The sequence below is a fragment of the Acinonyx jubatus genome, chromosome D1, assembly GCF_027475565.1.
Source record: "Acinonyx jubatus isolate Ajub_Pintada_27869175 chromosome D1, VMU_Ajub_asm_v1.0, whole genome shotgun sequence".
NCBI lineage: Eukaryota > Metazoa > Chordata > Mammalia > Carnivora > Felidae > Acinonyx > Acinonyx jubatus.
This window is the reverse complement of record NC_069390.1, coordinates 78,127,982-78,200,070: the sequence shown is the minus strand read 5'-3', so window position 1 is coordinate 78,200,070 and position 72,089 is coordinate 78,127,982. Positions and strand designations below refer to the sequence as shown.

The 72,089-nt window shown below is 34.1% G+C and overlaps 1 protein-coding gene and 1 non-coding gene across 2 annotated transcripts; one reads left to right on the top strand and one right to left on the bottom strand.

The window, feature by feature from the left end:
- Positions 1-32,258: 32,258 nt before the first annotated feature.
- Positions 32,259-55,159, bottom strand: LOC128311646 (60S acidic ribosomal protein P1-like). Its single transcript, XM_053202542.1, is given in 4 exon segments — positions 32,259-32,497; positions 32,898-33,002; positions 54,413-54,574; positions 55,033-55,159. Coding segments are annotated over 4 exon segments (633 nt in total).
- LOC113593818 (U6 spliceosomal RNA) lies at positions 51,873-51,976 on the top strand. Its single transcript, XR_003414182.2, has one exon. It is a non-coding gene; the product is annotated as a U6 spliceosomal RNA (small nuclear RNA).
- Positions 55,160-72,089: the final 16,930 nt, after the last annotated feature.

Below are 72,089 nucleotides of genomic sequence, written 5' to 3'. Positions count from 1 at the left end.
GAGGAAACATACCTCAACATAATGAAGGCAATATAAGAAAAGCACACAACTAATATCATTCTCAATGAGGAAAAAAATGAGAGCCTTTCTTGTACTGTCATGAACAAGACAGCGATGTCCATTCTCACACTGTGATTTAACGGTACTGGAAGTCCTAGCTACAGCAATCAGACAACAAAAAGAAATAAGGCATCTGGATCAGCAAGGAAGAACTCAAATTTCACCATTTGCAGATGACATGATACTATATATAGAAAACCCAGAAGACTCCACCAAAAAAACTGCTAGTTCTGATAAATGAAATTAATAAAGTCACAGGATACAAAACCAAAGTAAAGGTATCTGTTGCATTTCTAAACACCAATAATGTGGTAGCAAAAGGAGAATTTAAGGAATCATTCCCATTTATAATTGCACTAACAGCCATAATATACTTAGCAATAAGCCCAACCTAACAGGTAAAAAACTATGCTATGAAAACTATAAAATACCAATGAAAGAAACTGAAGACAACACAATGGAATGGAAAGACTTTTCCATTCTTTGAAGAACAAATATTGATAAAATGTCTATACTACCCAAAGCAATCTACACATTTAATGCAATCCTTATCAAATTACTACCAACATTTTTCACAGAGATAGAACAATCCTAAAATTTGCAAGAGACCACAAAAGACCCTGAATAGCCCAAGCAACCTTGAAAAGAAAAGCAAAGATGAAGGCATCACAATTCCAGACTCCAAGTTATATCACAAAGCTTTAGTAATCAAAATAGTATAGTGCTGGCACAAAAATAGACACATAGACCCAAAAAAATAGAATAAAAATCCAGAAATAACATTTATATGATCAGTTAATCTCCGACAAAGCAGGAAAGATTATCCCATGGGAGAAAGACAGTATCTTCAACAAGTGTAGGGAAAACTGGACAACAACATGCAAAAGAATGAAAGTTTTCTTACACCATACCCAAAGATAAACTCAAAATGGATAAAAGACCTAAATGTGAGACCTGAGTCATAAAATTCCTATAAGAGATCACAGGCAGTATCTTCTTTGACATCAGCTATAGCAATTTGTTTCTACATATGTCTCCTGAGGCAAAGGAACAAAAAGCAAAAATAAACTATTGGGACTACATTAACATAGAAAGCTTCTGCACAGTGAAGGAAACCATCAACAAAACTAAAAGGCACCTAAGGAATGGGAGAAGATATCTGCAAATGACAAATCTGATAAAGAGTTAGTATCCATAATATATATAAAGAACCTATACAACTCATCACCAAAAAAAGAAATAATCCAATTAAAAATGGGCAGAAGGCATAAACAGATATTTTCCAAACAATACACACCCATGGCCAAAAAACATACGAGAAAATGCTCAACATCATTTACCATCAGGGAAATGCAAGTCAAAACTACAATGAAATATCACTTCACACCTGTCAGAATGGCTAAAATCAGCAACAGAAGAAACAACAAGTGTTGGCAAGGATGTGGAGAAAGGAGAACTCCTGCACTATTGGTGGGAATGCAAACTGTTATAGCCACTCTGGAAAACACTATGGACTTTGCTCAAGAAATTAAAAACAGAAGTTGAAAACAGATCCGGCTATCATAGTACTAGGTATTTACCCAAAGAATACAAAAATACTAATTCAATCGATACAAGCATCCTGATGTTTATAGTGGCATTATGTACAATAGCCAAATTATGAAAAACAGTTCAAGTGTACATAGATTAATAAATGGATAAAGAAAATATTATATATATACATATACATGTATATATATATATATAATGGAATATTACTCATCCATAAGAAAAGAATAAATGAAATCTAGGGGTACCTTGGTAGATCAGCTAGTTAAGTGTCTAATTTTTTATTTTGGCTTGGGTCATGATCTCACTCTTGTGAGATGCAGTGCTGCAGTAGCCAGCCAGTATGGAGCCTGCTTAAAATCCCCCCTCTCCCTCTTAGTCCCTCCCTCACTCTCTCTCTGTCTCTCTCTCTCTCTCTCTCTCTCTCTCTCAGAACAACAACAACAAAACACCAAGAAAAAAAAAAAAAAGAAAAACAATGAAATCTTGCCATTTGCAATGACATGGAGGGAGCTAAAAAGTATTATGCTAAATGAAATAAATCAATCAGAGGAAGACAAATACCATATGATTTCACTCATATTTGGAATTTAGGATACAAACAAGTGAATGGAAAAAAAAAACACAGAGAGACACACTAAGAAACATACTCTTAACTATAGAGAACTGATGGTTACCAGAGGGGAGGTGGGTGGGGTTATCAGTTAAATAGATGATGGGGATGTGATAAACACTGGGTGAGGTGTGGAAGGGTTGGATATTGTACACCTGAAAGTAACATTATTCTGTATGTCAACTGACTAGAATTTAAATAAAATATTTAAAAAATACACAAAACTTGTATATGAATGTCCATAGCAACATTATTTATAATAGCCCTAAAGTGGAAACAACTCAAATACCCATCAATTGATGGATAAATACCAAGTTATATATCTATGTACTGATATATAATTCAGCAATAAAAAGAGTTAAAACTATTTGACATTCTATGATGTGGGACATCCTTGAAAATCTTTTACTAAATAAAATAAATCATTAACAAAAGACTGAATTTTGTATGAAATTTCCATGAAATTTCCATTATAGGCAAATCTATAAAAACAGAAAAGAGATTAGTGATTACTTACAGCTGGGAATGAGGGTAGGGAAAGGGGTTTGTCGAGTGATGAGGAAGGGGTACAGGGTTTCTTTTTGGTATAATGAAAATATTTTTTACACTGATGAAAATACTCTGAATATACTAAAAGCCATTGAATTATACATGTCATGTAAGTGACTTGTATGCCGTATGTGAATTGTATCTCAATTAAGTTGTTTACAAAAAGAAATTAAAAAGTATATACACATTTAAAAACACTAAGCTTATTTTATGAAATACATGCAGAATTATAAAAGAAGACAATGATGCTTGCCTATTGCCTATATATTGCCTCTTTTGCAAAACACAGTGACAGTACTGTGCTGTGAACTAAGGAATGTAAATATCTCAAACCTCTGTACCTGAGACCCCAAAAATACTAAAGGGTAATCCTTATTATGCTTATAATGAAAATTAAATGAGTTACAAAATGCCAGGCACACAAGAGATACTCAAGAGATTGGAACAAAGATTTTTATTAGATTTATTGTGAAGCAATAAGGGAGATAAAATGATATTCAGTATCTTAGGGCTTCTAGAACCCATTTCTTGGTTAAGGAACAGCACTGGACTTTAGCTGTCAGTGGTGTTCTTACCAAAAAATAAGAGGATTGACACTCCAGCTGTACAGAATACCAGAAGCAGTAATGATGAGGAATGGATCTCTACTTTTTATGCTGGAGCTCTGCTCTTCAAACTTTAACATATTTCAGATCGCTTTCTAAGACTTATTAAAATACACATTTCTGGGCCTCAGACCCAGAGCTTATATTTCAGTAGGTCAGGGGTAAGCTTCAAGAATATAATTTTGTAGGGGTGGCTAGGTGGCTCAGTTGGTTAAGCATCTGACTGGATTTCAGGTCAGGTCATGATCTAGCAGTTCATGGGATCAAGCTCTGTGTCAGGCTCCTTGCTGACAGCATAAAGCCTTCTTGGGATTCTCTCTCTCCCTCTCTCTCTCTGCCTCCCCTGCTTGTATACTATCCCTCTCTCTTTCTCTCAAAAATAAAGTTAAAAAATAATATAATTTAATAATTATATTTATAGTATAAATATAATATAAAATATATTTTATAATATAAACAGTTCTCAGATGCTACTGATGATAGTGTTGGTCTAGGGACCTCACTTTGAGAAGCATTGCATTAGAGTCTTAAAATGCAGCACACATAAAGGTTATTAAAAAAGGGAAAGGGTGAGGCAGGTCAGTTATGAGATGACAGTATGAGCACTATTCAGAATGGAGGTATAATGCAGATCCAGGCTCCAGCAAACAATCCTTAGGACAAAATCTGAATTCTAGGTATCTACTACTTAGGCCAATCATGGAGCATTCCAGATAAAAGTAATAGGACACAACAATTGATCTTAACACAGAATGAGCTGAAGGCTAGACTATAAATTTCTTCCACTGTGCCCTTTTCTCCTTATCCGTACACTCCCAGGCAAATAAACAGTGAATCATATAAAAATCAGCCCTCATGAACGCACTGTGTTAATTCTTCTCTATTAATCATAACCTTTGGATATTAAATGAAAAAATTTTGCAATTTAAAAATGCATATGGAACTTGTAATATAATCTTATTGACATTAAACAGAAATTAGGAAATGCCACAAATTGATACATAATTATAAGACTTAGTAGTTAAATTTAAGAACTAAACTTAGCTAAAATATAGATTAGCTATGTGACTATTGATAAGTCACTTAAGCCCTTTAAGATTATTAAATTATCTTTAATTTTGTTCTAAACTATTTACACATAGGACTTCTGGGGAAGATGGCAGAGTAGGAGGATCCTAAGCTCCCTTTGTTCCATGGATGCAACCAGACAACACTTACATAAGAAAAAAGAAACAGACCTTCACATAAAGCACCCCAGGAACAAGGAACCCACAAAAGGAAGAAAAATGTCCATAACATTTGCCTTTGAAAAACAGAAGGGCCTAATCTCATGAGTTCTTACAATCAGTGGGGATTTACCACTGGAATTCTAAAAAAAAAAAAAATCCGTAGCTCTGCTCTGGGATAGCCAGGAGGGTGATAGGAGACTGAGTCCCTACATTAAAGAGATAGCACAGTAAAGAGTCCTATGGAGATACAACATAGAAGCAGGAATTTAAAAACACTTGGGGTACACTGGAGGAATATCTATTTTCTGGTCTCAGAGTGTGTATTGAAGGGGCAGAGATATCTAAGAGACTTCTCCAGAAACCAAAGAGCTGGTATGTGCCATCTACCTCTACTGCCTCTAAGCCTAAACACATGGACATCTGTAGGAACCAGTGCAATGCAACACTCTCCACCTAGCTTTGTAAAGCATGCCTTGCTCTATGTGCTTCTGCTGGTCAGCACCTTCCAACCTAGCCAGCCTTGGTCTTCCAATGGATGCAGGTCTCCTCCCACAGCAGACCAGCTCATACCTTGCTGACGCCATGCACTCCACCCTGACAGTCTGTGGGCCTTCACCATCCAACCCCATGGCAAGAGTTTTCTAAAGGAGCTACAGATCCTTTTCCACAGCAAACCAGCACAAGCCAGGTTAACACTGCATGCTCTGCCACTGTGTTCTCCTGCGGACCTGCTTCCTCTAAAACATCCATGGCAGGATCCATCCAAGCAGTGCCGCAAGACTGGCAATGTGCATGCAGTACTGAGAAGGGCCAGCACCACTCCAAAGTGACTCCTGCATGAAGATAGGGAAATACAACCACACATGCCAGTCCCACTGCAGCCCTAGCAGTGGGCTAGAGACAGACATCTCTGGCAAACTCCTGGTTTGATGACTCAAACCCAAGGTAGGCCCAGATTGGCTAACTAATCACACAGGGACCAAACCTTGCCCACCATGGCAAAAAGAGCCATTGCACACAACTGGACTGAAGGCAAAAGTGACTCAGCCACAATAGTAATGTACACATAAGACACATAGGAGACACCATTGAAGCACCAGTTTCTGGTGAACAGGGGACATTGCCCTGCAAGAACTCTTATTCATAAGACTACTAGTTTCATGAGCAGAAGGCATGGGTAACTTTACTAACACATATAAACAGACATAGAGAGTTACACAAAATGAGACAGAAGAATATGTGTCAAATGAAAGAATAGGACAAAATCACAGCAAGAGAAAAGAGGAAACAGAGATAAAGTAATATGCCTGATGAAAAATTTAAAGTAATGGTAATGAAGATATTCACTGGACTTGAGAAAGAGTGGAGGACTTCAGAAAAACTCTCAACAAAGAGGTAAAAAATAAAAACAAAAAATAACCAGAGATTATGAACTCAACTGAAATTAAAAATACACTACAGGTCATATATAGGAGACAGAAGAATCAGAAGAACAGATCAGTGACCTGGAGGACAGAGTAATAGAAAGCAATCAAGCTGAACAAGAGAAATAGAAAATAATAAAAAAAAATAATAAAAATAGACTTAGAGAACTCAGTGACTCCATTAAGCATTAAAACATTGACACTATAGGGATCACAGAAGGAAAAGAGAAAGAAAAGGTGGCAGAAATTTATGTGAAGAAATATTTGAAAACATCTTGAATCTGGGGAAGGAAACAGACATCCAAATCTGGGAGGAACAGAGATCCTCCAACAAAATCAACCCAAGTGTGTCCACACCAAAACATAAAGTAATTAAAATGACAAAAAAAATAGCGATAGAGAACTTTAAAAGTGGCAAGAGAAAACAATTACATACAAAGAAAACTTTATAGGGCTATTACTTGAGTTTTCAGCAGACACTTTGCAGGCCAAAAGGATGTGGCATAATATATTCAAAATTCTGAAAGAAAAAAAAAACACACAGCCAAGAATACTCCATCCAGCAAAGCTGTCAGTCAGAAAAGAAGGAGGAATAAAGAGTTTTACAGACAACAGAGAAAGGAAAGCATGACCACTAAAATAACCCTAGAAGAAATGTTAAGGGGGACTCTGTGAGTGGGAATGAAAGAACATTAGTAGCAGTAAGAAAGGAAGAAAGAGGGGCGCCTGGGTGGCTCAGTTGGTTAGGTGTCCAACTTCAGGACAGGTCATGATCTCAGGGTTTGTGGGTTCAAGCCCCACATCAGTCTCTGTGCTGATGGCTCAGAGCCTGGTGCCTTCTTCAGATTCTGTGTCTCCCTCTCTCTCTGCCCCTCCACTTCTTGTGCTCTGTCTCTCATAAAATAAATAAACATTAAACATTTTTAAAAGGTATAAGGAAAGCAAAAAAGCAATAAAAGTAAATATATTTATAAAAATCAGTCAAGGGATATATATTAGGACACCATACTCCTAAAACGTGGGAAAAACGAGGAGTAAAAAGTGATTTCAAAAGTAAGTGACAGTGAACTTAATACAGACGCTACATGTATAAGTTGCTAAATACACACCCCAGGGTAACCACAAATCAAAAACCAGTAATAGGTATGGAAAAAATAAAGAGAAAGGAATCCAAGTATATTACTAAAACCAACAAACCATGATAAAAGAGAGCAAGAAAAGAAGCAAACAGACAAAAACTACAAAAACAATCATAAATAACAAATGGTATTAAGTACATACTTAACAAAAATTACATTGAGTGTAAATGGACTAAACACTCATATAAAAAGATATAGGGTGATGGAATGGATAAAAAATCAAGGCCCATTTTTGTGCTGCCTACAGGAGACTCATACCAGACCTAAAGAAACGGGAGATTTGAAGTGAAGAAATGAAAATGCACTAGTCATGCAAATGGAAGTGTAGCAAGCCAAGATAGCAGTACATGTATCAGACAATACAAACTTTAAAACAAATACTGTAATAAGAGACAAAGACATTATATAACCATGAAGAAAGCAATTCAATAAGAAGATATAACACTTGGAAATATTTATGCACCTGATATGAAAGCGCATACATAATGCAGATATTAACAAACATTAAGGAAGTGATCATGAGGAATACAATAATAGTAGGAGACTTTAAAACCCCTTTACAAGGAAGCAGTGACTTTAAATGACATATTGGAAATATTTGAATAAACAAAATCAGAAATGAAATGGAGAAATAACAACCAATACCAATAAAACAATTATAACAGAATATTATAAAAAATTATATGCCAACAAATTGGGCATCCTAGAATAAATGGATAATTTCCTAGAAATATGTAACCTCCAAAAACTGAGTCAGAAAGAATTAGAAATTTGAATAGAATGATTGCCAGCAATCAGTTGAATCAGTAAGCAAAAAATTCCCAACAAACAAAAGGGCAGGAACAGACAGGTGAATTCTACCAATCACAAAGAAGAATAAATATGTATTCTCAAACTATTCCAAAAAACAGTAGAGGAAGGAAAACGTCCAAATTCAGTCTATGAAGACAGCCTTACCCTGATCCTAAACCAAATAAAGTCACTCCATACCAGATAAACACAGACCAATATATCTGATGAACATCAATACAAAAGTCTTCAACAAAATATTAGCAGACCGAACCCAACAATACATTAAAAGAATCAATCACCATAACCAAGAGGGATTTATTCCTGGGATGCAACTGTGGCTCAATATTCACAAACCAACCAACCTGATACAGCACATCAACAAAAGATAGAAACCATATGATTATTTCAATAGATGCAGAAAAAAAATCATTTGACAAAGTACAGCATTCATTCATGATGAAAACCCTCAATAGTGTAGGTTTGGAGGCAATATAACATAACAAAAGCCACATTTGTAAAAGCCACAGATAACATGTTTGATGAAAAACTGGCAGACTTTCCTTTAAGCTCAGGAACAAGACAGGAATGTCCATTCTCAACACTTTAATTCAACATAATACTTGAAGTTTTAACTACAGCAATCAGACAAGAGAAGGAAATAAATGGCACCCAAATTGGTAAAAAAGAAGTAAAACTCTCACAATTTGCAGATGAGATGATACTGTATGTACTAATTAAGTAGCAGAAAGGAAATTAAGAGAATCATCCCATTCACAACAGCACCAAAAATAATAAGATACCTAGGAGTAACCTTAACCAAGTAGGTGAAAAAAATGTACTCTGAAAACTATAAAACACTAGTGAAAGAAATTGAAGATGACACAAACAAATGGAAAGATATTCCAAACTCATAGATTGGAAGAAAAATAAATTTTTGAAAAAAGATTTTAAAAATATCTACACTACTCAAAGCAATCTACAGATTTAATGCAATCCTTACCAAAATACCAACAGCATTTTTCACATACCTAAAACAAATAACCCTAAAATTTGTATGCAACCACAAAAGACCTCAAATGGTCAAAACAATCTTGAGAAAGGAGAATAAAACTGGATGCACCACAATCCCAGATATCAAGATATATAACAAAGTTATAGAAACTAAAACATAATGGTATTGGTGTAAAAATAGACACATAGATCAATAGAACTGAATACAGAGCCCAGAAAAAAACCCACAATTATATAGTCAATTAATCTTTGACAAAGTAGGTAAGAATATGCAATGGGAAAAAGAGTCTCTTCCACAAATGGTGTTGGGAAAACTAGACAGCTACATGCAAAAGAATGAAAGACCACTTTCTTACACTACACACAAAAATAAACTCAAAATGTATTAAATAATCAAATATGAGCTTACAAACATAAAAATCTTACAAGAGAGCGGTATTTTCTATGAAATCGGCCCTAGGAACATTTTTCTAGACATTTCCTAAGGCAAGGGAAATAAAGCAAAAATAAACTGTCGGAATACATCAAAATAAAAAGCTTCTGCACAGCAAAGGAAACTATCAACAAAAAAGACAACCAACTAAATGGAAGAAGATATTTGCTAATGACATATCTGGTAAAGGATTAGTATCCAGAATATATAAAGAACTTACACAACTAAACACCAAAAATGCCCCAATAATCCAATTACAAGGTGGGCAGAAGACATGACTCCAAAGAAGACATACAGATGGCCAACAGATATATGTAAATATGCTCAACATCACTCAGCATCACGAAAATGTAAATCAAACTGTCATGAGATATCACCTCATACCTGTCAGAATGGCTAAAATTAAAAACACAAGAAACAACATTTTGGTGAAGATGTGGAGAAAAACAAACCCTCAGGCACCATTGTTGGGAATGCAAACTGGTGCAGACTCTGTAGAAAACACTATAGAGGTTCCTCAAAAAGTTAAAAATAGAACTGCCATATGATCCAGTAGTTCCACTACTGAGTGTTTACCCAAGGAATAAAAACAAACAAAACAAAACAAAACAAAAAACATAATTTGAAAATATATATGCATTCCTCAGTTTATTGTAGCATTTTTAAAATTTTCTTTTTATTTATTTGAGAGAGACAGAGCACAATTGGGGGAGGGGCACAGAGAGGGGGACACAGAATCCGAAGCAGGCTCCAGGCTCTGAGCTATCAGCACAGAGCCCAATGTGGGGTTTAAACTCACAAACCATGATATAACCTGAGCCGAAGTCAGATGCTCAAGGGACTGAGCCACCCAGGTGTCGCTATTGTAGCTGTCTTTAAATAATTAATTTATGGTAGCAGCCCAAGTTCCATTGATAGATGAATGGATAAGGAAGAGATGATTAGAGATAAAGAAGATACAGATAGATAAAGTAGAGATGACAGAGACAGAGACAGAGATAGAGATAGAGACAGAGATACAGATACAGATAGATAATGAAATATTACTCAGCCATAAAAAAGAATGAAATCTTGCCATTTGAATGGATGTAGAGAATATTACGTAAATGAAATAAGTTAATCAAAGAAATATAAATTCTATATGCTTTCAATCATATGTGATATTTAAGAAACAAAACAAAGAAAAACAAACAGATTAAAAAAAACTCAACTATAGACAACAAACTGATGGTTACTAGGTGGGAGGTGGGTAGGAGGATGCTTGAAATGGTTGAAAGGGTATAAGAGCAGACTTCTCATGATGAGCACTGAGTATTGTATAGAATTGTTGAATCACTATATTATACACCTGAAACTAATAATACACTGTATATTAACTAACTGGAATTTAAATAAAAACTTGAAAAAAAATCGATAATGGAATTTTTTTCTGTAGAAAATTTAGAGGTATATAATTGAAACATATACAGTTATATATCATAAATTACAAATAAGAAATGAAATAAAGTATGTAAAAGAGAGTTTTGATGAAACTGAATACAAAGGAATTATAATCCCCAATTAGAATGTGGGAAGTTCCAGGGGTGCCTGGGTGGCTCAATCGGTTGGGTGTCCAACTTTGGCTCAAATCATGATTTCATGGTTTGTGGGTTTGAGCCCCAGCGTTGCACTCTGTGCTTACAGCTTGGAGCCTGGAGCCTGCTTTGGATTCTGTGTCTCCCTCTCTCTTTGCTCCTCCCCCACTCACACTCTGCCCCACTCTCTCAAAAATAAATAAGCATTAAACAAATTTAGAATGTGGGAAGTTCTGAAAATAGTCAACATAATGAAGTGTACAGCTGTATAACATCTAATTACTTAGGTATTTGCATTTCCACTCCTATAAATAATGATCTTTAAAATCAATTGTGTCAGTATTATGCCTACCTAAGTTTATTATTGTTCTTTATTTATATATATATTTTTTCCTCGTCTATATTCTTAATGGTTCTGTTATTTGCTTTTAATTTTTTTTCTTTCTATCATGAAGTGACTACTTTTTATAGTGATGGTTAAATAGCTATTTTTTGTTAATGGTACTTCATAATTCTGTGACTCCAATCATTTTCCTATACATTATAGATAGATGATACACAGAAGACATGCATACACTTTTGCGTTTCTGTACACATGACACACTAAGGCAGACTCATGTTTGAATAGAAATATTATCAGAGGACTCACCTTGTAGGTTTCTGTATCTTCATTGCCTTTAAGCAGAGCAACTTATCTTTTGTGTGTTTATTCACTTTTATGTTTTTACATACAACTACTTGAAGAAAGAATAACCAGATGAAAAAATGTTTAAAAATGAGCTATTTTAGGGGCGCCTGGGTGGCCGACTTCAGCTCAGGTCACGATCTAGCGGTCCATTAGTTTGAGCCCCGCGTCGGGCTCTGGGCTGACAGCTCAGAGCCTGGAGCCTGCTTGTTTCTGTGCCCCTCTCTTTGCCCCTCCCCCGTTCATGCTCTATCTCTCTCTGTCTCAAAAATAAATAAAAACGTTTACAAAATTAAAAAAAAAATAAAAATGAGCTATTTTAGAAGATTAGCTTCCTTGCTGTTAGCAAGCTCCTGTATCTTACCATATCCTGGTATAAAGTGATCAGAGGCTTGAAAAATATGAGTTTCCTTTTGGCCTGCAGAGTATTACTAACCTCTTGAGATACAATTTTCTTTGTATAACTAATGAATTAAACAAGGTACAGAAACAATTACAGGTAATTTTAATTACAAAAAAATAAATTCAAATTAAAGGGAAAATATTCAGGTGTAATATGACCATTTTTTATGAGAATTATAGAATCGGAGTGTTCCTGTGTTAGTAGGATTTCTACGAAATTAAAGTTAAAGACCAGATCTGAAATTTAAAAATCTAAGAATCTCTTAGATTTATGTTTAGGACTACAGTTGCTAAAGATGAAATATTTCACTTTTTTCCCTTCCAGAAAGTATATGCATAGAGATGAATTAACAGACTTGATTCTGCTTATATTTCAATAAGAGAATACTTATTGGAAGTGTATACTTAAGGAAGTGATTAAAAATAAATATTGCCATTAAATATCAAAGGAACAATAGCTAATCTTGAGAATCATGAATCATGAAAAGCTGTTTGTCTTTAGGACAAAAGTATGTATATAAGAGGGGCACCTGGGTGGCTCAGTCAGTTGAGCATCTAACTTTGGCTCAGGTCATCATCTTGTGGTTTGTGGGTTCGAGCCCTGCATCAGGTTCTCTGCTATCAGCCCAGAGCCCGCTTTGGATCCTCTGTCTCCCTCTCTTTCTGCCCCTCCCCCACTCTGCCTCTCCCTCTCTCAAAAATAGATAAAGATTATTTTTTTAATAAAAAATATGTATAAGATAAAAATACAATTCCACTCTTCCAGAATATCTGTATTTGACTCTATTAGTTAGGAGTCTACCCTATGTCATTGAAAGAAAAACATTTATTTTTTAATTGAATTTTCAGCTATCTATATGTGGCATGATATGTGAAGCTCAATCAAGTGCTGATTAATTGTCAATTAAGACAAATTTGGCTAAGACTGGGATCTGTGCAGAAGCTCTATAGGATGACTGTGTACTTAGTACCTGAATTAGGTGATAAGTTTACATTGTAGCTATATCCTAATTTGGCAGAATAAACACCTGCCATTAACAGTAGTATGGCACCAAAAACATGTGCAGGTGTCTTGTGGCCTTCATTTGGCCTTTTAAAGAAGCTAGAGATTTTAGTGACAAAAGTTGTTGATTTCTGTCCCTGACCCTATGAACAATAACATTCCATAACTCACAGTCCATCTAAAAAACACAGTCAATTAACCACTAAGAAAAATGAGGGAGGTTTTTGACCTCAATTCCACAAGCACTTTCACCTTATTTCTGAAAGCATCCTACAGTCACCAGTCTGGCCACATGTGTGGCAGTCGAATTCCCTGGCAGGTGCTTTATGGTGAGCTAAAGCCTGGCTGGTTAAGTTGGAGAAGCAGTTTAAGGGCACTAAAGCAGAAATTAAAGTGACACAGTACAGTGGCTTGTCTGCTGGGAAATAAGAGAGTAGCAGATGGAACAGACTAGAGAGCAGCAATCAAAACTGTGTACTATCAGAAACTTGGGGAAGATACGATACAGAGAAGGAGAAAAGCAAATTCTGCCTGGCTCTGCAAAATGTGACTAGCATCAATGGACAATTCTCATGGGTTCTTGTGAAACTTTATCCCATTGATTATGTTAGCATAGCATTACACAAATAGATGGGGAAAGGCTGTTTGAAATCCTATTTGGTATTTTAAATGCAAAAGGCACTATGCTAGGTCTTGGAAGGAATCAAATAAGAAGCAATCTATATTCTTAAGTACAACCCAGAGGAAAACATATGGCTTCCACATGACTATATTCAACAACTATATGGATTATTTTTTCACCTACACACTTAGATCAGTGCTGATAGGATGGACTAGAAGGGTAACATGTTTCAGAAAATCTGATATACCATAGCCAGCCACATGGAACCCCATTTCTAAAGGAAACTTGGCTCCCTGGGAATAATGATAGGGGCAACGGTGGCTATATAACCGAATATCTGGACTAAACACATCATACAAAGCGGAGGCAATAAGGATTATTCTTAAATATGTACACAACCATTTTTATGGGCACGGAGGATAAAAGGAAGATAAATATATCAGGGTCTAGTTCTAAATATATACAACATTCAGTGATAAACTATGAATATGGAGTTACAAGAGAGCTATAGGAGAGATTTTATCAATATAGTAGAAAAGTATAAGGGAGAATACATGTGGAAAGCACAGAGATAATGATTGAATAGGACTTAAATAATAAGCACAAATTTGCCAGGCAGAAAATGGAGGATAGAATTCCAGGTATACCTAACTGTAAGTAGACACAGAATTTTAAGTATACTGCCATTAAATTCTTCAGTATGTTTCTAAAGTACTGCACTTTACTAATATTTTTATAGCTTATACTAAGTTTTTTAAGTTTATATAAAGTCTTTAAACTTTCTAAAATCTCTAAGGCAAATGTTGTTTTATCCCCTGTATCTAGTACAGTGCTTCTCACTTAATAAATGTTTAGTAAGTATATTAATTGATAAATAGGATAGTGAAATTTTTGGTATGGTTATTAATATTTGCTGTGTCATGATCATTATGACATGCTATCTGCTCTAGTGGATAAAACTCAAGATATCAGGAACTTCACACACTGTTTGGTTGTACTCACATCACACATTCCAAAGCAGGTGTACCTGATCCCACAGCTCACCTGCAAGAGATAACATAGGATCCAGGCACGTTCCATTTTGTGGATGTTTGCTGTCTTCTGCTCATGGCTCCCAAAGTAATCCTAAGGATTTGATTGCATTTCTGTCAGCTAGAAGAGGAAAAGGAAATGAAGGATTGTGTGTGAGATTCTTTGATTGAGGGGATTGAGGCCAGTTTACACAGGCTCATGGACTGCAAGCATGGACTATGTCAACACTCTTCTTTGTCCCCCAGCTTCTGGTTAAGCTCAGTCATTTGGAGGGAGAGGTAGGAAACTGAAGAATCAGAACAGATTGGTATCAGGATCAGAATATTTATTCCTTGCCATGTCTTCATTGCTTGCCTCCACCCCCTCACAGAAGGACACAATCCTGTCAGGACACTTTGTATAACACTGTCATGAGATATTTATTTCACCAGTATACATAAGTGGAAGTGTTTAGGTCTTCTCTTATTCATGGCTCATTTCATCTGTTCCCCTTATTTATGTGTGTACTTTTTGAAGGTTTGGTAAGATTTAGAATTAAGAGTACACACACACACACACACACACACACACACACTTCACACTATGTGGCTGCTATGTAAGTAGCTTGCAAGTTCTCTAAAAATGTAGCCTTTTGCTTCTGATGTGTTCAGATATATCTTGGGGTTTTATGGCAAAAATGGACTTTTAATAATTCTAATTGTCAGCAAACTACCATAATTTAGATAGTAATTTAATGCCTGTAAAAAAAAAAATGGAATGGAGGCAAGTAAGAAACCTAAAGATGTTACTTCATGTTATTAGTGAAATTCTCTGTCTTGGTAATTGAGTCCTGGTAACATTACTTTTTTATCAATAACTATGCTCCAATTGTGCTTGAAATTTTTAATAGCTTGCGTTGGAAAGCCAATATCTTATTCTAGAATAACTACTGATATTTTAAGCAAGATGTGCAACGGATTGATACTATAACATGAAATGTGATTTAAATTAGTCCTCAGCTTCAATTAAAACGCAGTGCTTACAGTGATGTTTCTGACAATTTTTATTTGGAAAACAAAAACTTAATTGGTTATGAAAGTACTATATTGAAAAAAAAATCTTTGAAATTCCATATTAATAGTTAATCTAAAATACAATTGAGTGACTGAACATCAAATTCTTATAATGTAAACAATCTATTCCTTATATCTGACTAGACTTGGATATATTTACAAACTCTACAATTTTCTGAAATGTCAGACTTGAAATAAAATGGATTGGGTGGACTCCAAAGAAAATAAGATTTCAATAACTGAGGGTATTCAACCATAGGCCTGTGACCATTGCAGGAAAGATGCTTCACGGACAGTCCAAATGTTAGCCATTTTGTTGATCTTAGTTATTTTTAAGGTTAACCCATTAAATCTTTACTTTCTTGATCATTACTTCCATGACTCACAATGTAAAATTTAACTGAAATTTGAGTAGACTTTGCCAATCTCCCAAACACTCATTCAAAGCCATCAAATCTAACTAAGATAAAATTTATAAGGACACAAAGAGATTATTACATTACATGTTCTCATGGTAAATTGAGTGAAAGACAGTAAAATTTACTAAAAATCATGTGAGAAAACTTGCATGGTTTTTCAGTTAGGCTGAAAATATATACAAATATTTTGAGTGTTTGATTATCTTTGCTTATATATCCAACTAATCATTTAATATGTATTTATTGAAACTACCATGTACAATACACTTTCTATATTTTGTGTGTATTTTGAAAATAAACAAGTTCATACTTTCTTCAAAACATTCTTTCAATATATGAAGGAAAGTTTAATAAATATACCTCACTAAAAGGCCTATTTAACTTCTAGAATGGAATAAGCAGCTTAATTTTGTACTTCAAAAAGCTCATTCATAGTTCTGTGATAAATTTATTGTATTCAGAGGAATTATTTATTTATTTCACCAACTAGCCTATTGATTTCTAGAGGGGAAAGCACATATTTTATTTATTTTTTTTAATTCAAATTATCTGGAACAAATGACAAAATACAGCAGGATCTAAATAAATATGTATTTCTTGTGATTTCCAGGATGATCTGTTGTGTTAATCACGTTCAGGCAAAAAAAAAAGGGTATCAAATTTAACCTGAGTAATTTCAAAAGTGTTCATGGGGCAGTTTACAAAGCTGAAGGTAGATATAAGGAACCCAACAAAGGTTAGTATAGTGCCTTGGGACTGCAACAACAGAAAGCCATTTACCCAATACCTGACAGATTGTCCTGCCACAAATCTCTTCCCCCAAAAAGAAGAAAAAAGCTCTGTGCTGAGATTTGATTTATAGGAGTTGTGAACTAAAAACCAGTGAATATTTTTATGTGCTTCCAAATCTCCAGTTTCTTCCCAAATCCATGCTTTTGTTGTATCCAAATAAAAGCCAGAGAGCAATATAACCCAAGATTAGCAGTAAAAGAGGAAAGAAATATAAATACAAATTTAAGAATATTAAGATACAACCACAAAAACAAAAACCTGTAACCTTTATTTGAGAAACTATCACTATAAACAATTATTTTTCTTAATAAAATAATGAATGTTTGCTAGCTCTGAACACTGAAAAGTCTTAGAAGCTATAGCAATTTAGCATCAGTGAAGACCCTAACGCCTAACTTATCACATTTAATACCATGCTTAGAAATAATTTGGTCATTTTAGCCACTCTGACTGGCATGAAGTGGTATCTCAGTATGATTTTGATTTGTATTTCTCTGGTGAGGAGTCACGTTGAGCATCTTTTCATGTGCCTGTTGGCCATCTGGATGTCTTATTTAGAGAAGTGTCTATTCATGTCTTCTGCCAATTTCTTCACTGAATTATTTGTTTTTCAGGTGTGGAAATTGGTGAGCTCTTCATGTATTTAGGATACTAGCCCTTTGTCTGGTATGTCATTTGCAAATACCTTTTCCCATTCCATCTTTTGCCTTTTAGTTTTGGTGATCATTTCCTTTGTAGGGCAGAAGCTTCTTGTCTTCATCAGGTCCCAAGAGGTGTTGATGCTTTCCTGTCTCATATTCAGGTCCTTTACCCCATTTTGAGTTTATTTTTGTGCATGGTGTAAGAAAGTGGTCTAGTTTCATTCTTCTGCATGTTGTTGTCCAGTTCTCCCAGCACCATTTGTTAAAGAGACTTTTCCATTGGATATTCTTTCCTACTTTGTCACAGATTAGTTGGCCATACTTCTGTGGGTCTAATTCTGGAGTCTCTATTTATTCCATTGGTCTATGCGTCTGTTTTTGTGCCAAAACCATGCTGTCTTGATGATTACAGCTTTGTAGTAGAGGCTAAAGTCTGGAATTGTGATGCCTCCTACTTTGGTGTTCTTCTTCAATATTACTTTGGCTATTTGGGGTCTTTTGTGGTTCCATACAAATTTTGGGATTGCTTGTTCTAGCTTCGAGAAGAATGTTGGTGCAATTTTGATTGAGATTGCATTGAATGTGTCGATTGCTTTGGGTACTATTGACATTTTAACAATATTTAGTCTTCCAATCCATGGGAACGGAATGCTTTTCCATTTCTTTGTAGCTTCCTTCAATTTTCTTCATAAACTTTCCATAGTTTTCAGCATACAGATCTTTTACATCTTTGGTTAGGTTTATTCCTGGGTATTTTATGCTTCTTGGTGCAATTGTGAATGGGGTCAGTTTCTTTATTTGTCTTTCTGTGGCTTCATTATTAGTGTATAAGAATGCAACTGATTTCTGTACATTGGTTTTGTGTCCTACGCCTTTGCTGAATTCACGTATCAGTTTTAGCAGACTTTTGGTGGAGTCTATCGGGTTTTCCATGTATAATATCATGTCATCTGCAAAAAGTGAAAGCTTGACTTCATCTTTGCCAATTTTGATGCCTTTGATTTCCTTTTGTTGTCTGATTGCTGATGCTAGCACTTCCAACACTATGTTAAACAACAGAGGTGAGAGTGGGCAATCCTGTCGTGTTCCTGATCTCAGGGAGAATGCTCTCAGTTTTTCCCCATTGAGGATGATATTAGCTGTTGGCTTTTCATAAATGGCTTTTATGATGTTTAAGTGTGTTCCTTCTATCCTGACTTTCTCGAGGGTTTTTATAAGAAAGGATGCTGAATTTTGTCAAATGCTTTTTCTGCATCGATTGACAGGATCATATGGTTCTTATCTTTTCTTTTATTAATGTGATGTACCACATTGATTGATTTGCGAATGTTGAACCAGCCCTGCATCCCATGAATGAATCCCACTTGATCGTGGTGAATGATTCGTTTTATATGCTGTTGAATTCGATTTGCTAGTATCTTGTTGAGAAGTTTTGCATCCATATTCATCAGGGATTGGCCTGTAGTTCTCTTTTTTTGCTGGATCTTTGTCTGTTTTGGGAATCAAAGTAATGCTGGCTTCATAGAATGAGTCTGGAAGTTTTCCTTCCCTTTCTATTTTGTGGAACAGCTTGAGAAGGATAGGTATTATCTCTGCTTTAAATGACTGGTAGCATTACCCAGGGAAGCCGGTCAGAGTGGCTAAAATGAACAAATCAGGAGACTATAGATGCTGGCAGGGATGTGGAGAAATAGGAATCCTCTTGCACTGTTGGTGGGAATGCAAACTGGTGCAGCCACTCTGGAAAACAGTGTGGAGATTCCTCAAAAAATTAAAAATAGATCTACCCTATGACCCAGCAATAGCACTGCTAGGAATTTACCCAAGGGATACAGGAGTGCTGATGCATAGGGGCACTTGTACCCCAATGTTTATAGCAGCACTTTCAACGATATCCAAATTATGGAAAGAGCCTAAATGTCCATCAACTGATGAATGGATAAAGAAGATATGATTTATATATACAATGGAATACTACTTGGCAATGAGAAAGAATGAAATCTGGCCTTTTGTAACAACGTTAATGTAACTGGAGAGTGTTATGCTAAGTGAAATAAGTCAGGCAGAGAAAGACAGATACCACATAATTTCACTCATATGTGGATCCTGAGAAACTCAACCAAAGACAAGTCAGAAGGGGAAGGGGGAAAAAAGTTACAGAGTGGGAAGGAGGCAAATCATAAGAGACTCTTGAATGCTGATAACAAACTGAGGGTTGATGGAGGGTGGGGGAGAGGGGAAAGTGGAAGATGGGCATTAAGGAGGGCGCCTGTTGGGATGAGCACTGGGTGTTGTATGGAAACCAATTTAACAATAAATTACATAAAAATACATACATACATACATACAAATAATTTGGAAATCTTCGAAATTTGATTAATTTCAGGTGTGATGCCCAAAGTGCTTCAGATGCAACATGATCATATTGTTGGGCCAGAACAAAAAGAAATCAAAGATGACTGACGTTTTGGGGTGCCTGGGAGGCTCAGTCGGTTAAGCATCTGACTGTAGCTCAGGTCATGCTCTCCCAGTTGGTGGGTTAGAGCCTAGCTTCCAGCTCTGTGCTGACAGCTCAGAGCCTGAAACCTGCTTCAGATTCTGTCTCCCTCTCCCTTTTTGCCCTCTTGCTCTCTTTTCTCTCTCCAAAAAAAATAAACATTAATTTTTTTAAATGACTGAAGTTTGATAAAAAGGATACAAGAAATCAGATGGATGGATTATGTCAATGTCAATTTCTTCATTGTGATATTGTACTATAAATACATAAGGCATTACCACTGGGGAAATTGGGTGAGGAGTATAAAGGGAACTCTAAATCTCTTATGTCTTACAACTACATGAAATTATACAATGATGTAAAAATTAATTTTTTTAAATACATTGCTGGTGGGTATCTATTACAAAGAAAAATTAAAGAGGAGAAAGAGAAAAAAAGCAGGAACTTGAATGGACTTGAATGAACTTCCATTTAGCAGAAGCAAGAAAATCTGAACACCAAAAAAAGTAAGACCTGCAGTTTCTACAAGGATTTGAAAGCTCTATAGATAAAAAGATTCATAATTGAGGCATCAATTATCCTGAATATTAATAAGTGAAAGGAAAAATTCAAATATTTAAACTACTCTACCTGGTAATTATGTTTCAGTTAAGTAATTAAATCATGAAAATTTTTTGTATATAGGGGAACTGGACCTAAAAATTTGATTTTTTAAATTATTAATTTCCAGTCTATAATAAGACAATTGACATATGCCATAATTATCAACGCAAACAATACTATTGGGTAAATGGTTGTGAGAGAATTTAGTATAAATAGATCAGACTGATAACATCTGACACCACTGATGGTAAATAGTACGATTTCTGTTGTTATAAACAGAGTATAAGCCACACAACTTGTGGAATAGTTTTGCCAAATAAAATAATTTAAATCTAATCAAATAGCTATATCTATCTATCGAGGAAATAAGGGGTCAGTCAAGGAAAAGTTAAACAATTCTGTTAGAGAGTCAATTACAGTTTGTAGGAAATTCTGAGACCAAAGACCCATTTTTGCCAGGACACAGAAAAAAAAGGGAGGGATGAAATTCCTAACATATTAGAGTGATGTAAGACCATAGCAGTGCAGTAAAATGTGTGAGGTTTCTGATATTCTGATTCTAACTGTGTAAATGAGTGCATTTGATTTTCTTTGAACATTCTATAATAAGAAGTGGGGAAATATTGAAAGTAAAACACTTAAAATGTTACTTAAGGATGAATTGTAACATATTTCAAGCAGGAAAATTGGGAATTACCATAATTACCTCAAAAAACAAAAAAAGGAGAGAGGATAGGGACAAGGAAAAGAAAGAATGATGAGAGATCAAAAGAGGAGGAGGAAGGAGAGGAAGAAGAGAAATACTAGCAGAAAAAGCAATGTGTACCACATAACTAAAATTTGGAGTTTAGGTAGATCCTTGACCATTCCAGCAAGGCAAAGGCCTGATTTATTCAAGGTGAAGTAAATTTACTAGATGAAATAAGTTTTAGTGACTTCTTGAGGAAAGACACTTTCTCTCTATTATAACTTCCCTTCCTGTTGGATTTTAGAATAGATAAATAAAAATAAAGTTTAATCTTTTTTGTGAAAAAGATCTTTGATATTTAGAGCCATTTTGTGTATTCCTTTTCAGATTTGTGGGCTAATCCATAACTCCAAATATCTGTGGTGGTCAAAGTAAAGATTCTTAATTTATTCTAAAATATTTTTTTTTAGAAGCCTAAGAGTTGAAACATATTTTATAATTTCGCTTAAAAAACAGTTTGAACATCTTTGTACTAAGGAAGTGATAATAATCAGTCAATTTGCTGTAGCTTTTCTATTCCTACTCAATTTCAAAAATTTCTTTATACCACATTTAACTGAGGATTATTAAAATTCAAATGGATTGTTTTAATTCTGGTTTGGTTTGTCCTACCAATATATAGAATAATTGTTGTATGGCAGCATTAACAGCATGTGATTTTTAATAAGGAAATTATGAGCACACAAGATAGAAACTACCTACTATACTATAATTTTTTCTTACATTTTCTTACATTTATTTATCTAAAAAATGTTTTGCCATTTATTTCCTTTTTTTGAATATCCTTAAAATTAGAAGTGCCACCACGTCCAAGGACATTTTTATTTTTAATTTTAATTCCAGTATAGTTAACATAGAGTGTTATATTAGGTTCAGTTGTACAATATAAAGATTCAACAATTCTATACATTATACAGTGTTCATCATGATAACTATGCTCTTAATCCCCTCCACCTATTTCATCTATCCCCCCTACACTTCCCTACTGGTAACCAACAGTTTGTTCTCTATAGTTAAGAGTCTATTTCTTGGTCAATTTCTTTTTAGTTTGTTCATCTGTTTGCCTTCTAAAATTCCACGACTGAAATTATTTGGTATACGTCTTTCTCTGACTGACTTATTTCACTTAGCATTATAGTCTCCAGCTCCATCCATGGTGTTACAAATGACAAGACTTCATTATTTTTTAGGGCTGAACAATATTCCATTGTGCATCTTCTTCATCTATTCATCTATCAATAAACACTTGGGTTGTTTTCATAATTTGGTTATTACAAATAATACTAAATAAACAGAGGGGAACAAAATTCTATTTGAATTAGCATTTTTGTATTCTTTGGATAAATACCCAGTAGTGAATTACTGGATGTTATGATAATTCTATTTTTACCCACAGTGGGTGATCAGTTAGCATTCCTACCAACAGTAAATGAGTGTTCCTTTTTCTCCACATACTCACCAACATATGTTTTTGTTTTTTTTTTAATTTTAGCCATTCCGACAGGTGTGAGGTGATATCTCATTATTGTTTTGATTTGCATTTCTCTGATGCTGAGTGATGTTGAACATATTTACATGTCTGTTAGTCATCTGTATAACTTCTTTGGAAAAATGTCTATTTATGTCTTCTGCTATTTTTAATTGGAATGTTTGGGGAAATTTTTGATGCTGTGTCGTATAAATTTTTTAAGTTCTTTATATATTTTGGATACTAACCCTTTATCAGATATGTCATTAGCAAACATCCTCTTCCATTTAGTAAGCTGTCTTTTAGTTGTGTTGATAGTTTCATTTCCTGTGGAGAAGCTTTTTATCTTGATGTATTCCAGCAGTTTATTTTTGCTTTTGTTTCCATTGCCTTAGGAAGCAGGTCTAGAAAAATGTTGCCACAGCTGATGTCATAGAAAATACTGCTCTCTTGTAGGATTTTTATGGTTGTAGGCTCATATTTGAGTATTTAATCCATTTTGAGTTTATTTTTGTGTGTGGTGTAAGAAAGTGGTCCAGTTTCATTCTTTTGCATGTAGCTTTCCAGTTTTGCCAACACCATTTTTGATCAAACTGTCTTTTTCCCATTGGATATTCTTTCCTCCTTTGTCAAAGATTATTTGACTATGTAACTGTGGGTCTTTTTCTGAGTTCTGTATTAAGTTCTATTGATTTGTCTGTCTATTCTGTGCCAGTACTACAGTGTTTTAATTTCTACAACTTTTAGTATATCTTGATATCTGGGATTATTTATTACAAAAAGTCTGTAGATCACTTTGGGTAGTAAGAAGGTTTAAACAGCAACTGTTCTTCCAATCCACGAGTATGGAATTATTTTCCATTTGTTTGTGTCAACTGCTTGCATGACTGTTTTATAATTTTCAGAGTGTGCAGGTCTTTCACCTCTTCAGTTAAGTTTATTTGTAGGTATTTTATTATTTTTGCTGCTGTTGTAAGTACGATAATTTTCTTACTTTCTCTTCCTGCTCCTTATTACTGTATAGAAATGCAAAATAAATATTCTATCCTGTGACCTTACTGAATTCACTTATCAGCTGTAGTAGTTTTGTGTGTATGTGTGTGTGTGAAGTCTGTAGGATTTTCTATAAATGTTATCATGTCATCTGCAAATAATGTTTTACTTCTTTCTTATTAATTTGGATGCACTTTGTTTCTTTTATGTGCTTGATTGCTGTTGCTAGAATTACCAGTACTATGTTAAATTACAGTTGTGATGGGGCACCTGGGTGGCTCAGTAGGTTAAGCGTCCGACTTCAGCTCAGGTCACGATCTCGCAGTCTGTGAGTTCAAGCCCAGAGTCGGGCTCTGGGCTGATGGCTCAGAGCCTGGAGCCTACTTCTGATTCTGTGTCTCCCTCTCTCTGCCCCTCCCCCGTTCATGCTCTGTCTCTCTCTGTCTCAGAAATAAATAAATTACAGTTGTGAGAGTGGATATCACTGTCTTGTTCCTTACCTTAAGAGAAAAACTATCAATTTTTCACCATTGAATATGATGCTCACTTTGGGTTTTTTACTTATAGCCTTGATTATAATAGTGTATGTTCCTTCTGGACCTACTTTTCAAGGATTTTTATCATGAATGAATGTTGTGCTTTGTCAAATGATTTTTCTGCATATATTGAAATAATATGTTTTTTATTCCTTCTCTTGTTGATGTGATGTATCATGTTGATTGATTTGTGAATATTGAACCACTCTTGCATCCCTGGAATACTTCACACTTAATCATGGTGAATGACATTTTGATGTATTTTTGGACTTGGTTTGCCTATATTTTGTTGAGGATTTTTGCATCTATGTTTGTCAGAGATATTGGCCTGTAGTTTTCTTTATTTGGAGTGTTTTTATCTGGTTTTGGGAGCAGGGTAGTGCTAGCCTCATAGAATAAGTTTGGAAGTTTTCCTTCTGCTTCTATATTTTTGGAATAGTTTGAGAAAAATATGTATTAAATCTTCTTTAAATGATTGGTAGAACTTACCGGTGAAGGTGTTTTGTCCTGGGCTTTTGTTTGGTTGAGAGGTTTTGTTTGTTCATTTTTATTATTACTGATACCGTTTCATTGCTGGTAATCAGTCTGTTCAAATTCTCTATTTCTTCCTGATTCAGTTTCAGGAGATTATGTGTTTGTGGGAATTTATGTATTTCTTCTAGGTTGTCCAATCTGTTGGCAAATAATTTTTCATAATATTACCTTACAATTCTTTGTATTACTGTGGCATCTGTTGTTTTCTTTCTATCATTCATGATTTTGTTCATTTTCATTCTCTCTCTCTCCCTTGTTTGTTTGATGAGTCTGGCTGAAGGTTTGTCAACATCTCATAATATCCACACTAATAGAATTAAAGACAGTAAACAAAAATCTTTCTTCATTCATATAATCAGCCAATAATCTTATGCCATTATTGATTACTTTACTATTAATTTTTATATATTTTTTATATTTTATTTTTATATATTTTCTATTATTCACAACCCTTGTGATTTATTTTCATACATTCATCAGAAAATATTTATTAAAGATAATTTTGAGTGAATATATAAATCTCACTTCTCTGTAGAATAGAAGACCAAGGTGTCAAGTAAAATTTTCTCTGTCATTACATAAAGTCAGTAGTTTCGGTGTCTCTGATCTCTTTTTGAATTATTGCATAATTATATGTCAATAATGGAAATTTTATAATATTCAATAGAAATTTGCTATTCTCTGTTACTTCATGATATCCTATATGTGCAGAATACAAATATAATTATAATGTCTAATCTTAATGGATTTAATTATAGTTCCAAGATTGACAGGAACAGTCTTTATTCCATTATGTTTTGGAGCTAATAACTTTTTTTTTTTTTTTTACTTTTAGAATTTTCTTTCCTCTACATCCACTACTTCAGACATGTTCTGTCTCAAAGAAGTTAGTTTTTCTAAGTATTTTTCCCTTAAAGATGCTAACCTACTGGCTTGTTTTCTTGATTGACAGCTTTTTATTCTATATTACTGACTCACTGCCTGGAATTTTATCCTATTTCCTCAAATTTTCAGCTAAGAGATATGATTGTCCCAAATCATAATAATTACTAACAAACATTTGTATTAATTTGGGTTTGGCACTGTTCTAAGCATTTTACATATAAAACATGTTAAATCTTAACTAAAAAAAAATCATTTTAACGGAGAGATATTTGACAGGCATTTCATCTGTTCACTAATATCTAGCTCTATAGTTGCAGGCACACAGAAGTTTTCATGATTCCATCAACCAGAAGTTAGACATGCTCATGTGACTTACCCTGGCCAATTAAATATGAGGGGAAATTATTTATTTTACTTAAAGATAGTATTACCTAATTGTCTGAATTCAACACCCTAGCCTCCTCATGGAAACTTAAGGGTTATATGATATTCTGGAGATGCTTTAGGATCAAAACAATCTGGGATTTTAAGCCTACTTATGGAGGACAGTTGACCTGTTAATTTATTCAAACCAGTAATAGACTTTGCATGAACAAGGAATAAACTTTAGTTGTGTTAATTCACTGAAGGTTTGATATCAAGATGTTAACCAAGATATTAACAAAGAATTCTCTGGAGATAAAAGCACTCATATACACAAAAGTGATTGATGTGTAGATAGTATTAAAAGTTATTGGACTGGAGGAGACAGTCAAGAGAAAACTGAGCCATGCAAACACTCAAATTAAGAAATCAAAGAGAAAAATAGAGAGCAGTAAAGGATTAGGAGAGGAGGAAAACAAAATCGACATAATCACTTTGTGAAAAGCTTCTGATAGATCAAATAAATTCACAATTAAGATTTGACAATTGCCAATTTGGCAACAGGTGGAATGTTGGTGACATTGACAGAAACCTTTTCAGAGGAGTGATATGGGAAAAATATTAATCCACAGCAATAAATTACACTATATATCAAGAGATTCATTTCATTAATGAAATTGAATGGTTGAAGTACAATATATATTTGGGCGACACCATAATTTGAGATTGTGCAATTGAAATTATTATTTTGCTGGTCACCTGAACTGCTAAAAGTTTGCTGCACTAAACATACCAATATGAGAACAAACTTGGACTCGAGATATAATCATTTATATATGCCACATTTATATCATTATTGCAATTTGGAAATAGTACTAGTGGTTGCAATAGGTTTCAAATCTTACTAAGATGTATTTTCCAGACTCTACTGATATGAATAATTTTTAGGATATTTAGCATTTCATATCAAATTCTTCCTGATTAGCAGAAGAGTGTTTAACAGAAGTGTATATTTCCCTTATTTCTTAGATAATATGACAGATAGTATATGACCAACACTGACCTCATGACAGTATTACAAAAGTCAATTTATGAGATGCTGACATCCAAACTATACTAACTCTAGCTTATGTTTTATTCTAGTGATTCAGAAGACATTTTGAGATACAGAAAATATTTTAGGTCTTTCTGGGAGCAAATGTTATTGATGCACTAAGTCTGAGAATTCTTGCTATTTTGCGAAGTGAAGAACAAATCACATTTTACTAATATGTGATAATGAGATCACCATTTGTACTGCCATTGACTTTGCTTGCAACTATTCTCACACTATCAATGTTGTGATAAAATTGTAATTTTAGTTTCTTTTAGCAAAGGATATTGACATGTAAATCATAGTATTGAGGGAACAATACACTTTCTGAGTACACTGTAGAAAGTTATATTTTGGATTAGTATTTATTCAAAATGTATTAATTTTTCACGTATTATGTACTTAATTTTCCATGTTTGTAACCATTTTCATGAAAAACCATTTTATTTTAATAATGTGCATCTATTTAACAACAAAATAAACATAAAATGGATGATATCAAATATATATTTGCCTAATTATTAAAATTATTTAAATAATGGAAATCTACAAATTTTAATCAGTAAGTCAAAATGTTTCCCTCTTATTTTCATCACAAGTTAGAAAATAAGAAATTTTGAATATCTTAATAAAAAGATTACAGAAGAATATAACAAAATCCCACTATGTTATGATTGTAGAGATGTTAAATATATTTACTCAGATGTTTCTGTTTTAATACTTATTTCCACACAGAAAGAGCTGAATTTCTTCCATGAACAACTAAAGACAAAATTAGATTTTAACTGACAATGTCAATGTTCCACTATCTATTGTTCTTTTTTTTTAAATTTCTTTCTTTTTTAAGTTTATTTATTTTGAGAGAGACAGAGACAGAGTCAGTGGAGAAGGGACAAAGAGAGAGGGAGAGACAGAGAATCCCAAGCAGGCTTCACACTGCTTGCACAGAGCCTGATGTGGGGATCGAACTCACAAAACCATGAGATCATGACCTGGGTTGAAATGAAGAGTCAGACCCTTAACTAACTGAACCACTCAGACACCTTTTATCGTTTTTAAAAGTACTAATATACATAACGCGTTTTTATAATTTCTATTCTATGTGTAAAGGGTGCAAGATCTCAGTTTTCTTATAACAGAACTCAGTGAGAAATCTGAACACTAGTGGCCAGGTATTTGTCATCAGTGTCTAAAAATGACAGACATTTACAAATAGTAACCTTTTGAAGAAAAAGGAAAAAATCGCCTCCAATTCAGTGTTTTAGTAGTGACTGAAAAGTGGTAAATCTAAAGTAAGCTCTAGATTCTCTGTGTTAATTGAAAAATAAATTTACTGGCTCACCTGCGGAGAACCTTATTGATAATGGGCAACTGTAAACATAAGTCTGGCCTGAGTGATTGCACTGAAGCAGAAGTAAAAGCTGAATAGTGCACCTTAAATCTCTTCTACACAGTTCAGACAGAAAAAAAATCTTTCATTTTCTCAATTTCTTTTGGTTTTACTCTTGGAATTATGGGATTTGGTGAAGTAACAGTATAGGAAACTAAATGCATTAAGTCTATATCTCATTTTGACAACTAAACTTGTACTTAGAAAAACTCCACTGAGTCTGGACTTGCTCCTCTTTCAATTTTTTCTTATGTGGAATTTCTGTATTAATTTTTTTTACAACTTACTTATTTGATTCCCCCATCCTTAGCATTCTACCTATTGAATAGTGTAGTAATTAATATAAATAATTTACAGTGAACTTAAAATACTGTATATTTTTCCACTTATATGATATTTTCCTTACTTTATACTTCTTAATTTACTTCTATTCTGTGCAAGGTAGGTATGCCATAATGTATAAAGAATGATCCTTTATTTTGCTAAGGATCTTATAACGCATTAAAGGATAAAACAATTATGATAATACACACACATACGCACACATACACAGAAAGTTACATCATCCTAGTATTATGAAGTGATATTACACTTCAGAGGAGACATGGATTCCTATAAAAATATTTTCTGTAAGGGAAGAATTTATGAATTTAAACCAATATGCTATTGATACAAGAGGTGAATTTGGAGTAATGGGCATAGACCAAATCATGAATATTCTTACAGGCAATATTTTGGAATGTTTAGAGTTTATCCTGATAACATTAGGAAGATATTAGGGAGAAAATACAATTAAATCAAATTTAAATGTTAGTGTATCACCCTCTCTGGTTGACTACCAACAGTGGTCTTTTGTCAATTTGTTAATTAAATTCATAAGCAGAAGAGACTCTCCTTATTACCAAGATTACTTATCTTTAACAAAGAATGCAAGATAGACAACAATACAGATTTCATGGCAACAGCCCAGGGGGAGCTGATGTCCCAGTTACTCTGTACTTGCAATATAATGATCAAAAATGACCATAAGTAAATAAAGACCATCTGAGTTAGGGAAACCATCATCTTTAAAATTGCCTAAACTTTTAAATCTTGTAATTTTATAATTAATTAGCTCCAATTGTCTAGAGTAACTGCATGTCCTCAGTTCTGGCTGCTGACTATGTGATTAATGAAAAACCAATAGTAAATTATGGTGCACGGGGAACAGATGCTCATTTGTCTTGAAGCCATTAAATATATACTCCTATAAATTCCTTGAATTTTTGTTGTGAAGAAGATTGACCAAGGGTCCTATATTCAAGGGCTGCTGAAGCTAGAGGAAAACTGACATTCAGAAATAACTATAAACTCTTTTCTTCCAATTATACACTTCATTCTAGCCATAATATAAAATATGGATACAGAAGACAGTGATTTAAATTGGGCAATGGTCCTTAGGATAAAGAAAAGTTTATGTAGTCTATAGGTAGAGCTCACGTAAGTTGATACTTGGTAAAATTTCAGGGATGATTTAGTGGGAAGAGTAAAGGATCATAAAACCTATAGTCCATGTTAGATAAATGGATGAATGAATACAATAGATATTCATTCATATAAAGAATAGTGGATCAGATGATAACAGGCTGGTATTAGAAATTGGAAATGGGGAATATGAAAAAATAATTAACTGAGTTCATAGATTTCTTAGAAACATTAGTCAGGTATTTTGGTTTGGCTAAACTATTAGTTTATAATTATAAAGATAGTGTTAAAATCAGGTCCTTAGTATTTAACTAAGAAGGGCTTATGTAGGGAAAACACAATTAGTATATAATTAAGACAAAATTAAATTTTAATATTGCCTTCTTCCAGCACTACAATTAATGAGGATGAAAAGTAAGGTCCCTAGAAGAGCATATGATAAAAGTTATCATATACCAGCTTGGAATTTAATCTGTGCAGCATGGAATTTGTTAGGGAGGGAGCGATGAGAAATGCTGGTGGCCATGTTGTAATGTTGGTGGCCAGGTTAAATTCCAGACACGTGCAGCCAAAGGATACAGATTTACTTCTTGTACATAAACCCACGTATGACAGGTCAGGAATACTGGGGCCCTAAAGTTGCTTCCGTATCTTGACTGTCGTAAATAATGCTACAGTAAATATAGGGGTGTATGCATCTTTTTGAATTCGTGTTTTCTTTTTCTTTGGATGAGTATCCTGCAGTGGAATTACTGGATTGTATGATAGTTCTATTTTTAATTTTAGAGGAAACTTCATAATGATGTTCATAGTAGTTGTACCAATTTACATTCCCAACAACAGTTCATGAGGGTTCCTTTTTCTCCACATCTTCACCACTTGTGCTTTTTATTGTAGCCATTCTGGTAGGTGTGAGGTGATATGCCAATATTGTAATTTGCTTTCCCTGATAGTTGGTGATGTTAAATATCCTTTCATGTGTCTATTAACCATCTATATGTTTTCTTTGGAAAAATGTCTATTCAGGTCCTCTACCCATTTTTAATAAGATTATTTAGGGTTTTTTGGGGGGGAGTGTTGAGTTATATAAGTTTTTAATTATTCTGGACATTATGCTAAATGAAATAAATCAGACAGAGTAAGACAAATCCCATATAATGTAACTTATATGTGAACTCTATAAACAAACAAATAAAAAAAAACCAAAACAGAAACAACTCATAAATGCAGAGAACAAACTGATGTTGCCAAAGGGGAGAAGGGTGGAGGGATGGGAAAAATTGGTGAAGGGGATTAAGAAGTACAAAACTTTCTGCTACAAATAAGTCACAAGGATGAAAAGTGCAGCATAGTGAATATAGTCCATAATAATGTAATACGGTTCCATGACAGAGGGTAATTAAACTTTTCATGGTGAGCATTGTGTAACATATAAAGTTGTTAAATCACTATGTTGTACACCTGAAACCAGTATAGCATTGTATAGTAACACACACACACACACACACACACACACACACACACACACACACACAAATGAGGCAAAACAATGCTATACATTTTAAATAAAAACAAGTTTATTCTTTTGCATGCCAATGGTAGTTAAGAACAGAGATTTGGAGATACTCACTTGAGTGTTAACTTTAGTTCTACTTTCTACCTATGTATTCTTGGGCCATTTATTCAACCTCTCTATATTTCTGCTCTAACATGGGTATAATACTCCAGAGAGTAACACTACATAGTGATGTTATTGTGTCCTTTTACAGGTGCCATGGCTGGGGGCTCATTATATGCCTATATTAACTTTGATCACTCACATAAAAAAGATTCTAGTTTCTCTACTATATTTCTATTATTTTATTTACTCTTGCAACTAATTAGCAATCTGTTGGGAGACACTTGGAACCATGCAAATATCTTTTTCCCCCTGACTCAGCCCCTTTATCAGTCTCTGATTATATTTTTTAATAATATACATATTTATATAAGTGCCTTTCTTTTCTTTCTTTTTTTAAAAAAGTGTTAAGTTTTTTATTGAACAGGTTACAGAAGAGGTTTACTCAAAAAGACCAAAGCCCATGTCATCATCAGACTCCTTGAATTCTTTTTTCTTTGCTTTTACTTTATTCTCAGTTGCAACAGCAGTGATGGAGGGTGCAGAAACTCCTGCTGGTGCAGCACCCACTGCTGGGGTGGGTCCACTAGCCCCTACATTGCAGATAAGGCTCCCTACATTGGCATTGGCCTAGGCTTTTACAAACAAACCCAGTCAGAAAGTTTCAACATTTACATATGCTGTTTTCTTTTGTTTTGTTTAATATAATTTATTGTCAAGTTAGCTAACATACAGTGTATACAGTGTGCTCTTGGTTTTGGGGATATATTCCTGTGATTCATCACTTACATGCAACACCCAGGGCTCATCCCAACAAGTGCCCTCCTCAATGTCCATCATCCATTTTGCCCTCTCCCCCAGCCCCACCATCAACCCTCAGTTAATTCTCTGTATTTAAGAGTCTTTTATGGTATTCCTCCCTCTCTGAAACTATTTTTTCCCCTTTCCTTCCCCCATGTCTTCTGTTAGCTTCTCAAGTTCCACATATGATTGAAAACATGATATCTGTCTTTCTCCGACTGGCTTATTTCACTTAACCTAATACCCTCCAGTTCCACATTGTTGCAGATGGAAGTATACCCGCTGTTTTAATAAGGGCATTGATCTTATTCTCTGAGAACAGCACCTCCTTGTCATGCAGGATGAGTGCCAGGTAGATGCAGGCAAGCTCACAGACAGAAGCCACTAGGCAGACAGACAGAGGAGTGCTGACTGGTGTTTGTTACCAAATGAAACGAGGGCCTCACCTCAATGGGGAAGGTATAAGTGCCTTTCTTAATAGAGTAACAGAATAATAGTTATATTTAAACCTGAATAATATGCCTTACTCATTTTTGTACTTCAAGTAGGCTAATTTAGGTCCACTCCACTGGTCCATGATAGACATTCAATAAAGTATGTTTGAGAATAAATTAGCAGTTGTTCATTGGTATTAGTTAAATCAATGAAATTTAGCTTTGGTTTAATTACTTAAACCTTAATCACCGTTGATAATTGCCTTACAAGTAAAACAGCTACTACTAATATTGCTTCTATAATTTGTCATTAATAATCAATTTTATGTCACTTTTATGAGGTCATAATTATTATGGGTATAAAAAATCACTTTTACAATATTCATTATTAACATTTATTCTCTAGACTCATAGAAAGGCCATCTTTTTCACTTGCCAGCATGCTGTGCTCAAAAGCTCAGTCTCACATTGCTTCCTCCTCTCATCTCTACCATTTCAAATCCACATCTATTTCAAGACTCAGCACACATCAACTCTGCCATAAAGCCTTTATTATTACAGTTCATTTTAATTTTACCCTTCTATATATTATAATGTCATATTCTGATAATAGTATGTACCAATTATATTGCCCTAATTATAATCAAATTATACAAGGAAACTTTTTCTATTTGATGACATATTCTGAAACAAATATATCCTTTAAAAATCCCATAGTGTTTGAAAAATTATTTTATTTAGAATATGTTTTATTTAATATGATATCCTAGTCCTCAGCAAATTATCAAAAGTTTAGTATTATATTAATGTATATAGAGCATTGCAATAAATTGATTATCCAAAAATAAATTCTTTTGACATATCTTGACCAAAAAAAAAGGTCTTTGCATGGTTATGGTTTATAAATAAATGATAAGGAATATTAAAATTAATTAATAGTTATTATTTTTATTTATTTTTTAATGTTTATTTTTGAGAAAAAGAGAGAGCACAAGCAGATGAGGGACAGAGAGAGGGAGACAGAGTCCAAAGCAGGCTCCACACTGCCAGTGCAAAGCCCAATATGGGGCTCAAACCCTTGCACTGTGAGATCATGACCTGAGCCAAAGTCGGAAGCTCAACAGACTGAGCCACCCAGGTGCCCCTACTTTTATTTTTCATAACAGATAAATAAGTGATTTTTAAAAATTGTGATTCAAAAGATAGTCCCTATAGACTCAGTTAATATTTGGATTAAAATAAAATCAGATGCATTATCTTCCAATCTACCTGTGTGAATCATGTTTCCATATGTTTGTTACTTAATAGAGTTAAGTCTTGTGAACAGATTACTGGGAAAATGGAAGAGTAGGATGACCCTAAGCTCACCTCCTTCTATGGATACAACTAGATAGGTAACCCAGTGTAGGTAACCCAGAAAATGACCCAAAGCCTGGCAGAACAAACCCTACGACTAAATGTAGAGAAGAGGCCACATTAAAGAAGGAAGGAAAGGATAGAAACATGATGGGGAGCTAAACCAAACTGTAGTCTGTCTGTGGGAGGGAGGTATCCACGAATGCAGGAAAGGGAGAGAAACAGACTTTCATACCAGTGAGCCTACATGTGGGAACACAAATTACCATAACATTTGGCTTTGAAAACCAGGGGAAGTTGATTTCATGAGTTTTGACAACCAGCAGGACTTAAAATCTGAAACTTTACAAATCATCAGGATCTGCTCTGGGATAGCTGGTGGGGACATAGGAAACTGAGTCCCTGCTCTTAAAAAGACACAACAACAAATAGCCCTCAGAGATACAACAATAGAAGCCACAGTTTGAAAAATGTCTAAGGCATATACATGAGGGAGAGTTATACTAATCTCAGAGCATGAGCTGGAAAGACAGAGATCCTTGGGAGACTCCTCCAGAAACAAGGGAGTTGGAAAGTGTCATTTCCCTCCCCTGCTCCAGCATAAACACATGGGAACCTGTGGAAACCAGTGCAGCACTCATGTTTGCTATCTGACTTGCTTATACTTCCCCCCTGTTCCATGTACTATGGCAGATCTGCCCCCTCAAGTCAGACCTGCCTTGGTCCCAGTGCTGTGGGTTCCCCTGCCAAGAAGATAAGTGCAAATATTGCTAACACCATGTCTCCTGACCCACATATTTTTCATATATACACCTTCCAACCCATCTGGACTTGGTCTTACTTGCAAGAGTGGCAGATGCCCTCTTGCAGAGGACCAGTGCACTAACCTTGCTAAAACATCCCCCTCCTGTGCATGTTGAGGATCTGCCGCCTCCAATACACTCTCAGACAGAGTCCATTCCAACCACAGCCACAAGCCTGGCAGTGTGCAAGCAGCCCGAACAGGGGCCAACACCACTTCATAGTGATTTCTGCCCCAGGAATAGGGAAAGATAACCACACACAGAAGTCATATCATGACTCCAGCAGTATGCAGGGGCATATAGCTGGTCAGATTACAGACCCTGGCCACCTACAAAATCTTCTTAGGGGAAAACATGGAGGAAACACCCTGAAGTTTGGTACTATTTCATCTCTGGCAAATGACTAGTCTGACTCAACTCAAGCCCAAGGCAGCCTCAGACTGGTTCACTATCACCATATGATCAAACACAGCCCCATCAGGCAAAGAGACCCACTTCAGATGATTCAACTGAAGGAAAATAGCAGCTCAACAATAACAGCAGGGAAAGGCAACACATAGAGGAGACACCCTTGATGTAGCAGCTTCTGATAAATAGGGGACACTGCACTACAGTGCAATACAGGACCTCTTCTTCAAAAGACAGCTACTTTCAAGAGCAATAGACATAGCTGACTCTCCCAACATGTAGAAACAGACACAGAGAGTTAGACAAGATGAGGACACAGAGAAATATGTCCCAAATGAATGAACAAGACAAACTCACAGCAAGAGATGTAAGAAAAATGGAGGTAAGTGATACTCCTGATTGAGAATTTAAAGTAATAATCATTAAAGTACTCACAGAACTTGAGAAACGAGTGGAAGACATCAATGAGACCCTTAACAAAGAGAAAAAAAATGGAGATGAAGAACATAATTAATTAGATTTTAAAAATATGGAAAAAATAGCAGACTAGAGTAAGCAAAGAATACATGAGTGACCTGGAGGACAGAATAATGGAAAGTAAGCAAGCTGAGCAGATGAAGGAAAAAATATATATGCAAAATGAGAGTACTTAGGGAACTCAGCAATAACATAAAGTGCAATAACATTAGCATTATAGAGATCCCAGAAGAAGAGAGAGAAAAGGGAGCAGAAAATTTATTTGAGAAATAATATCTGAAAACATACCAAATCTAAGGAAGAAAACAGAAATCTAGGTCCAGGAGGTAGAGAGTGCCCTCAAGAAAATCAACCCAAGGAAGCCCACACCAAGACACATAGTAATAAAAATGGTGAAAAGTAGTGATAAAGAGAGAATTTTAAAAGGGGAAAAAGAAAACAGTTTCACACAGGGAAACCCCAGCAGGCTGCCAATTGATTTCTCAGCAGAAACTTTGCACATCAGAAGTTTGTGGCATGAAATATTCAAAGTTCTGAAAGAAAAAAAAATCTGTAGTTTAGAATACTCAATTCAAAAAGTCTGTCATTCATAATAGAAGTGGAGATAAACAGTTTCCCAAACAAAAGTTAAAAGATTTACGATTAATATACCAACCCTACAATACATGTTAAAGGAGACTCTTTGAGCAGAAAGGAATGACCATAAGGAGTGAGAAAATTATGAAACACAAAAGGAGTAAAATTATGTATATTATAAAAATCAGTCAAAGAATTCCAAAAACTGAACGATGTGAAGTATGAACTATATAACTAAATTGTGGGGTGTGGAAAGAGGAGTAAAGAATGGAAGTGATCATCAGCTTCATGTAGAACTGCTATATACATAACTTTTTTAACGTTTATTTATTTTTGAGAGAGAGAGAGAGAGAGCAAGAAGGGAGGGGCAGAGAGAGAGGGAGACACAGAATCTGAAGCAGGCTCCAGGCTCTGAGCAGTCAGCATAGAGCCCGACACAGGGCTCAAACTCATGGACCGCGAGATCATGACCTGAGCCCAAGTCGGATGCCTAACCAACTGAGCTACCCAGGTGTCCCTAGAACTGCTATATACATAAGATGTTATATATAAATCTAATGGTAACCATGAATCAAATACAGTAATAGACATGCAAAAAATAAAGAGAAAGTATTCCAAGTATATTATTAAAGAAAGCCAACTTATTGTGAGATAAGTAAACAAGGGAAGAAAACAAAAACAACTAGAAAACTAATATATATATATATATATATATATATATATATATGAACATATATCCATATATTATGGTAGCAGAGGAAGTGCCCATTGATAGATGAATGGGAAAAAAAGAGGTATGCTTATAAATATATGTATATATATGTATATAAATATACATATATCACCTTTTTTTCCCATTCATCTATCAATGGACACTTCAGATGCTAACATAATTTAGCTATTTAAAAAGTGTTATAATAAACATAGGGATGCACAAATATTTTCAAATTACTTTTTTTTAATTCCTTGGGTAAACACCCAGTAATGCAACTACTGGGTCATATAGTAGTTCGATTTTTAACTTTTTGAGGGAACTCCATACTGTTTTTCAAAGAGGCTGCACCAGTATGCATTCCCATCCATGGTGCATGAGGGTTAGTTTTTCTTCACATCCTCACCAGCACATGTTGTTTCTTGTGTTTTTGATTTTAGCAATTCTGACAGGTATGAGGTGGTACCTCATTATAGTTTTGATTTACATTTTCCTGATGCTAAGTGATGTTGAGCCCATTTACATGTCTGTTGGCCATCTATATGTCTTTGGAGTCATGTCTTCTGCCCACTTTGTAATTGGATTTTCAGGTTTTGTTTTGTTTTGTTTTTGATGTTGAATTGTAGAAATTCTTTATATATTTTGGATACTAACCCTTTATCAAATATGTTATTAACAAATATCTTCTTCCAGTTAGTAAGTTGTCTTTTAGTTTTGTTGATAGTTTCATTTGCTGTATAGAAGCTTTTTATCTTGATGTATTCTAACAGTTTAGTTTTGCTTTTGTTTCCCTTGCCTTAGAAAACATGTCTAGAAAAATGTTGCTACAACTGATGTCATAGAAAATACTGCTCTCTTGTAGGATTTTTATGGTTGTAGGCTCATATTTGAGTATTTAATCAATTTTGAGTTTATTTTTTATATGGTGTAAGAAAGTGGTTCAGTTTCATTCTTTTGTATGTAGCTGTCCAGTTTTGCCAACACCATTTGTTGGTCTTTTTCTCATTGGATATTCTTTCCTCCTTTGTCAAAGATTAATTGACAATATAATCTTGGGTTCATTTCTGAGTTTTCTATTATGTTATTAGTCTATGTGTCGTGTGTGTGTGTGTGTGTGTGTGTGTGTGTGTGTGTGCCAGTACTATGCTATTTTGATTAGTACAGCTTTGTATTATAACTTGAAGTTTGGAATTGTGATTCCTCCAGGTTTGCTCTTCTTTTTCAAGGTTGCTTTTGTTCTCTGGGGTCTTTTGTGGTTTCATAAAAAAATTATGGTTGTTTGTTCTAGCTCTAAAAAAATGCTGTTGGCATTTTGATAGGGATCAAATTTAACAATACTGGTTCTTCCAATCCATGAGATTGGAATGTCTTTCCATTTTAACAATACTGATTCTTCCAATCCATGAGATTGGAATGTCTTTCCATTTCTTTGTATCTTCTTCAGTCTCTTTCATCAGTGTTTTAGTGTCCACAATACAAGTCTTTCACCTCTTTGGTTAGGTTTATTCCTAGGTATCTTATGGATTTTGGTGCAATTGTAAATGGGATTGATTCCTTAATTTATCTTTCTTCTACATTATTATTAGTGTATAGAAATGCAACAGATTTCTATACATTGATTTTTTATCTTTTTATTTTACCAAATTCATGTATCAGTTCTAGAAAATTTTTGGTGGAGTCTTTTATGTTTTCTATATAGAGTATCATGTCATATACAAGTAGCAGAAGTTTTACTCCTTCATTGCTAATTTGGAGACCTTTTATTTCTTTTTGTTTTCTGATTCCTGTAGCTAGGACTTCTAGTACTATGTTAAATAACAATGGTGAGAGTGGACAGCCCTATCTTGTTCCAGAAAAAGCTCTCAATTTTTCTCCACTAAGGATATTAGCCATAAGATTTTCGTATATATGACGTTAACATATTTTCCCTGTATCCTTACTTTGTTTTTTTTATTATGAATGGATGTTGTACTTTGTAAAATGTAGATGACAGGTTTAATAAGTAGATTAATGTACATACAAGATTTGTCTTTGGAGGATACAAGATGAGTAGATCTCTGCACCCACCCACCCGAATCTCAAAATTTTACATAGAGGACTTACAGAGGTTCAATCACATAGAGTTCAGTTGGTTTCAACAGTATATTACTCTCTCAAGGTTGCCTACTTGAAGTGACTCTGGCTATGGGAACTGCGGATAGAACGTGCATTCCTAGGACAGGGCAGCATTTAAGGTATCTCTGCTTAGGTACAATTCTGTCCAGCTCTGGGTCAATTGGCAATCACATACTCTCAATGACCTCCCTGACACTCTACCCCTCTTGACTGCTGTTACAATCTTACATGTCCCCTATCTGTAAAATGCCCTGAGAAGTCATCAAGGCGTGTTATTAGCATGGACGTTATTCATTTGGTGGCTAGCTGACTGCACTGGAGGCAGATGCCACAGCAACAATACAAGCACATGCGAGGAAAAGCACATGCGAGGATTAAGATGATTCCCAAAACAAGTAACAATTTTTTCCACCAAGAGTCCCCATGATCCAACCGGCAGTCATGTCGTCTTGATGACCTCTCTTCCCACAATAAAGAGATAGACACAGAGCTTCTGATTTTCAGGTATGAAAATATTTAACTTCACTAAATATTTCCATATTGGTTATATACAGAGATCTCTCATATATGGTTTTTGAGAGCCCCTTGTTCACCATACCTTCACTGGTATTTGACAGTTTTAATGAAGTAACACTTTTCTCAGACCTCTTATTTTTCCATGTGAAGGTATTTCAGTTACATTAACTATCATTTTCACCGGAGAATCTGAATGCTGGAGAAACCACTGACCATGCCCAGTGATTTCTCCTCTTGTCAGATCTGTGTGTTTGCAGAGAAGGTAAATTCTGATCTTTCAATATTATATAAAAAATGTTGTAGAACAGGCTCTGACCCTTTGCATGTGGCCTGTCTTTGATCAGTGCTGCCTCTGACTAGATGGGCACGATTATCAAATTTAGTGTGTTGCTAAGTCCATTTGCCTGCATGCTCAAGCCATGGCTTTCATTTAAGCCTTTAGCAGTCATGTAGCTGAATACTTGAAATCTATTATTTGATTTCCTGCTTAGACTTCAGGTAAGGAAGAAAAAAATAAATCAATCTCTTAAAACTCCAACAAGCATTATAACAATTTCAATATTTAGTTAAGCTCACTTCATTTTAATTTGCATCCCTGATTATTGGTAAGATTGAGTAAAATTTTGTGCTTGTTTAACATTTGTATTGTTTTTCCCCAAAATGGTCTGTTCAGATGTTTTATCCAATGAAAACAAAATGTGCAGATACAGCGAACACAGTTTCAGAAATTTTCTCATTTTTATAATGTTCAAATCTAAGACAAACCTGAATTAAGTTGTTGAATATTAAGGCAAGAGAATACTTTTTTTATGCAATCAAAACAAACTAAAGAAATTAAATACAAAAGGTAAAAATGAGCTGTTCCTAAAATTTTCATAGCAGTATTCAATATCAGAAAATAATATTTATAGAGTTCCAAGTTGAAAATATACCAAGATATCCAAAGGATATTCTATCCAGTTATTTAAGCATAACTGCAACAGGCAAAAATTTTCAAACATGAAAAAATTTAGATATACGATGCATGAGATACTGTTGAAAATTTTAAGATGTGAATCAAAATAATTTAAGGATAGCAAAGTCACCGTACAAGAACTAGTGATTAGCATAGACAGTATTTAAGTCGATGAATGCCAAGCAATTTCACTACTTATATGGTTACAGAATAACCTATGTAATAATTAAAACAGTAGTTAACTATTTCATAGGACTTACTTTGTGAGGCAGATATAGTACTATTATTCCCATTCAATGCATAGAAACACTGAAGAAAAGTTAAATGAGTTGATTACATTAACAAAGTTATAAGTGACTAACTTGTAATTCGATCTGGGAGGTCTGACTTCAGGGTCCATGTTATTAATTATGTTATATAAAACAGAAAGTAAAGTATAAGCCTTAGATAGAGAAATAATTCAACTATTAAAACAATACCCAGCAATAGTAAAGACGAAGGAAATCCAAATCCATTATGATCAGTAACAATAAATGTTGACACTTCAAAAAAAAAAGTTTAAATAAATGAATTGCATTCTTAGGTGTGTTTTTCATAAACTTTTTGTCTTAATCTTACTGTCATCTCTTCAGAAATTGTCTTTCATGGTGAAAATTATTTATCTGAAGTATAGAAATTCAATTTTAATTCAGTTGTGTTTGTTTTCTTTACAATACAGAAAAAATTAATTATACATAGTAGTTTTTAATAAAACATCATCCCTAGTGCACTTTTTATTTTCATAGGCAATATGTATCTTTTTACCCAGCATATGAATAGTAAGATGTCAGACAATGAGTAATGCACTAAGTTTAATGACGGTCTGGGTGGAGAAATCCAAGGTATTTATTGTCCTTTTTTCTTGAATTTTATATGATAAATTATTTTTGATGAACTTGTGACATCTTTTATTCCTTCAAACTTTCTAAATTACATTTATTACTGGTACATTATAGTCATAACTTTTATCTATGTATGTATCTACATCTTTACCCTGCATCGCTATATTTAAACATCTTTTCCTGATTAGTTACCCATTGCTAGCTCATCCACTTAGCCCTTAACCACTCTATATACGTATGTGCATTTGAATTTTTATTTCAAAGTTAACATTCTACATTATATGCACTTAGTTTCCTCAACTTGTTTGCATATTACTGAAACTACTCAAATGTTCTACTTTGAAAAACATAAAAATTTTCTCATAATTATCAATGATAACAAACAAGATAAAAATTCCATTAAGAAGTTTTATTCAATGTAAAAATGTTTAAAATAGTTTATTTATCTATTTATTTAAAATTATTCTAAATGTTTTTATTTATTTTTGAGAGACAGAGCATGAGTAGGGGAGGGGTATAGAGAGAGGGAGGCATAGAATTTGAAACAGGCTCCAGTGTCTGAACAGCACAGGGCCCAACATGGCGTTCAAACTTGTGAACCATGAGATCATGACCTAGGCCAAAGTCAGACATTGAACTGACTGAGCCACCCAGGTGCCCCTTAAGTAGTTTACTTTTAAGATATCACAATCTTGTTACTTTCTGTCAGCCTCTCAAATGCTAAACAAGTATGATGATAAAGTTCTTCAAATATTTTTATTAGAATCATAAGCATCTTTACACTGCACATTAAGTTGTCTTCTCTAAATTAAGTAAGATTTATTAAGCACTGATTATGTGCCAAAAACCATGCTAAGTGCTTTATACATATCACTCAATTAATTCCTCATAGCAATTATATTAAGTAAATATTATGGCTTCATTTTACAAGGGAGACTAACGGATAATTAATAAGTAACTTGCCTAAATTTATAAGATAGACACAATATATTGGAATCTAGGTCTGATTCCAGAGTTTGTATTCTTAACTTGTGCAATATATTCATTCATAATTTTTAAAAATTTTTTCCATGTTTTAGTTTCACAAGAACATTAATGAAAGACAGCCTGGGAAGCTTTTAATCTCTTAAGAGATGTTTGGAGCTTCTGGAGAGTTCTCAGTTATGGTAGACTGCATGTTTGTGGGTATGGAAAAGAGGAATGAGAATTAATGTAAAAGTATGCTATGTTAGAATTGAGGGAAAGGTTGTAAGAGATGGTTATCCAGGGGCTTGTGAGTGACTCAGTTGGTTAAGCATCTGACTCTTGATTTTGGCTCAAGTCATGATCTTGTGGTTCCTGAGTTTGTGCCCCACGTTGGGCTATGCACTGACAGTGTGGAGCCTGTTTGTGATTCTCTCTCTCCTCTCTCTCTGCCTTATAAATAAATAAATAAATAAATAAATAAATAAATAAATAAATAAATAAATTTATTTTAAAAAATGGTTATCTGTGTATGAGGACATAGCTGTCCTTGAAAGTTAAGGTAAAACTGAAAATTTAATCTTAAAAAATAATCAGTGAAGAGTTTCACAAAATAAAACAAGTAGTATGTTCTGAAAATAAAAACATTTTAAAAATTTGACACTTGTTTTCTTAGCATTGGTTATAGTCTGAGTCTGATGGATCAGAGGAGAGAGCACATGGTGAATGACAACACCCACAACTATTGTGGTGATCAATTCTTAAAGCTATAATTAATCTACTGCTATTTTGTGGCACAAAAGACAGTTTTAGCCAGGAGGAATATGCTAACTGATAGGTAATTTTAAAAAAATGTACATTGTGGAATAATTGTCCCTTATGCCTTAGGTGACATAATGAGGCATTAGTCTAAAAAACATTTTTATTCCCTAAGAATTGCATGAACATTTGTGCAAATGAATTTGATGATACCTAATTGGTATTATGGTATTAACTTTGTAAATAAGCATATGGGAATTAGTCAGTTTTATCCTGTTCATAATTGACATGAGTAGAATATTTTTAGAGTCAATTAAAAAACATTCAAAGTTTACTATTCCTATTTTGTTCTCTAGAGAGTTTCTGTTCATATAACATCAATCATCAATTATCAATATTGTGGTGCATATATTTAAATATATCTGCCTATTTAAAGGGCATTTGACAAATGTCTTTATATTTTATAATTCCCTGGTGTCTTATTTTTGTAAAGAAAGTTACACAGAAAGCTGGATCTAACACTGAATTCATAGAGCAGTTTCTGAAAATATGCCAACTTAATCTGAATTTTGTGTATTTCAAAATGTCCATTTATTTGGTGGCATTTAATTAAGGAGAGATATTAAATTGTGGAAATTAGTGTTGTACTGTCTGTTACTAATTCAACTTTTATGGTAACTATCATAAAGTTTTCTAACAGGTTGCATATAGAAACTACTGATTGATAAAAATGAGTACTACTTTTATCACTCTCTTAGCAAGTCCAAAAGTTAAGAATTGCTTTAGAGAATACAACTACTTCAGCAACTGTCTTTTTGGCTACCATTAGCATATTAGACTTATGTAATTGTTATCTATAATCAGATGGAAATGATACTTGCACTAGAGACAGTGTGATGATAAGAGTTTACTATAAAAACTGAATTTATTCCTCATATTTTAGTTTGGTCTTGTAAGTAAAATGTGAACACATGTACTAGATAATTTCAATTATTTCTATTATTTAAGTACATGAAATATGTGTAGAGAGAATGCATAAGAAGTTATACATAGATTACCTTAAGCAGAAAGAAATATGTATATCAATATATATATTTACCTTAAAAATATAATTCTCTATTTTTCATTTTGTTGATTCACTGCATCATATCAATTGATTTGCAAATATTGAACCATCCTCTTATTCTGGAAGAAATCCCAATTGATCACGGTGAATAATCATTTTCTTGTATTATTGAATGCAGTTTGCTAATATTTTATTGAGAGTTTTACATCTAGGGATATTGAGCTATTGTTCTCTTTTTTTCTGGTGTCTGGTTTTGGTATCAGGGTAATGCTGGCTTTGTTGAAAATATTTGGAAGCTTTCTTTCCTCCTTTATTTTTTGAAATAGTTTGAGAAGAGTAGATATTAAATAGATATTTTAATTGTTAAAATTCACCTGTGAATCTGTCTGGTCTTGGAATTTTATGTTTTGGTAGTTATTTGATTACTGATTCAATTTTATTACTAGTAATTTGTATATTCAGCTTTTTATTTCTTCCTGATTCAGTTTTGGAAGACTGTATTTTATAAGAATTTATCTATTTCTTCTAGGTTGTCTAATTTTCTGACATATTATTTTTCACAATATTTTCTTATCCTTTATATTTCTGTATTGCCCATTATTTTACCATTTCTCTTTTATTTCTGACTTTATTTATTTGAGTCCTTTCTCTCTCTCTCTCTGTTTTTAATGAGTCTAGCTAAGAGTTTATAAATTGTGTTTATATTTTCAAAGAACAAGTTCCTGAATTTTTCATTGATTGTTTTCCTTTTTTCATTTCTCTTTCTTTCTTTCTTTCTTTCTTTCTTTCTTTCTTTCTTTCTCTTTCTTTTTCTTCTTTTCTTTTTTTCTCTATGCCGTTTACTTCTTCTATGATCTTTATTATTCCCTAAATTCTACTCACCTTGCCCTTTATTTACTTTTCTTTTTCTAGGTCCTTTAGGTGTAAGATTGTTATTTGAGCTTTTTCTTGTTTATTGAGGTAAGCTTATATTGCTACATATTTTCCTCTAAAAACTGCTTTCACTGCATCCCAAAGACTTTAGACTGTTATTTTCATTTTCATTTGTTTCCATGTATTTTTCTATTACCTTTTTTATTTCTTTCTTGACCAATGGATTGTGTAGTAACATATTGTTTAGCCTCCATGTGTTTTGTTTTTGAGTTTGTTTGTTTATTTATTTATTTATTTATTTATTTATTTATTTTAATGATTAATCATGAGCTGTAAGTTTAATTTATGTTCAGAGTAAAAGCTATAACACAATTAGCTTGTTTATGGCCAACCACATATTGGGTTATAATACAGATCTGTGCTCAAATCTCAGTTTATCTTCTGTGCAGAAGGTTCTCAGTAATTGTTTTCTTTTTTTTTCTTTTTGTTTAATTTCTTTTTTAAATTTACATCCAAGTTAGTTAGCATATAGTGTGACAATGATTTCTGGAGTAGATTTCTAATGCCCCTTACCCATTTACCCACCACCCCCTCCACAACCCCTCCAGTAACCATCAGCTTATTCTTCACATTTAAGTCTCTTATGTTTTTGTCCCTCTCCCTGTTTTTATGCACTTTTTGCTTCCCTTCCCTTATGTTTATCTGTTTTGTGTCTTAAAGTCCTCATATGAGTGAAGTTATTTGGTATTTGTCTTTCTTTGACTGACTAATTTTGCTTAGCATAATATACTCTAGTTCCATCCACATAGTTGCAAATGGCAAGATTTCATTCTTTTTGATTGCTATGTAATACTCCATTGTATATATTTACCACATCTTCTTTATCTATGCATCCATCGATGGACATTTGGGGTCCTTCTATACTTTAGCTATTGCTGATAGTGCTGCTATAAACATTAGGGTGCAAATGCCCCTTTGAAACAGCATCCTTGTGTACCTTGGATAAATACCTAGTAGTGCAATTGCTGGGGCATATGGTAGTTCTATTTTTAATTTTTTTGAGGAATCTCCATACTGTGTTCCAGAGTGGCTGCACCAATTTGCATTACCATCAGCAGTGCAAAAGAGATCCTCTTTCTCCACACCCTCACCAACATTGGTTGTTGCCTGACTTGTTAATGTTAGCCATTCTAACAGGTTTGAGGTGGTATCTCATTGTGGTGTTGATTTGTATTTCCCGGATGATGAATGATGCTAAACATTTTTTCATGTGTAGGTTGGCCATGTGTATGTCTTCTTTGGAGAAGTGTCTATTCATGTCTTTTGCCAATTTCTTCACTGGATTATTTGTTTTTTGGGTGCTGAGTTTGATAGGTTCTTTATAGATTTTGTATACTAACCCTATATCTCATATGTCATTTGCAAATATCTTCTCCCATTCTGTCGGTTGACTTTTAGTTTTGCTGATTGTTTCCTTTGCTATGCAGAAGCTTTTTATTTTTATAAGGTCCCAGTAGTTCATTTTTGCTTTTGTTTCCCTTGCCTCTGGAGACGTGTTGAGTAAGAAGTTGCTGCGGCCAAGATCAAAGAGGTTTTTGCCTGCTTTCTCCTCGAAGATTTTGATGGCTTCCTGTTTTACATTGAGGTCTTTCATCCCTTTTCATTTTGTTTTTGTGTGTGGTGTAAGAAAGTGGTCCACGTTCATTTCTGCATGCTCCTATCCAGTTTTCCCAGCACAACTTGTTGAAGAGACTGTCTTTATTCCACTGGATATTATTTCCTGCTTTGTCAAAGATTAGTTGGCCATACGTTTGTGGGTCCATAGCTGGGTTCTCTATTCTGTTCCATTGATATAAGCATCAGTTCTTATGCCAGTACCATACTGTCTTAATGATTACAGCTTTGTATTACAGCTTAAAGTCCGGGATTGTGATGTGTCCTGCCTTGGTTTTCGTTTTCAAGATTGTTTGGCTACTCAGGGTCTTTTCTGGTTCCATACAAATTTTAAGATTGTTTTTTCTAGCTCTGAGAAGAATGCTGGTGTTGTTTTGATAGGGATTGCACTGAATATGTAGATTGCTTTGGGTAGTATTGACATTTTAAGAATGTTTGTTCTTCCAATCCAGGAGCATGGAAGATTTTTTTTTTGGTATCTTCTTCAATTTCTTTCATAGCTTTCTATAGTTTTCAGTGTAGATTTTTCACCTCTTTGACTAGACTTGTTCACAGGTATTTATGGTTTTTTGTGCAATTGTAAATGGGATCGATTTCTTGATTTCTTTTTCTGTCACTTCATTCTTGGTGTATAGGAATGCAACTGATTTCTGTGCATTGATTTTATATCCTGCAACTTTGTTGAATTGATGGATCAGTTCTAGAAGTTTTTTGGTGGAACTTTTTGAGTTTTGCATATAGAGAATCATGTCATCTGTGAGGAGTGAAAATTTCACCTCCTTCTGGCTGATTTGGATGCCTTTTATTTCTTTGTGTTGTCTGATTGCTGAGGCTAAGACTTCCAATACTATGTTGAATAACAGTGGTGAAAGTGGTCATCCTTGTTTTGTTCCTGACCTTAGGGGGGAAGCTCTTAGTTTTCCTCATTGAGGATGATATTAACATTGGGCCTTTCATATATGGCTTTTATGATCTTGAGTTATGGCCCTTCTATCCCTACTTTCTTGAGAGTTTTTTTTATCAAAAAAGGATGCTGTATTTTGTCACATGGTTTCTCTGCATCTATTGAGAGGATATTGTGGTTGTTGTTCTTTCTTTTATTGATGTGATGTATAACATCAATTGTTTTGTCAATATTGAACTAGCCCTGCATCCCAGGTCTAAATCCCACTTGGTCGTGGTGAATAATTTTTTAAATATATTATTAGATCCAGTTGACTATTACCTTGTGGAGGATTTTTGCATCCATGTTCATCAGGGAAATTGGTATATAGTTCTCTTTTTTAGTGGGGATTTTGTCTTGTTTTGGAATCAAGGTAATGCTGGCTTCATAGAAAGAGTTTGGAAGTTTCCCTTCCATTTCTATTTTTTGGAACAGCTTCAAGAGAATAGGTGTTAACTCTTCCTTAAGTGTTTGGTAGAATTCCCCTGGAAAGCCATCTGGCCCTAGACTCTTGTTTTTTAGGAGATTTTTGATTACTAATTCAATTTCTTTACTTGTGATGGGTCTGTTCAAATTTTCTATTTCTTCCTGTTTCAGTTGTGGTAGTTTATATGTTTCTAGGAAATTGTCCATTTCTTCCATATTGCCCATTTTATTGGCATATTATTGCTCATAATATTCTCTTATTATTATTTTTATTTATGCTTTGTTGTTTGTGATTTCATTCTTGATTTTATTTATTTGAGTTTTTTTCTTTTTCCTTGTGATTAAACTGGCTATTGGCTTTTCAGTTTTGTTAATTCTTTCAAGGAACCAGCTACTGGTTTCATTGATCTGTTCTACTATTTGTTGTTGTTGTCGTTTTGTTTGTTTGTTTGTTTGTTTTGATAGCATTGATTTCTGCTCTGATCTTTATTATTTCCTGTTTTCTTCTGGTTTTGGGTTTGAGGTTTTTTTCTTATTATTGTTTTTATTTTTTTTTTAATTTTGGGCCAGGGGAGGGGCAGAGAAAGAGGGAGACACAAATCTGAAGCAGGATCCAGGCTCTGAGTTGCCAGCAAAGAGCCGTATGCAGGGCCTCAACTCACAAACTATGAAATTATGACTTGAGCTGAAGTCATATGCTTAACTGACTGAGCTACCCAGGCGCCCCTTATTACTGATTTTTAGTTTCATGTTGTTCTGGTTGGTAAGATGCATTTCTAAAAATAAAATTATTTATGCTTAAATTTCAGAATATGGACACATTATCTTAAATCAAGAGTATTCACCCCTGGAGAGTGTCTTTTTATCCGTTCAGTGAATGCAAAGGTGTATTTAGTGTTTATTACTAACAAGCATTCTTATGTTTTAAGATGCAGATATAATAAGATTTCCTTACTAATCATGTCCAATTCCATGAAGTGAGAGAGAAAAATTAAAAGACAATTACTATGTAGTTCTCTCAAAAGGGAAACCAATGGGACACCTGTGTGGCTTAGTCAGTTGAACGTCTGACTCTTGATATTGTATCAGGTTATGATCTCAAGATCATGGGATTGATTGCCATATTGGACTCCACACTGAGTGTGGAGCCTGTTAAGATTCTCTTTTTATCTCCTGGGTAACCTGGGTGGCTCAGTTGGTTAAGTGTTCAACTCTTGGTGTCAGCTCAAGCCATGATCTTATGGTTCGAGAGTTTGAGCCCCGCTTTTGTCTCTGCACTGACCATGTGGAGCCTGATTGGATTCTCTCTCCCTCTGTCTCTGCCCGTCTTCTGATTGAGCTGTCTCTCTTTCAAAATAAATAAATAAACATTAAACCAAATATTCCTTATCTCTCTCTGCCCCTTGCCCCCGCTGGTGTTTTCTCTCTTTTTCTCTAAAATAAAATTTAAAAAAGGTAACCAAGAGTCATTTTGGATAACTCAAAAAGTGCTTACAACCCATCCTGGTGAATTTGGTAACCTCTCAAGAGTCAGACTTGAATTTCAATATATTTTGTTTTAGTAATTATATACATTCAGATAAATTTACCTACTGAATATGTCTTGATTCTTGTGTAAAATGGAAATAGTTATAATGATTATGTAACATAGTTGATACCATAGATAAATAAATAAATGACCACTTTCAATGGCCTTGAGCACATAGCCAGTGCTTAATAAACCTTATTTATGTCCTACTATTAATCATTATACAATTTTTAACATTATCTCTCTCTCTTTATCCTTCCCTTCTTTCTCTCTTTGCTATTCTTACACACACATGCACACACACACACACACACACACACACACACAGAAAATCTTTCATACAACATCCATTCTCCTTCCTAAATCTTGACTGCCTTATTTCTTGTACTAGTTTACTCTTTAGACTACCTGTATTTTAACAAAGAGCTATTGAACAAAATTCTCTCTTGTACAGCCTGGCATGATAAGGTTGACATCAGAATAAAAACAGATGCTAGATCACTAAACTTAACTTTGGATGAAAGGCGATGGGGAGAGAAAAGTTAACAGTAGGGAAATGGAATGAGAACACGGGAAGGATCCAAGTTTGAAATCTTTAATGTAGAATGTCAACAATTCTATGATCTCTTTTTCTTTGCCCAGTAGTCTTTAGAAAACAAACCTTCATTACTCAAGTTACCACCTGAGTCAAAAGAGAAGGGATAATTTCATAAGAGATAGGTGTGTCCCTGCTTCCATCCAATTCCTTTTCCCTCCTATAAAGCAGTAACAGGTTACTGCAGTGCCTGTGTCAGGTGTAATAAGGATTTTGGACAACAGAAATGCCTCCGGGACTCTTGAATATTCTCCTATTCTTAAAATTTCAATTATAGGCACATAGCCTTAAAAGCTTCCATTTTTGAAAGCTTAAAACTCAAATGTTTTCTTCTAAATGTATCAAAGATCTCTAAGATCTCGGATGCTTACTTTTTTACTTCAAATAATGTTAAAAATAAAAGAATGCATAAAACTATGAGGGAAAATGACTAACTTAATTGAAAATGAATAGAAAATGTAATAAATGTATTAAGACTTTAAAATTTTACCTTGGACAAGTCCTGTTGATGTTTAGAGATCTATGCTGATGTTTATGGATCTACAGACTGCCAAAGTAAAATGCATAGAATATTCCATGTCTTGTTGAATATGAACAAAACATTTTAACAGAAACCTCAATGATGACTAAGCCACTTCATCCAAAGGTAGGGATTACATACTCTTCTTGATTAATTCTGAAAAGAAAAGTGACAGAGATCAGTAATTAAGTACAGAATATAATCAATGAAGAAAAGTATTCAAATTACTCAGTTCCCAAATTCCTTTTTTCTCTTAACTATATTTATTTTTCTCTCTGGAAATCAGAGAAATATATATTTATCTATATAAAAGCAACTACTTACCATTTTTGTTTTACCAATATACATGAAACTCTTCTTAATCCACCCACAGAGACAACATCTAAGTCCCTGAAATAACCCATTTTTAAACTCCTTGATGAAGTCAGTGAACAAATATCTTAGAGGACTATGCATTCCATAATATATTCTGAACACCATACCAAGCAATTCTAAGCTTTAATTTATACACTAAAAGGGTATGAGTAGACACATATTTATTTTGATTATTTAGCTGAATTATGATAGCACCACATATAAAATCATACCATCCACAGTAGTCACAGCATTTTTATCTGTAGCATATAAAACATGACTCTATTTTAAGTTAGGATTCATAGCATTTAGAGAGAACAGTGCTTGCTTCGGAAGCACATATACTAAAATTGGAACGATGCAGAGATTAGCATGGCTCCTGTGCAAGGATGACACGCAAATTCATGAAGTGTTCCATATTTTTCTGTGGATCCTGAGAAACTCAACAGAAGACCGGGGGTGGGGGGAGGAGAAGGGGGGGAAAAGTTACAGAGAGTGAAGGAAGCAAACCATAAGAGACTTTTAAATACTGAGAATAAACTGAGGGTTGATGGGGGGTGGGAGGGAGGGGAAAGTGGATGATGGGCATTGAGGAGGGTACCTGTTAGGATGAGCACTGGGTGTTGTATGGAAACCATTTTGACAATAAATTTCATATTTAAAAAAAATAGAGATAACAGAAAATGGTAAATTGGATAAATCACTGGGGAGGTGGAGATATATAACACTGTCCAATTAAGTACTTACAATTCTTAAAGAGCTGAAAAAATATCTGCTAACTTCTGGTAGAGGGAAACCTGGAAAATTATAATCAGTAAAATGAGAGGTCATGATTTTTAAATTTTTATTGTTTATCCTGGCAGCTGGTAGGCTGTATGCTTCTTGTTTTTCTAATTAATATAAAGGAGCTGTCCTTTGGAAAAGAGATGTAATTATTTTCAAACCCTGACATACTAATTATATAGATTTAATTTAGGTGCTGTTTCCTTATCTGTATAAGGGAGACTATAATAACTTTCATGTGTGTAATAGTTAGAGTAATAATGTATGCAGAACACCTAACAATGCCGGATACATACTGGAAAACTATTGGTTAATAAAAATTCAATTAAATTGTTTGTTTTATAACAAAGTCTATTACCAAGAAAACTTCACTGAGAAGGAAATATTGTTGACTGATTTGATTCTTCTTTTGAAAAGTTTAGCTTACAAGAGCATTTGTTTTTTTACTTTTAGGTGGATGTAATGTGAACTGAAGATGTTAATCAAATCATGCCTTTTGCTGCTGAAATATTGGAATTGTGGTACTAGATATAAAGCATGATGTGTTGACCTGTCTATGGTATCTTTACCAATGTGTAATAGAAAACTGACAGCCTGTCTCCTGCTTTCATCCATCTACACGCAGGAACCTTGGTAATATATATTTTAGATCCAAATCTGAATGTCTTTCTCTAAATGCATCAAGAGAATTTAGTAACTATGCACAGAACAGTGATATAGTTTTCTACCATGAAAAGTGTATAGAAGAGTGAAAATTGGTAAATTATTTTTGGCAAATTCCAGAATAATGTTGGTTACATAAACAAAATAGAAATAAGGGAGTAGAAATGTTTAAAGAGAGAGAAAGAGAGGGAGAGAGCAAGAGAGAATGAGAGACAGACAAACAGAGGAAATTTTGAAGTAATAGAAGGTGAGGCACATAAATAAGTAAACAAACAGATAAGTTTATCTTCAGCTCTAGAACATTCATTTAATTGAATGTACTTTAATGCTGAAGAATGTTTAATAAGCAAGTAAATAGAAGACAGGTACATTTTTAAGAAATACTACATCTCAAGTGTTAACATTAGTATGCAAAAATTACCATTTTTCCATATAATTAATTTAACAACAAATATTCTAGGAAGAAAGCCTTTTTCCTATTCTAATTCTAGTTAACTCCAAACTTAATAAATCACTTCATTATTTTCACCTTTCTTTTCACAGGTATAAGCTCACAACTTTATCATTTGCAAATAACTATAGGTAATGAGACAGTAACTTGTAATAATATCTACACTACAAGTTTGATACCAATATAATTCAATGATTTATCCTTATAGAATAGAGAAAAGCAGTCACTGAAGAAGGAGCATTGCTGAAAATGTCACATATTGGAAAAATTATTCCACACTAATCAATTACATAACCCTCTCTGAAAGAGTATGAATAATCAGTCACACTTAGTTTCTTCAATATTGGCTGAAGTCTAAAGGAATATTTATTCTTGACTGCTAAGTAGGAGTATATGTTGCGTTCAATATTCCTTAAAAAATAAAAGGAATCTGCTTTATTGTTTGCCACTTGAGATTTCCTTAATATATCTTTTAGATTCTGCAAAATAAAAAAAAAGCATTTTAATAATGTGTCTTAACATATAAAATATATTTGAATGGAAGAAAAATGCTGAAAATAATGCAACACTAAATATTAATTGTCCATTGCTTTCATATAATCTTCCAGAAATTCACTTTTATTTTTAGTTTTAAGCTTTTTAAAATGTTTCTGCAGAAGACAGAGGGAGAGAGAGACCTGGGGAGAGGCAGAGAGAGAGTAATAAAGTGAATCTCAAGGAGACTCCACACCCAGTGTAGAATCTGATACAGGGGTCGATCCCAGGACCCTGAAGTCATGACCTAAACTGAAATCAAGAGTTGGATGTTCAACCCACTGAGCCATCTCAACGCCATTAGGAATTTGCTTTTAAACTCTAATTTTTCTCATTGTCAAGAAAGATATTTTGACTTTAAAGGAAGACGGCAAAGTCAGAAGATCCTAAGCTCACCTTATCCCATGGATACAATTTGATAACACCCACATGACTGTAGATAACCCAGAAAATGATCCAAAGACTGGCAAAATAAACTCTCCACAGCTAAATATAGAAAAGGGGCCACATCAAACAGGGTAGGAAGGGCAAAGACAGCTTCCAGAGCTAAAGGGTCCACTGGACTGTCTGTTGGAGATAGGAACACGGCAACTGTGAAGAGCGGAAAGAAAAAGACTCTAACACTAGGAAGCCCACTTAGGGAAAATGAATCTCCATGACATTTTGCTTTGAGAACCAGAGGGGCTGAATTTTATTAGTTCTGAGAGTCAGCAACACTTAAAACCTGTAACTTTAAAAATCAGCAGACTTGGCTCTGTGAGAGCCAGGAGGGTCAGAGGAAACTGAGTCCCCACCATCAAAGGGACAACACAATAACATCCCAGAGATACTGCATAGAAGCACCAATTTGAAAATTGTCTGAGGTACATGTGGAAGATATTTATTTACTAATCTCACAGCATGTGCTGGAGGGGCAGGGATCCTTGGGAGACTTCCCCAGGAACAAAGGCATTGGTAGGTACAATTTCCCCCTGTTCCCCAGCATGAATAGCCATGGGATAGCCGTGGAAGCCAGCCCAGAGCCAGCACTGGCTACCTGACTTTCTAACAGCACATTCTGCTCACACATTCTCCTATGGACATGGCCTCTACAGCCACGCCTTGGGTCCAGGTCCCCTCCCACAGCAGACCCTTACAAACATTGGGGATCCTACTCCTGCACATACTGCAGATCATCGCATCAAACTCAAACTCCTGTGACTGCAGGACCCCTGTCTCATTATATCAGTGCAAACTTTGCTAACACCACACATCTCACCACTACGTACTTCTCTGGATCTGCCACCTTTAACATTGCCTCCTTAGGTCCCCAGCAGCTGCAGGTCCCTTCCCATTGGCAAGGACTCTTGCCATTGGCAACACACCCATGCATTTTCCTGCAAGTCTGTATTTCTGTATCTCTGGAAAATGCCTGTTCTGACTCAACCAAAGTCCAAGGCAGCCCCAGATTGGCCACCTAACAACATAGGGACCAAACCCCGCCCACAACAAGCAAAGAGAGACATTGCCAATTACTGGACTGAAGGCAAAAGTTGGTTGGCCACAACAGTTTGTACACAACACATACAGTAAGCACCCCTGAAGAACCAGGTTCTGGTTAACAGGGGACATGACACTGCAAGGCGTTGCAGATGTCTTCTTCATAAGAGCACTACTTTCACAAGTGGATGATTAAGCTGACTTTCCTAACACATAGAAACAGACACAGAAATTTACACAAAATTAGGACACAAAGCACTATGTCCCAAATGAAAGAACAGGATAAAGTCACAACAAATGAGGTAAACTAAACAGACATTGGTAATAGGCCTGATAGAAAATTTAAGTTAATGGTTATAAAGATACTCACTGCAATAGAGAAAAGAGTCAAAGACCTCAGTGAGACCCTCAACAAAGAGATAGAAAACCAGTAAGGAACAAATTAAAAATGAAGAACTCAATAAATAAAATTTAAAATATTAGATAAAATAAATATTAGACTAAAAAGAGTAGAACAGATAGTGACCTGGAAGACAGTAATGGAAAGCAATCAAGCTAAACAGGAGAGAGTTAAAGTAATAAAAAATAAAAATAGATTTATGGAACTCAGCTACACAATCAAGCATAGTAACATTCACAGTATAGTCATCCCAAGAGAAGACAAAGAAAAGGGGGCAGAAAATATATTTGAGGAAATAATAGAAGAAAACTTTCACAAATCTGGGGATGAAAAAGACATCCAGATCCAGGAGACACAGAGATCCCCCAACAAAATCAACACAAAGAAGCCCACACCAAGACACATAGTAATAAAACTGGCAAAAAATAGTGATAAATAGATAATTAGAAAAGGAACAAGAAAGAGAAAACAGTGACATACAAAGGAAACCCCATCAAGCTATCAGCTGATTTTTCAGAAGGAACTTCCTAGTCCAGAAGGGAGTGTCATGATATGTTCAAAGTGCTAAAAACAGAAACAAAACAAACAAACAAAAAACTCACAGCCAAAAATACTGTAACCAGGAAGGCTATCATTCAGAATAGGAGGGGACATAAAGAGTTTCCGAGACAACTAGAAGTTAAAGGGCTATCTAAACCAGCCCTATAAGAAATGTTAAAGAAACCTTTGGAGTGAACAGGAAAGACCATAAGTAGGAGAAAGAAAAGTAGGAAAAATTAAAACAGTAAAAATAGTGACAGTAAAAATAAGTATATCTATAAAAAATAAGTTCATGGGTTAATGGATTCACAACATAAAAGGATACTACGCATGACATCATATATATATAATATGTGCTGGGAATAGAAGCAAAAATGGGTTCACACTTAAGAAACTGTCAACTTAATATAGACTACTATATGCATAAGGTGTTATGTAATAACTTAATGGTAACCACAAATAATATACCAGTAGTATATATGCAAAAAAAGAAAAAGAAAAAGAAGAATGAATTCACATACAGCACTAAAGAAGGCAAGCAAACCATGAGAAAAGACAGCAAGAGAACAAAGGAACAAAAAAAGAACAACCATAAAACAAGTAACGATATGATAATCAATACATACCTATCAATAATTATGTTGAATGTAAATGGAATAATATCTCTAATAAAAAGATATGGAGGTTTTTTCTGGATCAGTTTCAAGAGAATAAGAGTTCACGCTTCCTTAAATGTTTGGCAGACACAGGAAAAAGTCTGAAAAAACCTCCAAAAGCATGGAGGTTAAAGAACACCCTACTAAAGAATGAATGAGTCAAACAGGCAATTAGAGAAGAAATTTAAAAATATATATGGAAACAAATGAAAATGAAAATACAACAATCCAAACTCTTTGGGACGCAGCGAAAGCAGTCCTGAGAGGAAAATACATTGCAATCCAGGCCTCTCTCAAGGAACAAGAAAAGTCCCAAATACAAAATCTAACAACACACCTAAATGAAATAAAAGCAGAACAGCAAAGACACCCTAAACCCAGCAGAAGAAGAGACATAATAAAGATTAGAGCAGAAATAAACAATATAGAATCTAAAAAAACTGTAGAGCAGATCAATGAAACCAAGAGTTGGTTTTTTGAAAAAATAAACAGAATTGATAAACCTCTAGCCAGGCTTCTCACAAAGAAGAGAGAGATGACCCAAATAGATAAAATCATGAATGAAAATGGAATTATTACAACCAATCCCTCAGAAATACAAGCAATTATCAGGGAATACTATGAAAAATTATATGCCAACAAACTGGACAACCTGGAAGAAATGGACAAATTCGTAAGCACCCAAACACTTCCAAAACTCAAACAGGAAGAAATAGAAAACTAGAACAGACCCATAATCAGCAAAAATTTAATCAGTTATCAAAAATCTCCCAACAAATAAGAGTCCAGGACCAGATGGCTTCCCAGGGGAATTCTACCAGACATTTAAAGCAGAGGTAATACTTATCCTTCTCAAGCTGTTCCAAAAAATAGAAAGGGAAGGAAAACTTCCAGACTCATTCTATGAAACCAGCATTACTTTGATTTCCAAACCAGACAGAGACCCAGGAAAAAAAAAAAAAAAAGAGAACTACAGGCCAATATCCCTGATGAATATAGATGCAAAAATTCTCAAAAAGATATTAGCAAATCAAATTCAACAGCATATAAAAAGAATTTTTTCACTATGATCAAGTGGGATTCATTCCTGGTATGCAGGGCTGGTTCAACATTCGCAAATCAATCAATGTGATACATCACATTAATAAAAGAAAAGATAAGAACCATATGATCCTGTCAATCGATGCAGAAAAAGCATTTGACAAAATTCAACAACATTTCTTAGTAAAAACCCTCGAGAAAGTCGGGATAGAAGGAACATACTTAAACATCATAAAAGCCATTTATGAAAAGCCCACAGCTAATATTATCCTCAATGGGGAAAAACTGAGAGCTTTCTCCCTGAGATCAGGAACACGACAGGGATCTCCACTCACACCGCTGTTGTTTAACATAGTGTTGGAAGTGCTAGCATCAACAACCAGACAACAAGAGGAAATCAAAGGCATCAAAATTGGCAAAGATGAAGTCAAGCTTTCACTTTTTGCAGATGACATGATATGATACATGGAAAACCCGATAGACTCCACCAAAAGTCTGCTAAAACTGATACCTGAATTCAGCAAAGGTGTAGGATACAAAATCAATGTACATAAATCAGTTGCATTCTTATACACTAATAATGAAGCAACAGAAAGACAAAGAAACTGATCCCATTCACAATTGCAGCAAGAAGCATAAAATACCCAGGAATAAACTTAACCAAAGATGTAAAAGATCTGTATGCTGAAAACTGTAGAAAGCTTATGAAGGTAATTGAAGAAGATATAAAGAAATGGAAAAACATTCCGTGCTCATGGATTGGAAAAATAAATATTGTCAAAATGTCAATACTACCCAAAGCTATCTGCACATTCAATGCAATCCCAATCAAAATTGCACCAGCATTCTTCTCAAAGCTAGAACAAGCAATCCTAAAATTTGTATGTAAACACAAAAGGCCCCGAATAGCCAAAGGAATTTTGAAGAAGACCAAAGTGGGAGGCACCACAATCCCAGACTTCAGCCTCTACTACAAAGCTGTAATCATCAAGACAGCATGGTATTGGCACAAAAACAGACACATAGACCAATGGAATAGAATAGAAACCCCACAACTAGACCCACAAACGTATGGCCAACTCATCTTTGACAAAGCAGGAAAGAACATCCAATGGAAAAAAGACAGTCTCTTTAACAAATGGTGCTGGGAGAACTGGACAGCAACATGCAGACGGTTGAAACTAGACCACTTTCTCACACCATTCACAAAAATAAACTCAAAATGGGTAAAGGACCTGAATGTGAGACAGGAAACTATCAAAACCTTAGAGGAGAAAGCAGGAAAAGACCTCTCTGACCTCAGCCGTAGCAATCTCTTACTCGACACATCCCCAAAGGCAAGGGAATTAAAAGCAAAAGTGAATTACTGGGACCTTATGAAGATAAAAAGCTTCTGCACCGCAAAGGAAACAACCAACAAAACTAAAAGGCAACCAATGGAATGGGAAAAGATATTTGCAAATGACATATCGGACAAAGGGCTAGTATCCAAAATCTATAAAGAGCTCACCAAACTCCACACCCGAAAAACAAATAACCCAGTGAAGAAATGGGCAGAAAACATGAATAGACACTTCTCTAAAGAAGACACTTCTCTAAAGAAGACATCCAGATGGCCAACCAACACATGAAAAATACTCATCATCGGGGAAATACAAATCAAAACCACAGTGAGTACCACCTTACACCTGTCAAAATGGCTAACACTAACAACTCGGGCAACAACCAATGTTGATGAGGATGTGGAGAAAGAGATCTCTTTTGCATTGTTGGTGGGAATGCAAACTGGTGCAGCCACTCTGGAAAACAGTGTGGAGATTCCTCAAAAAACTAAAAATAGAACTACCTACGACCCAGCAATTGCACTTCTAGGCATTTATCCACGGAATACAGGTGTGCTGTTTCAAAGGGATACATGCGCCCCCATGTTTATAGCAGCACTATCAACAATAGCCAAAGTACGGAAAGAGCCCAAATGTCCATCGACGGATGAATAGATAAAGAAGATGTGGTATATATACATACATATGTATATATACATATACATATATATATATGCACACACACACACACAATGGAGTATTACTGGGCAATCAAAAAGAATGGAATCTTGCCATTTGCAACTACATGGATGAAACTGGAGGGTATTAAGCTAAGTGAAATTAGTCAGTCAGAGAAAGACAAAAATCATATGCCTTCACTCCTATGAGGACTTTAAGAGACAAAACAGATGAACATAAGGGAAGGGAAACAGATGTAATATAAAAACAGGAGGGGGACAAAACAGAAACGACTCATAAATATGGAGAACAAACTGAGGGTTATGGGAGGGGTTTTGGGAGGGGGGTGGGCTAAATGGGTAGGGGGCACTAAGGAATGTACTCCTGAAATCATTGTTGCACTATATGCTAACTAATTTGGATGTAAATAAAAAAAAAAAAAAAGAAAAAAGAAGATAAAAAAAGAAGAGAAAATAAAACTTAAAAAAAAAAAGATATGGAGTGACAGGGGTACCTGGTTGGCTCAGTGGGTTAAGTATCTGACTCTTGATTTTAGCTCAGGTCACGATTTCATGGTTCATGAGTTTAAGCCCCATATCTGGCTTCATGTTGACAGTGTGGAGACTGCTGGGATTCCTTCTCTCTCCCTCTCTCTCTGTCTCTTTCCTGCTCTCTCTCTCTCACTCTCAAAATAAATAAATGTGAAAAAAAGATATGGGGTGACAGACTGAAAACAAAACAAATCAAAAAACATGATCCATCCTTATCCTGTCTACTGGTGACTCATTTCAGACCTAAAGACACATGTAGATTGAAAGTGAAGGGACAGAAAAGCATTTGCATGTAAATGTAAGTGAAAAGATCATAGTAGCAATACTAATAATGGATGAATAGACTTTAAAAGAAAGATAGCAACACAAGACAAAAAAGGGCACTATATAATCATAAAGGGAACAGTTCAACAAGAAAATATAACATTTATAAATATTTATGCACCCAACATGAAAGCACCCAAATACATAAAGCAGCTAATAACAAACATTAAGAAAGCAATCAATAAGAATTCAATAATAGTAAGGGTCTTTATAGCCCTACTTATATCAATGTGTAGATCATCCAAACAGAAAATCAACAAGGACACAGAGACCTTGAATGACACATGGGACCAGATGAGTCTAACAGATATATTCAGAACACTGTATCCTAAAACAGCAGAATACATGTTTTTCTCAAGTGTACATGGAACATTCTCCAGAATAGATCACATATTAAGCCACAAAACAATTCTCAACAAATTCAAGTTATACCAGGCATCTTTTCTGACCACAATACTAGGAAACAAGAGATCAATCACAAGAAAAAAGTCTGGAAATACTCCAAAACATGGAGGTTAAATAACATGCTACTAAACATGCTACTCAACCATGACATCAAAGAGGAAACTTTAAAAATGCATGAGGACAAACGAAAATGAAAACATAATTGTCCAAATTCTTTGGTATGTAGCAAAACCTGTTCTATGAGGGATGTTTCTAGCAATACAGACCTATTTTAAGAAGCAAGAAAAATCTCAAATAAACAACCAAGTTTTACAACTAGAGGAGCTAAAAAAGAACAAACAGAACCTAAAACTAGCAGCAAAAAAAAGGGAAGAATAAAGATTAGAGCAGAAGTAAAGAATACAGAAACTACAAAACAAACAGCACGAACAAAAAACAAACAAACCCTAGTAAACAGATCAGGAAAACAAGGAGTTGATTCTTTGAAAAAATTGACAAAATTGGCAAACTTTTAGAGAGATTCAACAGAGGACTCAAACAAAATCAGGAATGAAGTAGGAGAAATAACAGCCACCACAAGAATACAAAGATTGTAAAATAATGTCCTGAAAAATTACATGCCAACAATTTGGAGAACCTAGAAGAAATGAATAAATTCCTAGAAATATATAACCTTCTAATGCTGAGCAAGAAGAAATAAAAAAAAATTGAACAGACAAATTACCAGCAATGAAATTGAATCAGTAATCAAAAAATCTCAACAAACAAAACAGGATCAGACAGCTTCACAGGTAAATTCTACCAATCATTTAAAGAAGAGGTGATACCTATTATTCTCAAACTATTCAAAATAAATAAATAAATTAATTAATTAATTAATCAAACAGGAAGGAATACTTTGAAATGCATTCTATGAGACCAGCATGACCTTGATGCTACAACCAAATAAAGACACTCCAGGAAAAGAGAATTCCAGGCCAATAACTCTGATGAACACAGGTGCAAAAATCCTCAATAAATATTAGCAAACTGAATAAAAAAAAAAATTTAAAGAATCATTCACCATTATCAAGTGGCATTTATTCCTGGGATGTAAGGGTGTTTCAATTAAAAAAAAAAGGGGGGGGGCAGAAGACATGAGCACACATTTCTCCAAAGAAGATACACAGATGGTCATTACCCACTCTGGAGAACAGTATGGAGGTTCCACAAAAAAACTAAAAATAGCGGGGTGCCTGGGTGTCTCAGTCAGTTGAGTGTCTGACTTCAGGTGAGGTTATGATCTCATGGTTCATGAGTTTGAGACCTGCATCAGGCTCTGAGCTGACAGTTTGGAGCCTTCAGCATGCTTTGGATTCTGTGTCTCCCTCTCTCTTTGCCCCTCTGCTGATCGTACTCTGTCTTTCTCTCTCTCAAAAATAAATAAAAGATAAAAATATTTTTTTTAAAACTAAAATAGAACTATATATATATATATAATAGAGCTATATATATATATAGTAGAGCTATATATATATATATATATATATATATATATATATATAGTAGAACTATATATATATAATACCATAATATTTCACTCATATGTGTAATTTAAGAAATAAAACAGATAAACATATGGGAAGGAGAAGAAAAAGAGAAGAGATGGAAAAAAACCAAAAGAGACTCTTAATGATAGAGAACAAACTGAGGGTTGAGGGAGAGAAGGTTGGTGGGAGATGGGCTAAATTAGTGATGGGTATTAAGGAGGGCACTTGTGATGATCACTGGATGCTATATGTAAATGATGAATCACTGAACTCTAATCCTGAAACCAATGCTTCACTGTTAAGTAAAAAGAAAGAAAGAGAGAGAGAGAGAGAGAGGGAGGGAGGGAGAAAGGAAGAGAGGAAAGGGGAAAGCAAATAGAACTACCATATGATCTAGTAATTCCGCTACCGGGTATTTACACAAATATCTTGAAAACATTAACTTGAAAATAGTTTATTACAGCATTATTTACCACGGCCAAATTATGGAAGCAGCACAATGCTCATTATAGATGAATGGATAAAGACATTATCCATTTGCAACAACATGGATAGAACTAACAAATATAATGCTAAGTGAAGTAAGTTAGAAAAAGACAAATACTTTGATTTCACTCATGTGGAACTTAAAAACAAGCAAAGAAAAAAAATGAGAGAAACCAAAACCCTGTCTTTTAACTATAAAGAACATACTGAATATTAGAACAGATTGATGGTTACCAGAGGAGAGGTGTGCAGTGGGATGGGTGAAGTAGGTAAAGGGTTTAAAAATACTCATCATGATGAGCACAGAATAAAATATGCAATTGCTGAATCACTATATTGTATGCTTGAAACTAATATAACACTGTATATTAACTATACTGGAATTAAAAGAAAAAAGACAAATATTTTTTGGAGATTCAGAGGCAATAGAAGCTCTAAAGATTTCAAATACATTAATAAGGTCTATCCTTCGTTATTTGAGACAGTATACACAAGCTTACATCAAGGGATATTTTTCCAAATATTTCCCTATAAGAGTTGCCAAGAATTTGACCATGGCGAAATGTAAAAGTAATTGGTATAGTGCTTCCTAAACTTTCCCTAAAGTGTTTTTGGAATGGTATCATTGCAGCTACTTTTCAACTCTGAACTGTATAAAATTATACAAATATTACCACAAGCAGATCTTTTAATATCATTTTCTTGGAGTCACAGAGCTCTATAATTTCTGGTCATGTACATTGTAGCTTTTAATAACATCTTGATAGTCCATAAGTGGTTTTGATTTTTAGTAGTTATATATCAAGATCCATGGTCTAATCACATGCAATTTAAGTTATAGTGTAATTTTGCCATTACAACATATCAATACACTGTAATTTTGATGGGTTGATTTATCTGGAAGTTCTCATGAGAAGAAAAAGCTACAAAAATGAGACTAAATTGTGACAGTCTTGGTATTATTAATCGCATATATAATTTTACTTAAAAAAGTAAATTCATTGGGAGATTGACTGCCAAAGATTTAATTTTTATGATGCCACTTAATATCATTAATGTGTATATAGAAATTATGATCTTTATATTTGAGCCAAATATTAAAAAAAAGAAGACATAAGTTCTGTGACTCAAGGTTCTTTATTAATCACAGATAAATAGCATTAATAGCATATTAATAAATATGCATTAAATAAATGCAGCCATAAAGACCATTGTCTCTATAATTGTACATTTTTTGCAAACAATATTTTTGAAATGACATATTTATGTATCTTATTAAAGCTCACTCATAAAACCTTATTTTTCCCAACTGACTTGAAGAACCCAACAACAGAGATTAAAATTAACTGTTTCAAATTAATCTTGAACTTTATCAATGTAGAGACATTAGAAAAATACCAGATAGAAAAGAAATAATTGGAGAGAAAAACCTTAGTGCTTCAGACTTCTTCATCTACCAGAATTATTTCTCAACTTTGTTCTCTGCATATTTATTTTCCAGTCATTAAGTAAATTAAATCAACAATTTTGGCTATGAGCTTATTTTGGAATATTGTTTTTAACTAACCCAATATTTGATTAGGGAAAGATACTTTATATACAAAAAAATACAGAACGAAATGACTTCTGCTAAAGAAATTATATATACATATAAAATTCTATATACAAAAATATTTGCGTGTGTATGTGTGTGTGTTTGTGTGTGTGATATAGTTCACAAGTTCAAATGAAGATAAGATCAAGTTCAGTGTGGTTATGTAAACTTTAAGCTAGGCTGTGAAAATAGCATCTAATTTAGCTATTTCTAGCCCTACGCTTTTCCCAGAGTGTTTTTTAGTGCCTGTGTGCCTGTCTTTCTGTCAAGTAATATCTCTATTATCCTTCCCAGAAATGTAGAGTTTCATTTCCTTCATGAGATTTTCCTACTCTATACATTTAACATTGATCCTCATTAGCCAGCTTACATCAACATCAGTGAATTTCAGGATTTAATGTGTGTTATAATGGAAGAATTACTTTTATATTTGGGTTTGACTTAGTAGGAATAAACTTTTCTTTATTACTTAATTCGTTAAATATTTTTTGAGACTGAGTTGTTTCGATTTTATCAATAAAATATACTTTTTATATAGTTTTTATTTTGAATTAGCTGAAAAAACATAGAAATATACATTATATATCATGCTAGATAATTTGCATAAAGAATATTTTTCACTTCGGGGCTGGTTCAGTAGGTTGGGTGTCAGACTTTGGCTCAGGTCATGATCTCACGTTTTGTGAGTTCGAGCCCCGCATTGGGCTCTGTGCTGACAGCTCAGAGCCTGGAGCCTGCTTCAGAGTCTGTCTCCCTCTCTTTCTGCCCCTCCCCCAATCACACTCTGTGTCTCTCTCAAAAATAAAGTAAACATTAAAAAAAATTTAAAGAATGTTTTTCACTTCTAAAATGTGAAAAAAAGACTTCCACTTCATAAATGCAAGGGTAAAAATGAAATAAAGCATTTAGCACAAGACTTAGGTGTAATAAATGGTAACATTAAATTAAGAAGGTATTGGGGTGCCTGGGTGGCTCAGTCGGTTGAGCGAGCGACTTCGGCTCAGGTCATGATCTCAGTTTGTGAGTTCAAGCCCCGCACCGGGCTCTGTGCTGACAGCTTGGAGTCTGGAGCCTGCTTCAGATTCTGTGTCTCCCTCTCTCTGCCCCTCCCCGCTCATGCTCTGTCTCTGTCTGTCTCTCAAAAATGAATAAACGTTAAAAAAAGAAAGAAAGAAGGTATTGGCCATATCCAGTTTTATGTAAAGAATTAAGCTGAGTTGTTCTAAAGAAAAAAATAGACAATATGAACAAGCAAGTCTTATAAGACCATAAACCAAAACCAAATATTTACGTAGGAAAAGGTCCTATTTTTTTTCTTGCAACATGGTGATGTGTAATTAAATTAAGAGCACAATTCTATTCCATTCTTATCAGTCTGGCAAAAAATAAAGTGGGCATAGTACTTCTTGTTATAAAACATGCCATGAAATGAGTACTTTTGTAAACACTATTCCAGGGAAGACATGCATAAATGACTTTGGAAGTGAAATGTGGTGGTATTTTTTTTCAGAAATTAAAATGGACATAATTTTTACTAAGGAAAAGTAAATCTACTTTTATGAATCCATTGTGCTAAATCACACTAAATAAGTACTTGCCTTTTCACATCATCATTTTTTGTAATTATTTTTTTTTTCCTACCTTTGGGTCAACAGGGAGAAATAAATGAGTAAAATATGGTTCATCTATAATATTTAGCATTTTAAAAAATAACAGGTTTTTACTGATAAGTGATCTCCAACATACATATTTATAAATAGAGACCCCTTCTAAACTCATACTTACCACTTATTTTCTTTTCATTATTTACTTTTTTAATTTTGACATAGTATCCAATATCTGCTGTGTACATTAAGAAAACATAACTAATATGATAACTGAAATTTTAAGATCCATAATTATTTCAAATGCATTGAGTAAATATTAGTGATTCTACTTTAATACATTCAAATTTATGCATTGTCAAACAATTTAAAATTTGATATATTCAAAGTAATCTCCATGAATTTACACATACATATATGTCAATAATGTGCATATGTAGAAATATAAATATAGTCATTCTCTTGCTGATTATTTAAAGCATATACCATGATATTTCAGATTTAATCACTGAGCAACTTTAAGTATATTCTGTAGAAATACATAGTTTTGAATATTAATTGCACTTTGCTTCTTTATCTAATGCATTGAATGAGATTGTTTTTCCCTAAGGTCTTGCCTCAAGGCACACTCTGATGAATGAATGGATTATAGGTACTAACATAGAGCAAGTATTTTTAAACATTTTAAAATTTGTAAAGAAGTAGATACAAGTACTTTTTTCCTGTGTGTTAAAGAATAGTCTTATGTGTGTTTTACCTGCCCTAAGAAGTATATATATATCATATATATGAGTTTAGTTTAATGTTAAGGTAAACTGCTTTATAAAAATCAAAATATATATTGATAAACATGTTGGTAATAATGTTTGCAAAATAATATTTTTATTTACAAAGATTTTATATTGGACTTGGTCTTATTTGCTGATGGTGCAGAGCCTGCTTGGGATTTTCTCTCCCTCTCTCTCTTCCCTTCCCCTATTCATGTTTTTTCTCTCTGGGTGTCTCTATTGTCTCCTTCCCAGTCAAGAGAATTTTTCTTGTGTGACATTAACGTCTGTCCATTATAAAATAAGACAAGAATAAAATCATGCAATATAAATGACTTAGTACTTCAGAATTTTTGAAGTATAAGGATTTCCTATTAAAGAAAAAGAGAAAAAATCTTTTTTCAATAAGTGAAGTTCAGATGCCAAGATGAGAGTGTGAACATATAGCTCATAACACATAATATTAATTTCATAATAATATTCATTTGATATTAAATTAATGTCATTAATATATACATTATTTCTCCCTTTGAACTATAAAGATTAAAGCCAGTAATTTGGAAACATTTGAAATGGAGCAAAAATCTACTGCACATATATGATGTATTCCATATTTTTATTAAAATATAATTAAATTTTGTTTTTGTTTTTGTTGTATATTTAGAGATATATAAAGTGCAAGCAGGGGAGAGAGAGAATCTTAAGCAGGCTCCACACTGAGTGTGGACACAGAGGCTCAAAACAGGGTTCAATGTGAAGCCCAATCCCACAGAAATCAGGAGTCTGAGCTCAGGTGACTGAGCCAGCTAGGTGCCCCTATAATTAAAACTAATTTCATGAATGTATAGTTCACATCTTTAAAAAAATAGAAATCATCTTAGCATATGGTAGGTTTTGGTGTTATTTTGCCAACTGGTTCATTGTTTTTCTTGAGTTAATTACAATGTTATGTACCTATATTTCAGTTGTATTACTATTTAAGCATTGCTCGTCTTTTGTATTGGAATTATAGAAGCCATTTTTTCCTTTATTATTGTATGGTGGGCATCACTATTTCATCTGGATAGAAACTTTCAACTTGTAAACTTTTGAACCTATTCAAGTATTTTTAAAAAATATCTGCTCAGCTTAAAAAAAAAAAGTATATATATATGTAAAGTGAGCCCAAAAAAAATTCTACTTGTGAAAACAGCAGAGTGGATGACTTTTGCAATAACTCTTCTGTTGTGAACAATAAAAAAATGGGCAAAAGCAAAAATAAATATATATGTTTTGGCATCAGACATTTGTCAAATGAGTGAAAAATTGATTCATGAAAAACAAGGAAATACATTTAGAGCAATAACCAGATCTGGGGCTGCTTTAATCTTTAAGAAGTTTTGTAATTCCTGGGGCCCCTGGGCGGCTCAGTCGTTAAGCGGCAGACTTCGGCTCAGGTCATGATCTCGCCGTCCGTGAGTTCGAGCCCCGCATCGGGCTCTGCGCTGACAGCTCAGAGCCTGGAGCCTGTTTCGGATTCTGTGTCTCCCTCTCTCTCTGACCCTCCCCCGTTCATGCTGTCTCTCCTTGTCTCAAAAATAAATAAACATTAAAAAAAAATTAAAAAAAAAAAAAGAAGTTTTGTAATTCCTAAAACAGTAACACAGAAGATGAGAAGAAAAAAAAAATGCTTTGCAGATTCATGAGACAGACACTAAATAGAGTTCAGGGCCCACCAAAGTTGAGTGATTCTGTTAAAATCACAGGTTTTCTTGCAAGAGCCTAGAGGAGTATAATCTAGGATTAAGAATAAAATCCAAATGAACTGAGTCTGCCTGGGATTGAACATATATTCAAATAATTTTCTTTCCTAAGTGTATGTAGGGTGATTGGATACTTTGACTTTAATTAAAAGTATAAAATATATCTACATTTTATATGTACTGTCTAAAACTCACTAGAAATACCAAGTCAGCTAAGAAGACAATATAAAACCAAAAATTAGTAAACAAACAAGCAAACAAAAAACAGGAATGACCTATTACCAGATAATAATTTTAGAATAACTTTTTCATAACATAAATAGAAAATTGTAATATCCTCATAACTATTAGAGAAAAATGAAAACTGTAAGAAAAATAATAGAAATTCTAGAGTTAAAATATACCATGCAAAATAACTGAATTTAAGATTCAATCATAGGTTTAACAGAAAGTTAAGCAGAACTGTAGAAAACATTAGGAAACAAATATATACAATTGAAGAACTATCTAGAATAAGTTTCAGAGTAATACAAGATCAGAAAATATAGAAAGAGTACAAAATTGAAATGGATATAGCCACAAATTTATGTGTCATGTTAATTCCAGAAAGAGAGGAGAAAAATGATGCTTCTAGGAAGAAATAGCACCCAAACTATGATTATATGGGAAAGATGGCCTGCCATGCAATATAAGCTTATATGAACAATGCTTGTATGAAGATTCAGCTGGAAATTGTTAATGACTTACTAAAATATCGGGTGAATATGAAACCTATATAGACCTCAGACATAGGGAGATTCACACACATTTTCAAGCTATTCCTCCAGGAATAAAATTTACCATATCCATGATAATATTACAGGGAAGATAGGGGAAAAGGCAGAACCTAACTACTTTAGGGGATGTAATAGTGGGATGTACATAGTGACTTGCTTCTAGTGAACAGAGTATAGAATTGTAAGAATAGTAATCTTAGAATGGAGAAATTTGGCAGATACTGCTATAACCAAATAATCACGGTGAACATCACTCATAATTAGTTATATTTATACCATGTACTTCTGATGGGATGCAATAAGAGCATATAAACTCTGATATTCTTCCAAAAATAAATGTCCTTAACCACAGTATAATTATGAGAAAATATCAGACAAGTTCAGTTTGAAGGACATTCTATGAAATACTTGACCATTACTCTTCAAAAGTGTCAACAAGGAAAAATTTCTTTGGAAAAATGCCAATTTTTAATGACAGAAGCCAGAGTGGTAGTTATCACAGGAAATGGAACATGATGTTGATTGTCAAGAAACACGACTGAACCATGTAGAGGGATGCAAATGTTCTTTTCTTCATGGAAATGGTAGTGGTGGGTGCATTGGTCTATACTATCTATATTTATAAAAATTCAGCAAGCTATGCAATTGAAATTTCTTTACTCAACACACCTTACTTACTACATGTTTTTGCACAAATTATTTTATACCTCAATAAAAATATTATAGATAAAAGTAAGAAAATAATCCTAAAAGATACATCTGAGTAAATAAGAAGACATTGTCCTTTCTTGGAAAGGATGGTTTAGAAGTTTAAAACTGCTAACCTATTTCATATAAATATGCAAATTTAGTGTGATTCACATATAAATACAAACAAGTTTTTCATTCTTCCAGAAATGGCATAATAATTTTAGAGGCCATATAAAAAAAAAAAATATTTACACATAATAAAAGACATCTAATAAAAAGGCCAATGAGAGGGCAAATATTCTCTTCATATTGAAATATTTATCAGACCTCTATAATTAAAACAGTGTACTGGTACATAAATAGGTCAGGGCAACAAAATATAAAGTCTAGAAACAGAAACAAATACATCAGGAAATCCAGTATCTGTTAAAATGTTAAATAGGCTAAGTTGAGATATTTTGATAGTGTTTGCAAATGATAACACTTGATTCACAACTCAAACACTAGAAAATTTTAGTATTGGTAAAAGGTTTAATTATTAAAAACATAAATATCTTAATTTAAAACATCAATTAATTAGCATCTGCATGTAGGGAAAACTTCCAACTATGATTCAACGTTGAGATGAAAAAAAAAAAAAAAAGAGGGGCACCTGGGTGGCTCAGTTGGTTGAGCTTCCGACTCCGGCTCAGGTCGTGATCTCCTGGTCTGTGAGTTCCAGCCCGGCATTGGGCCATGTGCCAACAGCTCAGAGCCTGGAGCCTGTTTTGGTTTCTGTGTCTCCCTCTCTCTCTGACCCTCCCCCATTCATGGTGTGTCTCTCTCTGTCTCAAAAAATAAATAAATAAATAAACGTTAAAAAAAATTAAAAAAAAATAAAAGATTAACAAAATAATTACAACTTTTAAAAAGAGTTCATAGTGAAAGAAAACCATAAGCAATGTCAAAAATTAAACAATAAATGAGCTGGAAAAACTATTTGCAATATATGTCACAAATTTTCTTTAAAAGCCAATGTTCCATGTATATTTGTTCCTTACATATGTGTATATATATATGATTATATATTATATGTACATATTTATATTATATATACACATATATATACATTATATGCATATATATATGATTCTCTATTACACATATGTGTGGGGGGTGTGTGTATGTGTGTGCATGATTCTCAAAAGTTGAGAGGATCCAAGGACAAAAAAATGAATAGCAGTTCATATCATAGTATACAAATGACTCTTAAACCCATGAAAAATAAACCTGCATTATTCACAGTAAGAGAAAAGCAAATTTAATTACATTGATGTGCCACCTCTGAACTCTTTCTTTGGAAATATTCAAACACTTGACAAAACTATTTTAGTGAGGCAGTAATGGACACTAGTGCTCTCAGACACTGCAAGTGAAAGTGAAATATAGTAAAATACCTATGGAAAAAATTGGCAATATCCAACTATATATGCATTTATTAATGTTAATATATTGGTTGTGATATAAAACTATAGGTTTTTAA